This window comes from Wyeomyia smithii, chromosome 2 (assembly GCF_029784165.1).
Source record: "Wyeomyia smithii strain HCP4-BCI-WySm-NY-G18 chromosome 2, ASM2978416v1, whole genome shotgun sequence".
Lineage (NCBI taxonomy): Eukaryota > Metazoa > Arthropoda > Insecta > Diptera > Culicidae > Wyeomyia > Wyeomyia smithii.
The window spans coordinates 108,105,918-108,178,006 of record NC_073695.1 but is presented as its reverse complement, the minus strand read 5'-3'; the positions used below and the strand labels follow the sequence as shown (position 1 = coordinate 108,178,006).

Here is a 72,089-nt window from a genome sequence, read left to right as displayed (position 1 = left end):
CTAAACGGGGCCTGTATTATAACTTGGTAATCGCCAGTGGAGACTTGCAGCAGGATGACGAGAGAAATGCACCTGAAGAGAAAAAACCAAATTTGGTGAGATTAAAGAGCACATGTTCTAATGAAGACGACAACTCAGATGATGAAGCTGATGTTATCAAATCGGCAGAAGCGATTAAAGAAGATAATGAAAGCGCGTATCCGGTGTCCGTAATGCGACTACTGAAACTAAATGCTGCCGAATGGCCGTATATCCTATTTGGATGTGTTGCTGCAGTAGTTGTGGGAGCTTCATGTCCACTTTTTGCAGTTCTATTCGGAGAAATGTATGGAGTAAGTACATTCGATATATGTCTCATGTGAGATCTTAACACTTGTTATTTGTTCATAGATCTTATCGGTTGCCGATCCAGAGTATGTGAAAGCGGAAGGTAATTTTTATTCGATACTTTTCTTGGTGCTAGGTGTGACCACCGGAATTGGTACTTTCTTCCAAACTTTTCTGTTTAACATTGCTGGTGCACGTTTGACAACACGCCTCAGGCAAAAGTCTTTTAAGGCTATAATCAGTCAGGAAATGGCATGGTTTGATGAATCAAATAACGCCGTCGGGGCTCTTTGTGCGCGTCTTTCCGGTGACTGCTCTAGTGTTCAGGGTGCCACGGGAACCAGAGTTGGATCCCTTCTGCAGTCCGGTGCTGCGATTTGCATTGGTATAGGAATTTCTTTTTATTATTCTTGGAACTTAACACTGGTTTCGACAATTGCTATTTTGATATCTATTATTGCGATCATGCTAGAATCGCGTTTTGTAGAACCAAGCGCATTGAAGGAGAAGCAGCGTCTCGAAAGTGCCATAAAGCTAGCATCTGAAGCCATATCCAATATTCGTACGGTAGCCAGTTTATGTCAGGAGCCCTACATACTCGAACGGTATGATAAAGAAATCGCTAAAGTTGACATCGCTTGCAAGAAAAAAACGAGACTTCGTGGAACGGTTTTTGCCATCGGTCAGGTCATGCCTTTTCTATGTTACGGACTTTCACTATCGTACGGTGGAAAGTTGGTATCAGATGGAGACGTTTTATATAAAGATGTGATAAAGTAATGGTGACATGTTTTAACGGTAGTTGCATCATGTATTTAAATTTTGCGAATAATTTTAGAGTTTCTGAAGCTCTTATTTTTGCTGCGTGGATGTTGAGTCAAGCGTTAGCTTATGCGCCCAATGTTAGCTCGGCCATGCTCTCGGCTGGTCGTTTAATGAAGCTTCTGGATCGTATCCCGAACATATATATATCCTCGAGTTCCTCTCGTCCACTAAGTCAGGTAATCATTTCAAAACCCGATGTCTTAAAAAAATTCACTCTTTCATAATGTTAAAGAATCTCGAAGGAAACATTGAATACTCTAACGTTGAGTTCCGGTATCCTACAAGACCTACGGCTCCTATTCTACAAGGGCTCAGTATGCAGATAAAAAAAGGAACTACAATTGCCCTAGTCGGACCTTCCGGCTGTGGTAAATCAACCTGTATTCAAATGTTACTTCGTTATTATGATCCAGATAACGGCAAAGTGGTGAGTGTTCCAAAAAATTGTTTCTGTAGATTCATTCTCAAAAAATTATCACAATTCTATTCTTAGGATGTCGATGGAATCTCCACGATAGATTTTCAGTTAAGCCGCATTCGGGCTCAGTTGGGTCTCGTATCACAGGAACCAGTCTTGTTCGATCGAACCATAGCAGAAAACATTGCCTACGGCGACAACAGCCGTGATATCCCTATGTCGGAGATCATCAACGCCGCCAAAATGGCTAACATCCACGAGTTCATTGTGAATCTTCCGAAAGGCTACGAAACTAGTTTGGGCTCAAAGGGAGCCCAACTATCCGGTGGTCAGAAGCAGCGTGTCGCCATTGCGCGAGCGTTAATTCGTAACCCACGCGTTCTGTTGCTAGACGAGGCAACGTCGGCTCTGGATAATCAGAGTGAGAAAATCGTACAAAATGCACTTGATCAGGCACGTCAAGGACGAACCTGCATCATTATCGCTCATCGTTTGACAACGATTCAAAACGCAGATGTGATTTGTGTAATTCAGAATGGTGTTATCGTGGAAAGTGGAACTCACGAAGAGTTGATGCTGCTTAATAGAATTTACGCCAAGCTGTATACCAAGAATTAAAGTGCCAGTTGAACTAAATGGTGTTTTCCATATTGTTTTGTTTACTTGATGCAATCCGAAAACATAATGTACCATGAGAAATATTTGTTTCAGTACATTCCTAGTTTTCTTATATTAGAAACTGATTTAAAACGAATCTCAGTGTAAGTAGTGCATCAGGACTCATGATTTTTTTAGAAATGATAAAGAATTTTATGAGAGACTTTAGATTAAGGTGAACTAGAAATTTCATGTACTTTCTTCACTTTCACTTACCTTTATGGCAACGGATCTTTAACGACCACTGTCGAATCCAGAATACGTCTCCACATCACTCATTTTAGGACTAGTCTTACACAATCGTCCCTAACATTCGCCGGACGGGCGTCTTCCTACACGACTCACGTCCAACGAGTGTGGGGTCTACCACGGAGTGGCTGATCTCTGTCGGGCACTCTGCTGAATATTATCTTCTTCTATTATCTTCGCTGGTCGCTTCACCGACCTTCGTGCCACGTGGCCAGCCCACTGTAGCCTGCCGTATTTTATCATCTTATTGTTATCGTCATGTTGGTATGATTGGTACACTTTGTGGTTCATGCGCCTGCGCCTCACTCCATTTTCCAGTTTTCCTTTAAGTATTGAATGCAGGCGCCCTTCTGAACGCAAAACGTTGTGCGGGCATGCATGCTGCGGGATCTCTGCTCTTCCACTGCTCTGCGGTTGATACCGACAATCCGCAAAGCAATGAAGCGTATGAGACTGCGTATGATTTTTCTATTGTTGTTTAGTCAACTCTTCAGTATAGTAGTACAGGACAGATAAATATTAGCTATAACTAAATCAATTATTGCTTTCTTAAACCTAGCTCTATCTATATTAAAATATACTCGTGGCCAACTTTATTAAATATTCTGATGCTGTAATATAACGGAATATTCTGACCAGAGCCTGACAAAGTTATTTTCAATTGACAATTATCAAATTATAGTGACGCTTTGACCCGTCGCTTTCAATTGAAAAGCTTTTGTATCATTCTAAAGCTCTTCGTGAGTCACACAACAATTATTCGGAGATCTTGCTCTGATTTTGACAACTAAAGGACTAGAAAATGATACAAATGCGTTTCAATTGAAAAAGAAGATTATCACCATCACTTTCACATGACGATTCTCAATTGAAAATAACAATGAGCGCTAACGGAGATAGGGGGCTTCCATACAGTACTTCGGGAAAATATATGAAAGAGGGAGAAAAGAAAACCGTGACGATATGAAACGGAGGACACCAAAAACAGTTTCACAATCCGAAGTGGTTACGCAGCGCCAGTGATCAACAGCGAAAAAAAATCCAAAATATTGATCGGAACTTGCGTGACGTATTTATTGGATGCCATTGCCGTTTTCTCTGCGGCTCACGGTTTAGAAAACTATCGTCAAACGACGCGATGCGGTGCTAGTTTCAATTGAGACGCTGAAGGGAATGAAAGAGTCTCTCTCTCCATCACTCTATTTGTCATTCTCATTTGTCATTTGAAATAGTCATCAGTTTCATTTGAAACGATCCGATGAACAACAGACAGGAAAGAGACAAAGAAGTGATTCGATGACAGCAGCCGGACCATACGAGGTTCGATGGGTTCAAGTCCGAAGGAATGTCCGATTGCGTAGATGACGATGGGATACACGGAAATTGAATTGTTCAAGCAGATAACTGTAGTCTATTGTGTCAGTTAGGAGGTCGTAAACAAGCATTAACAAGCAATTGTATCAGCTGACACCGGCTCTCGTAAGAACGTAGGATGCTTTCGATTTTGTTAATGAGTCCTGTGTGGTATGGTGCCCACACTGGTGCAGCATACTCCAAGAGGTGTTTTTAAGGCGTAGATATCTTCAAGGTCAGAGGCGTTTCGTCTAAGAAAACCAAGTATGGCGTTTGCTTTGGATGTAATCGTGTTGATATGCTCGTTGAATCGAAACATGCCTTCGATTGAGACTCCCAGATCCTTTATATAGTCGCATTGCTTCAAATATGCTTCCATTAATTCTGTACGTAAAATGTTGTGGGTTGCGAAGCCGGCTGTATGTAATATTGTTGCATTTTTTATTACGTTTGATGTAGAAAACAATCAAAATTAGACATTTATTAAAAATTTATTTGGAAATTGTCAACAAATTTTGCCCAGTGTACAATCATCACCGTATAGATTCAGTCCGAACCCCACATATTACTTGAAAATAAACACACGCTAGGAATCATGTTGCTCACCGCATGTGCTCGACATCGACGGCGAGGGCAGCTTCCGCTCGTGTCGAAGAGGAGAAAAGAAATTCATCGTTGCGAGTACAGAGGTGACAAAACTGTTAAAATAATAGCGATCGGGTGATTTGCACGGCGGCAGAATTTCGGCAAGATACCTAAATAAATTCAGAGTGAGTTTTCGGTGGCAGCAGTCTGACGAAAAACAAGTCGGAAAGTCGGAATAGTCACGACAAGATCGGAAAACGGCAGCTAAATCCCACATGTGTCGAAATTTCTGAGAGAAGGCCAACTGGGACAGCACAAAAGAGACCATTCCCAAATGTTAGATCCGAGAGCAGATCAATCACATCCGTACCTCCGAAGTACCGATTCACCGTAAGTCAACGCAAAATTGATCTCCCAATCATGTGGATTAAACAACAATCTGAAACAGGCACGTGGGCTAGAAATTGGTGGACGAAATTATAAGTGTGCCGAAATTATAAAGGTCATAGTCATCGTGGTCCATCCGTCATTTGGATTCGTTGTGGCTTTTGTTTAGTGTTTGCGATAACAATTCCATTCATGGTAGTTTTGCTCTACCGTTACCTGGAAACTTGCAACATTGTTCGCATACCTGTTTTACTAGGCACCAATACAATAGGTTATCTATACATCACGCTGCAGGGCATCAAGGACAGAGACTGTTTCGTTTCGTTTGGAGTCGAAAAACCGTGATTCGATGGGTTTGCGGATCTTTTTTTTCCGTGTTGGGTATTTTCGTCACTGCGACCAATTTTTCGATATTTTGTGACATATTCCCCCTTTTTAATTTTGCTTAGTCAGGATAACGTATCACTATTAGAAGTGGTCGCTATAGTCTGGCCAATAGCATTAGTCCAGTCCGGTATTATACTTCGTATGAAGCGCACAACCGTACTGGGATTTGTTCTCCAGATTTCAGAGGGTTCCAGAAGACCTCTCTCGAAGAACTTATATCTTTTGATAAAAATTGCCGGACATCGGCAAAACAGATGTTCCGAGTCTTCTTTTTCCATGCCACATACTCGACATGTATCATCTTGAAGTTTTTTCATAACCTTCAAATGATAACGGCTCGGACAATGCCCTGTTATTAAACCAGTATACGTGCTTAGATCTTTTTTTGAAAGATCCAGTATTTTACGAGTCATAGAAACGTTCGGAGTGATGAAACGTTTCGACTGCCTACCGATGAAGATGTTTGTCCAGTTGGATTCCACTTTCAGAGTTTCCCATGCTTTTAGTTCCATTCTAAGGGAACAAGCGGATAGACCACAGAAGGGTTCTGGTCCTATGAACTGATGAGACGATCCAAGTCTTGCCAATTCATCGGCTCTTTCGTTCCCATCTATTCCACAGTGACCAGAAACCCAGTATAAGTCTACTTGATTATTACAACCCAGTGTTTGGAGTGATTGAACACACTCCCAAACTAGTTTTGATGTGCATGTCGCAGACTTCAAAGCCTTCAACGCTGCTTGACTGTCGGACATCATGTAAATGTTTGAGTGTCTGTATTTCCTGCGTAGGCATATTTCAGAACATTCTAGTATTGCTTGGACTTCAGTTTGGAAGACAGTTGGCCATTGGCCCATTGGAACTGACAGGTCTATTCCTGGGCCAGTTACTCCTGTTCCCACTCGATTGTTCAATTTTGAACCATCTGTATAGAAAATGATTGATCCTGGGCGGAGATCAGGACCACCGCGTTCCCAAACATCACGCTCAGGTTCAAACATTCGTAATCGTCTTTCAAAATTGTATCTTTTCTCCATCCGGTCTTCATTGTTGATTGCGGATCTTAGGTTCAAGGGTTTGCCGTCGGGCATTTGTTCGTTGTCACTAGTTCGACTGACGCTACAGTTGGTTTCCATAGAAAAATCTTGTTGTTGCTCGATTTATCTTTAAACTCTCGAACAGCAATGCCTACTGGCAATGTATTAAAGTTCAGAGAGGCTTTCTTCTTCAGGGCCATCGGTATTCCAAATTTGAAAGAAATAAAGTTGAGTGTCCACGGATCTTGATATTGATCTCCGTACTGCACCGCCCAGCTGGTCCTGAAGTACAATGCTGGCCTAACAAGCCAATCGTCGTAGGTTTGAGTCTCGGCTCGGGAGAGACCGTTAGTGTCAGTAGGATCGTAGCACCAGCCCGCAATTGTCCTGTACACTAAACAGTTGGCTGCGAAGTCTGTGTATAATAAACAGTAGGTCGAGCTTCGAATCGACATGTAGCATCAAGGCTTTGCTTTGCTTTATTGCACCGCCCAAGGCTATTTTAAACAACAGATCCGAGACCCCGTCAGCATCCTTCAGACCGTCTAACATCACGGACAGGTCCAAAATTACGCCCACTATCCTGACACATGATGGCAAACCGTCGTTTTGTTGAGAAACCGTGTTCAAGGATAATCTTCATAATGCGCTTGACTGCATCGTACACTGCCTTGAAACCTATAAACATATGATCTCCTACGAAGATTTCCTGCAACGGCCATTGTCTATGAAACAGATTGCGAGAGAGAATCTAGTAAGCAGAATTGAGAAGTGTTATACCTCGATAATAATTGCAATCGAGTCGGTGGCCCTAACTCCTAAGATGAGACGATGGATTGCACGCAATAGCTGCTTACTCCCGGCTTTAAAATTTTTCGGCTTCCGCTTGTCCATCATCCTCTAGTTCTATCTTGTTTCTGTCAGTGGCTCTATCCTCTTCGCCATTCGGCATACTGACTTACAGGCTGCGATACCTAGTCTCGCAACGGAGCTGACATAGAGAACAGACGCACAGACAAGAAAGAAGAACAGGTTCTCATTTATCAGCGTACCACGTGGAGGTCGGGATAGGAGCTGCTGAGACTGTATACCAATTTCGTGAAATGAAACCTAAAACCCCGTCGAGTAAATGGAGACCAGGTACCAAACCACAGTAGAAATGTCAGGGGCGGTGTACAACAACATCTGCTCTGGAGCGGGTGGTAGATCTATGTAACGGTATGCCTCATCAGACCTAAAATGACAGCCCAGTCACGATACTAATCTCCTCTGCCCTAGTAAAGCGACATGTTGAGCTTACAATAAACTTATAAGGCCAGAGATACTACTTGGAACTGCAGTCCGCTGAACATCTCAGTGTGTGTTGCGAAAGACGACATGCACTGCTAACACATAGCAAGACCCAACGGCCAAAAGCGTGTCTTCCACACGCAGCTGAAGGATGTCTACGATCGTTACCCGCGGCAAAACATCAAGGTTGTCATCGGATATGAGAACGCCCAGATTGAAAAGGAAGACATAGATAAACCGGTTATCGGACGAAACAGTCAGCGATCCAGCTTTTCAAAGCGTGGTGATACAAAGTACCATTTTTTTCGCACAGATGACTTAGGGGCCATCCACATACCACGTGGACAGCTTTGGGGGGGGGGAGGGTTTAATGTCCACGGCCCATACAATATTTTCCAAAATTTATATGGACAGTTGTCCACGGAGGGGGAGGGGGGGGGTTCAAAAACGTTAAAAATCTGTCCACGTGGTATGTGGATGGCCCCTTGGAGATTGCGGAGCTATGCGCTACTCCTCTCGAGGATGACTGCGATATACATAGACCTCATAATGAGAAACAACTGGACGAGCACGAAACGACATGACCACGATTCTGGAACAGTACAGGCATGGAGCATATCGTGACCATGGAGAGCTGAATGGGATGTTCCATGTTAACGATAAGTGAGAACTCTGTGTACAGGTGAATATATCTCGCAAATAGGGATACCATCCGTCCTGATTTTGAAGTTCTGTTTGGGCGTCCTGATTTATTTTTTATATTTTAGCATTTGTCCTGATTTTCTTAAGATATTTAATTTTGTTGTGTGGTAATGAGCAGAATTTTTGAAAATTGCTCAATAAGTGTTTTCGATTCCAGGTCGCAACGCTCACTGCGATCGAATTTTTCTCATTTGTTGAATCTCAGCAGAGTAATAAGAACGCGTTGACCGTTACCATTAAGCATCTGGCATTTGTTGAGTTAAGTTGAAATAGTTTACGTTTGTTGAATTTTTGAAATATCTACTAATGCGTAACAATTTAAAGTGGTTTGATGAAAGTGACTCGTCAGAGATTCACTCAGCTTTTTTACTATGTGTTTTTCTACACAGATTTCCGAATTATTTTTCCACACGGATTTTTCAATTGAAGGATTTTTTAACTACCGCGTCTTTCCATGAGGTACATATCAACGCGTAAAAAAAAAAATAAAAACCCAAAATAATCCACCTAGCGGTCAGACTCAGCCTTTCTCATTCAAACTTATTATTTGTAAAATAGGTTTACTTGAATGCTTAAATCCAATAAAGGTATATTTACTCTTTGGGTTCTAAAATATTGACGTTGTAATTGAAGTATAAAATATGAAATTTGACGTAATGTTAGTGCTTAAGAAATAGCGAAACAAAAGAAATGACTCTTAATTTCGAACAATTTCATCACGAGCGATACCGGGAACTTTCAAATAGTACGATACCACATTTAAATCATCTTGAGGCCATATATATTGATCAAAGCAGGTATAGTGTTGAATAGTCTTTGAATTTCTTTTCTTTCCAAAACTTTTGAACAGCATATCAAATTTTTATGAAGTTTGTTATTTGTAAGTTTGAGAAATGACTCGTTTGTATGACACAAGTTATGCTCAAATTAGCGTGTAATACTTGAGATAATAGACTTTCGTTGTTTTAACAATTTAATACATAACGGTTGCTTAAGTTTGATTACAATCAAATGAAAAGGGAACGTATAGGACAGCCAAACTTTGAAACCACGTGTCATAATTCATCAGTTAACCCTTAACTAGCCCGTCCATCTGATATCAATAATGTTCAAATCGGTTGTGTAGTTTCTAAGATAATGAAATAAACTTTAGTAGGGTGTTATGAGGCAACTCGACCTTTCATTTGACATTAATTTTGTGGAAATCGGTTCAACCATCTCTGAGGAAAGTGAGTGAGTCCAAGTAGTCTTCGGAATATGTTTCTTTTCATAGCTGGGTTTCACATTTTTAAACATAACAGGCAAAGTAATAGTCCGATTGCAAAAAAATCAATAGGGTCTTATGGGGCAATAAGACGTTCCATATGACACTGATTTTATGAAAATCGGTCCAGCCATCTCTGAGAAACATAAGTGAGATTAAATAGTCTACAGAACATGTTTCTTTCCATAACTTCTGAACCACCTGTTCAATCTTCATAAAATTCAAAAGTTAAGGGTTTTGTAGGTAGCCCGTTAATTTGAAACCAATTTTGTTAAAATCGGTTGTGTAGTTTCTGAGATATTGATGTTTCGTGATTTTTACATTTTGATACATAACCTCTAAACTAGAAATCAAATTACAATGAAATTCAATAGGGTCTTATAAGGCAACTAGTCTTTTCATTAATTTCATTGAAATCAGTTCAGCCATCTCTGAGAAAATCGAGTGAGATTGGGAGAGCGTTCACAAACACACACACACACACATATATATATATATATATATATATATATATATATATATATATACTACTAGAGATACTACTTGGAACTGCAGTCCGCTGAACATCTCAGTGTGTGTTGCGAAAGACGACATGCACTGCTAACACATAGCAAGACCCAACGGCCAAAAGCGTGTCTTCCACACGCAGCTGAAGGATGTCTACGATCGTTACCCGCGGCAAAACATCAAGGTTGTCATCGGATATGAGAACGCCCAGATTGAAAAGGAAGACATAGATAAACCGGTTATCGGACGAAACAGTCAGCGATCCAGCTTTTCAAAGCGTGGTGATACAAAGTACCATTTTTTTCGCACAGATGACTTAGGGGCCATCCACATACCACGTGGACAGCTTTGGGGGGGGGGAGGGTTTAATGTCCACGGCCCATACAATATTTTCCAAAATTTATATGGACAGTTGTCCACGGAGGGGGAGGGGGGGGGTTCAAAAACGTTAAAAATCTGTCCACGTGGTATGTGGATGGCCCCTTGGAGATTGCGGAGCTATGCGCTACTCCTCTCGAGGATGACTGCGATATACATAGACCTCATAATGAGAAACAACTGGACGAGCACGAAACGACATGACCACGATTCTGGAACAGTACAGGCATGGAGCATATCGTGACCATGGAGAGCTGAATGGGATGTTCCATGTTAACGATAAGTGAGAACTCTGTGTACAGGTGAATATATCTCGCAAATAGGGATACCATCCGTCCTGATTTTGAAGTTCTGTTTGGGCGTCCTGATTTATTTTTTATATTTTAGCATTTGTCCTGATTTTCTTAAGATATTTAATTTTGTTGTGTGGTAATGAGCAGAATTTTTGAAAATTGCTCAATAAGTGTTTTCGATTCCAGGTCGCAACGCTCACTGCGATCGAATTTTTCTCATTTGTTGAATCTCAGCAGAGTAATAAGAACGCGTTGACCGTTACCATTAAGCATCTGGCATTTGTTGAGTTAAGTTGAAATAGTTTACGTTTGTTGAATTTTTGAAATATCTACTAATGCGTAACAATTTAAAGTGGTTTGATGAAAGTGACTCGTCAGAGATTCACTCAGCTTTTTTACTATGTGTTTTTCTACACAGATTTCCGAATTATTTTTCCACACGGATTTTTCAATTGAAGGATTTTTTAACTACCGCGTCTTTCCATGAGGTACATATCAACGCGTAAAAAAAAAAATAAAAACCCAAAATAATCCACCTAGCGGTCAGACTCAGCCTTTCTCATTCAAACTTATTATTTGTAAAATAGGTTTACTTGAATGCTTAAATCCAATAAAGGTATATTTACTCTTTGGGTTCTAAAATATTGACGTTGTAATTGAAGTATAAAATATGAAATTTGACGTAATGTTAGTGCTTAAGAAATAGCGAAACAAAAGAAATGACTCTTAATTTCGAACAATTTCATCACGAGCGATACCGGGAACTTTCAAATAGTACGATACCACATTTAAATCATCTTGAGGCCATATATATTGATCAAAGCAGGTATAGTGTTGAATAGTCTTTGAATTTCTTTTCTTTCCAAAACTTTTGAACAGCATATCAAATTTTTATGAAGTTTGTTATTTGTAAGTTTGAGAAATGACTCGTTTGTATGACACAAGTTATGCTCAAATTAGCGTGTAATACTTGAGATAATAGACTTTCGTTGTTTTAACAATTTAATACATAACGGTTGCTTAAGTTTGATTACAATCAAATGAAAAGGGAACGTATAGGACAGCCAAACTTTGAAACCACGTGTCATAATTCATCAGTTAACCCTTAACTAGCCCGTCCATCTGATATCAATAATGTTCAAATCGGTTGTGTAGTTTCTAAGATAATGAAATAAACTTTAGTAGGGTGTTATGAGGCAACTCGACCTTTCATTTGACATTAATTTTGTGGAAATCGGTTCAACCATCTCTGAGGAAAGTGAGTGAGTCCAAGTAGTCTTCGGAATATGTTTCTTTTCATAGCTGGGTTTCACATTTTTAAACATAACAGGCAAAGTAATAGTCCGATTGCAAAAAAATCAATAGGGTCTTATGGGGCAATAAGACGTTCCATATGACACTGATTTTATGAAAATCGGTCCAGCCATCTCTGAGAAACATAAGTGAGATTAAATAGTCTACAGAACATGTTTCTTTCCATAACTTCTGAACCACCTGTTCAATCTTCATAAAATTCAAAAGTTAAGGGTTTTGTAGGTAGCCCGTTAATTTGAAACCAATTTTGTTAAAATCGGTTGTGTAGTTTCTGAGATATTGATGTTTCGTGATTTTTACATTTTGATACATAACCTCTAAACTAGAAATCAAATTACAATGAAATTCAATAGGGTCTTATAAGGCAACTAGTCTTTTCATTAATTTCATTGAAATCAGTTCAGCCATCTCTGAGAAAATCGAGTGAGATTGGGAGAGCGTTCACAAACACACACACACACATATATATATATATATATATATATATATATATATATATATATATATATATATATATATATATATATATATATATATATATATATATATATATATATATATATATATATATATATATATATGTATATATACATATATATATATATATATATATATATATATATATATATATATATATACATATATATATATATGTATATATATATATATATATATATATATATATATATATATATATATATATATATATATATATATATATATATATATATATATATATATATATATATATATCAGCTCGTCGAACTGAGTCGAGTGATATACGACATTCGGTCCTTTTGAGTACTTTTATACCTTTAGTTTTTGCAGTGATTGCTATACCTTTCTAGGAGAAAGACAATAGGGGAAAGGCAAAAGGTGAAATGATAGAAATGACATTTTATTTTAACTTCAATCCTGAGCAAGGCCGCAAACATTGAAATAGTACAATATCAAATTTAAATGATTTTTTTTCCTCATATATCATTTATTTGACACGGCACAAATACAATTTAATGTTTAACGGCGCCAATTATATCTGGTGACTTAAAAACTAAAAGCAAATTTTTTATCCTCGCTGCCGACTACGTGCTGAAATTCAGTCTAACTTAAAACTAGCATGAATTTTTCAATCAGTGTTTTGTTGTTGAATGGTCGTCTGATGCTCTTCGAATGGCCGATGTCATGAGCTGGGGCAGAGGTTTGTATTCTCGGGTCCTGGAGGTATTGTGCGGGGTCTAGTTTCTGGTTGTGGTTCGTTGTTGTTGTTCGCTAGTGTTCAAGTGGCCATTTGGTATGTGCCGCTGAGCCAAAATATCACTGAAGGCTTCGGGTTCTCAGGTCGTGGCGAATTCGAGTGGGGTGCAGTTGCTGATTCCAAAATCTGTGCTTAAGGTTCAAACGTGTTCTTGTCGTTTTGTTGGGTGTAGACAGAGGGGAACGGGACTAGACTGGGGCATGGATGGATTTTAGGAAAACGTATATAAGGGTCATGTAGGGTAGGTCACGGCTCGCCAAGACATCACGAACAGGTACAGCTGGCCGTCTACCTCCGGCCTCAAGGGAAGCTACTAATTTAGACCTGGCGTCACGGCGGACAGGGCATGACCAAACAACGTGCTCTATGTCGTGATAACCTTCACCACAGGCACAGATACCACTTTCCCCGAGCCCAATACGACGGAGATGCGCATCAAATCTATAGTGATTGGACATAAGCCGAGACATCACACAAATGAAATCTCGACCTACATCCAACCCCTTGAACCACGGATTCGTCGATACCTTGGGTATAATGGAATGTAACCACCTTCCCAGTTCCCCTCTGGTCCAAGAATTTTGCCAACTGATGATCGTATTCTGACGTACAAATGCAAAAAATTGATTAAAAGCAATTGGTCTTTCATAAATTTCACCGTTTGTTGCGCCCACCTTAGCCAAAGAGTCCGCTTTCTCATTGCCCGGTATCGAGCAGTGAGAAGGGACCCACACTAAGGTAATCTGAGAAGATTTTTCGGATAAAGCACTCAGATGTTCCCGTATTTTCCCCCCCAGGAAATACGGAGAGTGCTTAACATCTTTCATCGATCGGAGAGCCTCAATGGAACTGAGACTGTCCGTAAAGATGAAATAATGGTCCGTGGGCATTTTTTCGATAATCCCTAGGGTGTACTGAATTGCAGCTAATTCTGCGACGTAAACAGAAGCAGGATTATCGAGCTTATGGGAGACGGTTAAATTGTTATTGAAGATACCGAAGCCAGTGGACCCATCGATAAGTGATCCGTCAGTGTAGAACATATTGTCGCAGTTGATGTTTCGATATTTATTAGAAAAAATTTTGGGGATCTGCTGCACGCGTAAATGATCCGGGATTCCACGGGTTTCGTCTATCATGGATGTATCGAAAAACACAGTAGAATTAGAAGTATTCAATAAGTTGACACGATTTGGAATATTCGAAGAAGGATTGATATTTTGGGACATGTGATTGAAATACAATGTCATAAAACGGGTTTGAGAATTAAGTTCGATTAACCTTTCAAAAATTTTCAATCACAGGACGGTTCAAGACCTCACATTTGATAAGAATACGAGAAGACAGGCTCCAAAAGCGGGGTTTCAAAGGTAGTACTCCAGCTAAGATCTCCAAACTCATCGTATGGGTCGATTGCATGCAACCTAAGGCGATACGCAAACAACGATATTGTATTCGCTCCAGTTTGATTAAATGTGTGTTTGCTGCGGAGCGGAAGCAGAAACACTCGTACTCAATAACAGAAAATATCGTTGTTTGGTAAAGTCTTATAAGGTCTCCTGGATGGGCTCCCCACCATTGTCCGGTTATTGTACGAAGAAAATTCACTCTTTGTTGACATTTTTTCATCAGATACCTCACGTGGCAACCCCAGGTGCCTTTAGAGTCGAACCAGATACCAAGATATTTGTGTACCAAAACCTGAGAAATCGTTTTACCCATTAATTGTGTTTGAAACTGAGCAGGTTCATGCTTCCTAGAAAAAACTACTATCTCAGTCTTCTCCGGAGAGAATTTGATTCCTAGCTGTAAATCCCAAGCAGACAAATTGTCCAAGGTATCTTGCAATGGTCCTTGCAAATCGGCAGCTTTGGCTCCTGTAACAGAGATTACACTGTCGTCTGCAACTTGTCTTATCGTGCATGAATTTGCCAGACATTCGTCGATGTCATTTACATAAAAATTGTAAAGAAGGGGGCTTAAACATGAGCCCTGGGGAAGACCCATGTAGCTAATGCGAAAAGTTGCCAAATCGTCATGCGTAAAATGCATGTGCTTTTCGGACAACAAATTGTGCAAAAAATTGTTTAAAATTGGAGAAAATCCTTGTCGGTGAAGTTTACCCGAAAGAATGTCAATAGAAACGGAATCAAAAGCCCCCTTAATGTCCAAGAACGCAGACGCCATTTGTTCTTTGCGAGCATACGCCAACTGAATATCTGTTGAAAGCAACGCAAGACAATCATTCGTCCCTTTGGCACGGCGGAAGCCAAATTGAGTATCTGATAGTAGACCATTTGATTCGACCCAATGGTCTAAACGACGGAGTATCATTTTTTCCATCAACTTCCGGATACAGGATAGCATTGCAATCGGCCTATAAGAGTTGTGATCAGAAGCTGGTTTCCCTGGTTTTTGGATGGCGATCACCTTCACTTGTCTCCAATCCTGCGGTACAATGTTTTGCTCCAGGAACTTATTGAATAAGTTCAACAAGCGCCTCTTGGCATTGCCGGGTAGATTCTTCAACAAGTTGAATTTGATTCTATCTAACCCAGGCGCGTTGTTGTTACAGGACAGGAGGGCAACTGAAAATTCTGCCATCGTAAAAAGGTGATTCTATCGCGTCGTGGCCCGGAGACGCATCGCGAACAATGTTTCGCTCAGGAACAGAGTCCGGACATACTTTCCTGGCAAAATCAAATATCCACCGACTTGAAGACTCCTCGCTTTCGTTGACCGTTACGCGATTCCGCATTCTTCGGGCTGTGTTCCAAAGAGTGCTTATCGATGTCTCCCTCGACGTCTCGTTCACGAACCGACGCCAATATCCGCGTTTCTTTGCTTCAGCCAGGCTTGTAAGCTTGGTATTAAGCTCCGAATACCGTATATAGTCGTCGGGTATACCTCCCTTCTGGAAGGCCAAAAACGCGTCGGATCTTTGCGTGTAGACATCGGAGCACTCTTGGTCCCACCACGGAGTGGGAGGCCGTTCTTTGATCGTTACGCCGGGATATTTCTTCGTTTGGGCTTGCAACGCGGCGTCGAGAATCAAGCCCGCGAGAAGGTTGTATTCTTCAAGTGGTGGATGATGTTGAATCGACTCGACCGCTTTGGAAATCGTTTCCTCGTATAACTTCCAATCGACATTCCGTGTGAGGTCATACGGAATGTCAATTGGTCGCATGCGAGTTGACCCGTTAGTAATTGAAATAAGAATAGGCAAATGGTCGCTACCGTGAGGATCGAGGATTACCTTCCATGTGCAATCCAACCGTAGCGACGTCGAACATAAGGATAGATCCAAAGCGCTTGGGCGCGCTGGAGGTTTCGGGATACGTGTCATTTCACCGTTGTTCAAAATAGTCATGTCGAAGTCATCGCAAAGGTTATAGATTAAAGAGGAGCGGTTATCATTGTAAGGGGAACCCCAAGCCACACCATGAGAGTTGAAGTCTCCCAAAATCAAACGTGGCGAGGGAAGAAGTTCTATTAAATCAAAGAGCAGCCGTTGCCCAATCTGTGCTCTGGGAGGAATATATATTGAGGCAATACGAAGCTCTTTACCTTGTATTGTCATTTGACATGCGACAACTTCGATGCCTGGAATCGAGGGGAGGTTAATACGATAGAAAGAATAGCACTTTTCAATCCCTAAAAGTACTCCTCCATATGGGGTGTCTCGATCAAGGCGAATAATATTAAAATAATGGAAGTTGAGATCAATATTTGAAGTAAGCCAAGTTTCACAAAGGGAAAATGCATCGCATTTGTTTTTATTTATCAAAACTTTAAACGAATCAATTTTTGGTAAAATACTTCTACTATTCCACTGTAAGACAGAGATAGAATCCTTCAGATTAGCAGATGAATTAGGCATCGAAGGATACGATCGCTGCAAGGAGGGGCCATTGAGCAGTCAACTGCTTCAAAAATGATCTAACTGTTGGGAGGAATGCTGTAAGAAAAACTTTTATTGGGTCGGGTACATTGAAAGTTTCAAAAATCCAGTCCACAATGTCAGAAAATTTCACCAGTCCAGCATTTGATTTTTCAACTGGATGTGCAAAAGGAACGACTGGGGTTTTAGCTGTTCCAGGAAATGCTGGGAACTCCTTCTGGGACTTTAAATTTGCAAGCCCAGGAGGAGTTTGCTTCGGTTTTTCCGCTGCACTTTTAGGTTTGTTTGTACCATTCATTTCACTTTGGGAAATCTTTGGACCTTTTCGGGCAAGTTTAGGAGAGGAAATATTTTTCCTCTTTCTAGACTCCCCAGGATTGGCGTAAGATGTTCCCGCTGGTGAATCGTCAGAATCGGTTTCATCAGAGGACAACAGATCGAAGGGGTTCGAAGTAACGGGAGAAGTGGTAACGGTCTTCTTCAGCATGTCAGCGTAGGAACGCTTTGAATGCTCTTTGAGAGACCGTTTTATTTTATCCCTGCGCTGCATGTACACCGCACATGTCGAGAGCTCATGCAGATTTTCCCCGCAGTGAATACACTTTTCAGCGTTAACACTGCAAGAATCTTCCGCATGAGACTCCCCACACTTGCCACAACGTGCCTTATTGCAGCAGTAGGCGGCTGTATGGCCTAACTGCTTGCAATTCAAGCAGTTCATGACGCGGGGTACGTAGAGCCTCACAGGGAGACGAACCCGGTGGATCGAGATGTGGCTTGGTAGTGCAGACCCGGCGAACGCAACTCGAAACGAGTCTGACGGAGTGTAAACTTTTTTGTCACCGACGAGCGATACCGACCGCAATTGCTTGCAGTCGAGCACCTTCACATCGGGACATGTGCTGTTCTTGAAGCACCCTTTAGCACTTTTCAATACACACTCCACGGAAAGACTCGAATCGGTCACGACACCGTCGATCTCCACATCTCTAGCGGGTACATAGACACGGTATTCCCGTGTAAAGAGCTCGGAGCAAGCTATATCGTTGGCCTCTTTAAGGTCATTGACCACGACACGGAGCTTGTTCGGCCTGATTTTAGAAATTTCAGTCACAGCTTTATAGTATGACGTCAGGTCTTTCGAAATCTGTAATATGCTCAATGATTTCGATTTCGGCCCTGCTTTAGGCCTGAGGTAAACTGCCACTGGAAGCGTCGATCCGTCTGGATACAACCTGACACGTGAGGGAGCTGAAGAATTAACAGTAGAAGGAGGGGCAGGAGGGACAGGGTCGGGGGGATTCGAGGATGGAGGTGCGGGAGGTGGGGGATCTACATCCATCGCGCTAATACTAGCGCGCCGATGGGACAGACAAGAGGCACGTACCTTCCTTTCCTTTTCTCCTTCGTGTTGGATAAACGTCCACAGGAGTACACTGCACTCACCACCAAATCGTTCGACAGCAGGCAGCTACAAAGCGACAAAGTTACAAAAAGGCACTTGACCTTGAATGCGAAGCAGCAATCTAAACAAAAGACACCGGGCCCGGTCAAAGAATGCCAGCACTTGTGCACACGTTTTGAATTTTATCGGAGCGAATTCGAAACACAACCGATGCTGATGCGTGTTCGGCACAGAATGAAAAAAAATCAAATGATGTTGAGGCCACATATTTTGATCGTAGCTATAGTTTTAAACAGTCTGCGGGTAACATTACTTTATATAACTTTCAAACCACATGTTTAAACATCATGAAATTCATTATTCAAGGGTTTTATAGCCCATTAATTTGAATTCAACTATGTTCATAGCTTCTGAGATAAAATAGCGATTTTCACATTCTGACGCAGCGCCAAAACTAAAAGTTCGATTACAATCAAATTCAATAGCAACCTAAGCGGCAAATAGACCCTTTATTTGACACCAAGATAGAAAGAATCGGTCAGACCATCTCTGAGAACAGTGAGTGCGAAAAAAAAGGTGCACATACACACGTACACACCCACACACAAACATATACACCTATACATGCATACATGCAGAAAATGCTCGATTCGCCGAACTGAGTCGAGTAGTATATGACATTCAGCCATTTGGATCACTTTTCTACCTTTTTATTAGCCAGTGATCGTTAGGAGAAAGTCAATATGTTTACTTTCATTATGTGATTTCACATTTTTATGAACAACGGACAAAGTCACAATCCGATTGCAATGAAATTCAATAGCGATCCATGGGGCAACTAGACCTTTCATTTGACACCAATTTTGTGAAAATCGGTTCAGCCATCTCTGAGAAAAATGAGTGAGTTTAAACAACCTCAGGATAACTTTTCTTTACATAACTTTTGAACTATATGTTCAATCATAACGAAATTTGAAAGTTAAGGGTTCTGGAGACAGCCCGATCATTTGAAACCAGTTTTATTAAATTCGGTTGTGTAGTTTCTGAGATATTGATGTTTCGTGATTTTTACATTTTGATACATAACCTCTAAACTAAAAATCCGATTACAATGAAATTCAATAGCAACCTATTGCGCAACTAAACCTTTCATTTGCAATTAATTTTATGAAAATGGGTCCAGCCATCTCTGAGAAAAGTGAATGAGAAAAAAAAGTTGCACATACACACACACACACACATACACACATACATACATACATACAGAAAATGCTCAGTTCGTCGAAAGGGGTCGAGTGGTATATGACATTCGGCCATTGGGACCACTTTTATACTTTTGGTTTTTCCAGTGATTGCTATACCTTTCTAGGAGAAAGGCAAAACTGATTTACTCAATGTACAGTAAATAAAAGAGTTTTATATTGTATGTTAAAAGGTAAATCACATATTCCGTGTTATATTAGTCAAAGTTGTGCCGAGAAAAGGTGTCCTGATTTCTAATTTCGACCAGATGGTATCCCTACTCGCAAAGGCTATGTCCTGGTAGCCGATACATACAGGGAAGGGGAAGGTGACTTGATCACGAGTGAAAGCGGTGCGATGAGCACCTAAATGGATTTGCTACAAACAGTGGTGGACTAGGAGTTGATCTTGGCATATTCAAGCACTCCAGTTTTTCGCCGCGTGCCGACAGCTCGCTCCACAACTACAATTTAGGGAAACAATGTATGACAAACTTGTATTGTGCATTTAAATAAAACTTATCAAAACGTCGCTGATAAACTGGCAGTCAGGCACACTTCCGACGCTTATTTTTGTTGTTCTCGCAACACTGCAACCATCTCAGCCGCCACTGCGCTGTCAGTCCGACTTACAAAAACAAATACATTGAAATCATTCCCGCAGTTCATGTTGTGTGAACACGCAGTTGCTCTATGTGTTTGTAAAGTCGGAAGAAAGTTCGGAAGTCGGAAGTCCGACTTCCGAACTTTAATTTAGTGCTGGCGCCACAATAGCCCCTAGGTAGTACTAGAAGTTTGTCATATAGGGCAATGCTCTAACCACAGCCTAACAGACGTAACACTTAAACCAAGCTCCATCGCCACAAATAACAGTCGTCGCGCGACAATGCCGTCTGAGGTGCTGTGATGCTATCTCATACATTTTTCGTAGTTCCCATTTTGGCACTTGCACCTACGCTAGCACTGTTGTTGGAATACAGGACGCAGCGCGAACACGACAGCAGGTGGTGCTAGTGTTCTTACGAAAACAACTGTTATCATCCGAACGATGGATTGATTGATATTTGTTCATAGTGTTATGCAGAGCCGGATTTACGATTGTGGGGGCCCGGGGCCCAGTTTACAGTGGGGGCCCCAGAATAAAACAAACCCGTTTTTTATCGTACGAGTTAAAAACATTTATTTGTTATTGAAAAGTTACCAAAAATTTGCTAGAATTTTTTCTTACGAGTTTTTTTTTGCAGAGAATTTATTGATTGAATAATCAACATTCAGCTCCTTCAGAATATTGTACTCTCAACCTAACAATGCTAAGTTTGACAGCCTTTCACTCTTCATAGTCGTACGCAACCTATTTTCAATCAGTTTCATCTTCGATAAAGACCTTTCTCCAGTTGCGTTCGAGATCATTAGGCTCAAATAAATAAATGTATGCAACTTCTTGAAATCCGGAATTTTTTTCTTGATATCTGAAAAATTAAAACCTACCGCAATTTGAAAAAAATGCGATCCGCAAGCAAAAATTTGCACACAATTTGAGAAAGACTGCGCAAACATAAGGCTACGCTGGCAATAATCTACAGAAACTAGAAAAAACTACACACTTCTGCAGGTCAATAAAATCTGCACACGGACCCTGAAAATCTGCATTTTGCAACGCAAATCTAGTATCCCTGATTCGGACAGGTAAACTTATTTTCGGCATCAACAGCAATGCATTAAAGAAACTTGTGGAATATTTTCTTTCCTGCTTGATCTCCCATGCGCGCTGGTTCGATTCAAATGGTGTGTTAATGTGTGTCATTCCAAGAGAATCGAAGGTTAACACTTATGGATGTAGTTGTGATATTGGCGCTCGCGAAAAAATAACACTGAAGGAAAGTTTCAGATTGAAATGGTCTGTTCGAATTTTCTTACTGTAAATTGAAATTTTGATTGAATCTCGTTTTTGATAGAGAAAAGAACTTTTTCTCGTTTTGTGGGGGCCCCAAAAATGTGGGGGCCCGGGGCCCGGGCCCCCTGGGCCCCCCCTTAAATCCGGCTCTGGTGTTATGTCTGTTAGTCTGTCCTCTAACTCGTATGCCTGAAGCGTGAGAACCCATATTCAGTCAATATTTGCGGTGAATATTATGATATTCACCACAAATATTGGCTAAATATCCCACTGAATATGGGCTTTCACACTTAAGGCATAAGAGTTAGAGCATTACTTTCTTCGACAAACTTGTAGCATTACTTAAGGACTGCAAGTTTTGTCGTACATAATCAAAATTGTACTTATAGAGCAAGCAATCGGCACGCGGCTAAATTGAATATGCAACCTTGCCTGACTATTATGAAGTAAAACGAAAAATCGATTAACTGAAGTGTTATGAGAGTTCGAAAACTGAAGCCGCTGGAAGAGACGCTTTGACGGCTTAGCTCTACAAATATGAAGTCGTGTACCTTATCTACAAAAAACCTAAATTAATCCACCTAGCGGTCAGACTCAGCCTTTCTCATTCAATTTTTTATTTGTAAAAATAGATTTACATGAACGCTTCAAACCAATAAATGTATATTCACTCTTTAGGTTCTAAAATATTGATGTTGTAATCTTTACATATAAAAATGCAGTCAAGTCTGTCTGTCTGTCTGATCCATATAGGCCCGAAAACTACCGAACCGATCGACGTAAAAATTTGTATATAGGGGTTCTTGGTGCCGATAAAGGTTCCTATGATAGTTTGAGACCCCTCCCTCTTCTGGAAGGGAGGGGTCCCATACAAATCAAACATAAATTTCTGCACAACTCAAAAACAAACCAAGCAAATGAAACCGAATTTGGCATGTGGATGTTTTAAGGGGTAACTAATATGTCCATAATAGTTAGATGAAACACAAATTTGTGCACATCTCGAGAGCTAATCAACCAAATGGAACAAAATTTGACAGGTAAATGTAAATGTTTTTGTTACCAACAAATATGTACATAATGGTTTGAAACCCGACTCCCTCTTCTATAATGGAGGGATCCCATGAAAATGAAACACAAATTTCGCACAGTTCAAGAACCAATCAAGGAAAATACAACCAAATTTGGTATGTGAATGTTTTTAGAGGTAACAAATATGTCAATAATGGTTTGACGCCCCTCCCTCTTCTGGAAGTACATGTTTCTTCACAAATTTCTGCACATCTCGATAACTAATCAACTAAATGGAACCATATTGGCAGGTGAATGTTTTTAGTGATAACAAATATGTTCCATAATCGACCTCAGACAACATTTTGGATTGTATGATGGCAACAGCCGAAAACGGCCGGTTTCCACGCAATATAATAATATCGAGATCTAGAATAATACACAGGAGCTAAAATCGACCACAGATAGCATTTTAAATTTTAAGGTGGCGACTTCCGGTTTCTGAAAACAGCAGAAAATGACCGAATACCACCCTATATGAGTTTTTCTTTAACCAGTACGCCGTTCAAATCCAGAAATTGTCTCCAAATGCCATTATGAAATCCAAAATGGCGACTTCCGGTGTCGGAAAAACAGCGGCAAATGACCAAATACCACCCAATATGGGTATTTTCGGAACCGTAATGATGCACTGGAGCCACAAATCGACTTCAGACAACATTTTGAATTGTAAGATGGCAACTTCCGGTTTCTGGAAAACAACCTGAAATGGACGATTCACATTAAATATATACATATTAACAAATTTGTTCTATAATCGACCTCAGGCAACATTTTGGACGATTCCCATTAAATGTAAGTATCTCCGGAACCAGAAAGATGGACAGAAGCTAAAAATTGATCACAGACACAATCTTGAATTTTAAGATGGTGACTTCCGGTGTCTGGCAAACAGCCGGAAAAGACCATATACCATTCAATATGAATGTTTTCGGAACCAGAATTACGCCCAGATGACAGAAATTGATTACACAGGCAATTTTAAAGTCCAAAATGACGACTTTCGGCTTCTGAAAAACAGTCCAAAGTGACCAAATTTCACCCAATATGAGTTTTCCTTTAACCAGTATCCTAAATACCATTTTGAAATCCAAGATGGCGACTACCGGTTTGTGAAAAACAGCCTAAAATAAACAAATACTATCCAATATGAGTATCTCTGGAACCAGAATGATGCAAGGAGCTAACAATTGACCTCAGGCACCATTTTGAATTACTAAATGGCAACTTATAGGGTAACGGGGGTATTTTGGCCAGCTTTGGAAAGCGTTCGCACAGTTCATCAAAAACAAACACAATTTTTCAACAAAAATACCGACTATATTATACCATTGTTAAAAGCTAAGTGTCTATTTGAATATACACCGTTCAACAATGCAATATATTGAAAAATATCCTAGAAATATCAAAATTTCTACGAAGTACTAAAAACATATTTCGGCCCACCAAATTTTTACTTTGGCCCACCTTTATATCTAGTGGGTTTGAGGAGAACATCCTTCTGCTGTGAATTTTTGTAAATTTTAGGCATTTAAAAATGAAATGATTTGGCTGATTGCGGTTTGACAGGCATTCTCATCCAATTTCATATCGTTAAATGTGATAAATTAAGAAGTAATTACCTGTAAATTGTCACAAGCTGCTTCTTTGTTCAAGTGCAACGGCCGAACGGTAAACAAAGAGATGTCAAAACTTGGCTTGGCCAAAATATGTTCGCTTCAGAATGAGGGAAAACATATTTCGGCCATGCGTTTAACCACTTTTTCAACTTTTTCAAATATGTTAGAGTATACAAACTGTTTCTAAGACATTTTATTGATGTTACTACAACAACGAAATGTTTTAAAAACATACATATTTGTTACAATAGCTTCCGGACGTTGACTTGTATATTACCACTTCTTCTTGACTTTGGGTTGACTCAGCTATGACTTTGAAAATGTATGAACAAATTCCAAAATAACACTACCTAGAGTCAGTTTTTCGCCGAAAATTATAGTGTAGTATGATTCTTAGGTGTGTTATTCAATGTTGCATGAATAGTTTTCTAATATTCATTGAAATTATCAGATAAAATGCGTAAAATGTTACCGGGTGGGCCAAAATATGCATGTGGGCCAAAATACCCCCGTTACCCTAGGCAACAGTCGGAAATGACCGAGAAATATTCAATATGGATATTTCCGTAAACGTGATGATGCATAGCAACCAAACATTGACCCTGGACACTATTTTGAATTTGAAGACGACCACTTTTAGTTTCTGGAAAACAACCAAAAATACCTCCCAATATTAAGGCGATGTACAGAAGCCAAAAGACGAGGATGTTGTCATTTCGATAAAACCAATCATTTCAAACGATTTGTTATTTGACTTTGATCATATCCTATGGCCGATTCGTCGTGCATTTGCAGACTTCAAACAAACCGCAAGGATTTAATGAACTTGGAACGTTTAAATAGTACGATACAACATTTAAATTATGTTGAGGCCACATATATCAAAGCAGGTATAGTTTTAAATAGTTTTTGAATTTCTCTTCTTTCCATAACTTTTGAGCCACATATCAAATTGTTATGAAGTTTGTTATTTGTAAGTTTGAGAGATGACTCGTTCGTATGACACTAGTTATGTTCAAATAAGTCATGTAATCTTAGGTTCAGTCTTGGGTCCAGTCCTGTACAACATATTCACTTCAGATCTTCCTGATTTGCCTCCAGGATGCACAAAGTCATTGTTCTGCGATGACACAAGCATTTCCGTGAAAGGAAAAAGTCTTCGTGTCATATGCAGTCGATTGCAGAAAAGTTTAGATATTTTTTCTTCCTACTTGCAAAAGTGGAAAATCTCTCCCAATGCTTCTAAAACTCAAATGATAATTTTTCCGCATAAGCCTAGGGCTTCTTTCCTCAAGCCAAACAATAATCACGTTGTCAAGATGAATGGGGTTATTTTAAGTTGGTCCGACAAGGTTAAGTACTTGGGACTAATTTATGATAAAAAACTTATTTTCAAAGAGCACATTGAGAGTATACAAGCCAAGTGCATCAAATATACGAGATGTTTATATCCTCTCATTAACAGGAATTCTAAACTTTGTTTAAAGAACAAACTTTTGATTTACAAACAAATTTTTAGACCAGCAATGCTTTATGCTGTACCGATCTGGTCAAGTTGCTGTTCAACAAGGAAGAAAACGCTCCAAAGGATTCAGAATAAAATTCTGAAAATGATTTTGAAGCGCCCTCCTTGGTTTGGTACACTCGAATTACATAGACTTACTGGTGTTGAACCATTAGAAGCTATGTCAAATAAAATTATTAACAATTTTCGACAAAAATCGTTGCAATCCTCAATTGCTACGATAAGCTCTCGTTATAGCCAATAAGTTAGAAATTAAGTTAGTTGTAAGTTTACTTCCCCTTTTCTGACAAGTAGGTTTAAATCCCTACGAATAATAAGTCCTAATTGCGAAAGCAAACAAATCCTAACAATTAAAATTACAAATTTCTAACAGTGTTGAGAAGTCACCATTTGTGATTGGACACACATACTCATTATTTACTAATATTTATCATAAATACTTAAGCTACTAACAAATCCCCCCTTTATTAAAAAAAAATTATTAAGTCATGTAATCTTTGAGATAATAGACTTTCGTTGTTTTATTAACAATTTAATACATAACGGTTGCTTAAGTTCGATTATAATCAAATGAAATGGGAACGTGTAGGGCTGCCAAAATTTGAAACCACGTGTTCAATCATAATGCATCAGTTAACCCTTAACTAGCCCGCTCATCTGATAATGATTATCAAATCGGTTGTGTAGTTTCTGAGATAATGAAGTTTCGTGATTTTCACAAGTCGGCACGTTACAAATGAAGTTACAGTTCGATTACAGTAAAATTCAATAGGGTCTTCTGAGGCAGCTAGATCATTCATTTGACACTAATTTTGTGGAAATCGGGTCAGCCATCTCTGAGAAAAGTGAGTGAGTCCAAGTAGTCTTCAGAATATGTTCCTTTGCATAGCTGGATTTCACATTTTTAAACATAACAGGCAAAGTAATAGTCCGATTGCAAAACAAATTAATAGGGTCTTATGGGGCAACAAAACCTTCCATTTGACACTGATTTTATGAAAATCGGTCCAGCCATCTCTGAGAAACATGAGTGAGATTAAACAGTCTTCAGAACACGTTTCTCTTCATAACTTTTGAACCACAAGTTCAATCTTTATGAAATTCAAAACTCAAGGGTTTTCTAGGTAGCCCGTTCTTTTGAGACCAATTTTGTTCAAATCGGTAGTGTAGTTTCTGGGATATTGATGTTTCATGATTTTCATATTTTTAAACATAACTTCTAAACTAAAAATCCGATTACAATAAAATTTAATTGGGTCTTATGGGGCAACAAGACCTTTCATTTGCAATTAATTTCATGAAAATCGGTCCAGCCATCTCTGAGAAAAGTGAGTGAGAATGAAAGTCTGCACATACACACACACATACACACACACACATACACACACACATACAGAAAATGCTCAGCTCGTCGAGCTGAGTCGAGTGATATATGCCATTCGGCCCTTTGGAGCACTTTTATACTTTCGGTTTTGCAAGTGATTGCTATACCTTTCTAGGAGAAAGGCGAAAAACTTGCCACGCTTAAACTTCAATAATCATTTCAGCAATGTATTATATCATTCTGTTAGACGGTAAGCAAAGCAAAGTCTTGGTGCTACATTCCGTATAGGGACTGGACCTTCTGTTTTATTATACACAGACTTCGCAGCTAACTGTCAAGTATGCAGGACAATTGCGAGGCTAGCGCTACGGTCCTACTGACAATAAAAGTCTCTCCCGAACCGAAATTTGAACATACGAAGATTGGCTTTACCTCGAGAACATCTGGAAGAGTATCTGTTTGCCGGTACTATACTGAATTTCTAGCATTCAGCATCTAGCAGATGTGGGTGTCGCATATCTTGACAAAACTTTACTGATGCTTAATATTTGTGTAGTTTGAATTCTAGCTGTGTGTATCACAACACGTTTCAAGAAGGTTTGTTAATTTGATACATTATAGCTTTTCCTGTGAATTTTGGTGTCGCTAGATAGCAACATTTTTTCTGTGAGTTCTCTCGCAAACATACCGTTGAAGTGACAAGCCCGGCGAGCAATTACTATACGACGCTTTGAAGTAAGTTGACGCAAAGTTTACAGGAAGGAATCAAAAGCTTTACCTACCTATTTTTTTCGAGCAACTATTTTTAACTTTGGGGTAGCATTTTTTTTGCTTTTGTCGACCAGTGTTATCAATAAATTTCTTACCGATTCCTGAACACCACAAATTCGCACTCGCACTGAACGTTTTGACAACAAAGAACTTTTGACGTAGAACTACGTTTTCCTTTAGCCTACCACATAAGGATGTAAATAGGAAAACTATTAACGAAAAGGGGACGTCCCTTTTCTTTTCTTTTATTTTTGCAGCAATTGTTTGGAAATTATACACGCATCCACCCAAATGTAGAAAATTGTTGATTGATTATGCAAACTATTGTACTATTAAAAATTGTCAAGCCTTGTTTAAACGAAGATTACGTCCTCTGATTGGTCACTCACTGCCTTTCCCTAAACAGGTCGACAGAATAGTATAACTAGTTAGCTGCAGTAGCGGGTTGCGCCAGTACACAAATCACAGTCCACAGCAGCAGCGAGGTAGAACCAAACGTCTCGATTTGCCAGTTAAGGGCTTCGGCCTTCTGCCCGCAATAAAGTTTTGCTTTATCTTGGCAACAGCACATTCTGTGCTGAATCCAAGAAAACACAATCTGTCGTGGCCGTCTTATTTTCTGAATGCGGAAACAGCTTTTACAGAGTTTGAACAGCGCCTTTCTCAAGGCGAATAATTAAGTTATTGAAGGTTAATAATTTTTGGCAATAACACAATCATGCTGTGCTGGATTCTAGCAATCAAATTCTGTCGCGGTAAAAAAAAAAATACTTAATTCATTCACCTAATCCTCCCCACTGTTGGGGCAGCACAGAAGCTGCGATCAGCATAACCGATTTTAAGCAACAAACTGCACTGTTTGAACGCATTTTCAAAGGCAGTTAATTCGACTATGTAGCACTGATATGAAGTCGATTCTATCAATCAGCATGGAGAGAATTTCGTCGTCTCCCAGCTGCTTAGTTGCAACATGATGCAACACGCAACAGCGAGCAAACGAAATCGCTTGATGTTACAAACCGCAACACGATACGGGTTAAAATCGTTATGTGTGTGAGAGCACCATCGGTGTTTATTCGCTGGAAACAAATATCGAATGCGAATTGTGGAATAATTCGTCTAAAGAATATTAGAGAATTAGACAACTGAAGGCGTGGCCTATTTCTGAGCACCCTTCGGTTATAAAAGAGTGTTTCTGGTGAAACTAGCTACATTTTTGAGGCGGAAGGCGAACCGGATGGACAGTCTACACAACATTGACTTATAGTAGCGGCAGCAGTAGCAGCTGCAGTGGGTTGCGCTAGTAGCTGGGTTTCCGAATTTGCATTCGGATTGAACATACTACTTGAACGGTTGGTCACATGTCTCTGTAGCAGTTCGTTACTTCTCAACGTGTGTGGTCAGAGTGCCGTTATTCCCCCATCAGCATATCCGATTTGGAAAAACAAAATGCCATTTTCAAGGCAAGTAAACAAGTAATTGAAGGGTAATATTTTTATAAAACACAAGCCAGCATTCTGTGCTGGATCTAAACAATCAAATTTTGTCGCAACCTTATATTTACCTGAATGTGAAAACAGCTTTCAAAGTGCGTGTTGTCAGAGTGCCTTATTCCCCACTATCAGAACAGCACAAAGGCTGCGATCAGCAATCGATTTGGAACAGCAAATGCCTTTTTCAAGGCAAATAAACAAGTAATTGAAGGTTAATAATTTTCTGACATCAACACAAGCAGACATTCTGTGCGGGATCCTAGCAATCGAATTCTTTTGTAGTTGTCTAATTTTTACTCTATTTAGTTAGTTTGCCAATTTTGAACAACAAACTGCCCTGATCTGTTTAAACGCCTTAACAAAGGTGAATAATTCGACTTTACAGGAATAAATTGAAGTCGATTCAATCAATCAGCATGAACAGAATTTCGTCGTCTCCCAGCTGCTGTACAAAAATCAATAAAACTAAACAGAAAGGCGTGGCGTATTTCGTAGCAACCTTCGGTTATAAAAGAGTGTTTCTAGTAAAATCAGCTACTACATTCATTAGCCGGAAGGTGAGTTGGCTAGTTGTCAGCAGTAGCAGCACTGCCGTGAGATGACAAAGTGACGTAAGTGCCACTTTCTCGAATATGAGTTTTTCATGCCAATTGGTTCATTATTGGAAGACCTATCTTTTGGTATCTTCCTTTTCGTTGTTACTTATTCGTACGTTGCATAAAATCATAAAAAACAAAGTGACGTTAGCACACATTTTCATACAAAAGTGACGAAGAATTCTTTGGGCCGTTCTGAAAAACTGATCACTTGGATCTACGTCACAATGTCATCTCACGGCAGAGCAGATATCAGCACTCAGTAACAGCGGATTGCAGTTGATAGCAGCGGGTTGCGTCTGTGGCTGCCTTTAAATCAAACAAATCACTTGCCCGGTGGTTGGTCACCATATCTCAGGAGCAGCGCGGTTCTTCTCGCTTCTCAGTGTGTGTCATCAGACTGCCGTTATTGCTGCACTACTGAGGCAGCATAAAGGTTGCCATTATCAAATCCAATTTTGAGCAGCAAAATGCCTTTCTCAAGGCAAATAAACAAATATACGAAGGTTAATAATTTTTTGACAACTCAAGCGAGCAATCTGTGTGGATAGTAGCAATTTAAATCTGTAGCAGCCGTCTAATTTACAGAATGTGAAACAGCTTTTACAGCTCGTGTTTTCAGTGTCGTTATTCCCCCACAGTTGAGGCAGCACAAAGCAAGCATTAGTAGACTTTATGACTCATTAATTTAACACCTACAACAATGCATTTGTTAATAGTGTGCGTAGTTCTACGTCAGTTATGCGGTCGTGTCTTGGATACAACCTCCTACTTTTTTTTGCTATTTTGATTATTGTGGTTGGCAACGTTGTGGTTTGAAAAAAATTTGGTTGCGGTTTATTTGAAAATCTAGCGAACTGCCGATTACCGTCTAGTTAATAGTGCCTACTAAAGTGGTCCCCGTGGTTCTGTGGTTAGCGATGTCGGTCGGCTAGCTCTCCCACACGGTTGTGATATCGGGTTCGATTCCCGATCGAGTCGAGGATCTTTTCGAGCTGGAAATTTTCTCGACTCAGCACTGGGACACGGTGTATCGTTGTACTTATCCTACAACATGCTAAATGTGCCGAAAACAATATCGATAACAAATTCTCTCAACTAATAATCTAGTTGATCGAGACCGCTTTTAGCCCCAAGGCTAAGCGTGCGATATTGTTTTTAATAGTGCCTACCTGTGTGGATTACTTTATTTGTGTATTACCGAAAATAAACTGCTATCAAAAATAATATCTATAGTTAATACGGTGGGTCAGGTCGAAATTTAAAAAAAAATTGAGATGATGAAAAGATATAAAAATAAAAAAGGAACCTGTTTGAGTTGTACAGAACTTTTCTTTGTGCACATTTCCATCAGATTCTAACCTTGAAAATTTTTAGGTCGTCACGGGAACGTGCGAATACGTTAAATTCCGGCTTCGCAGCGAAGAAAAACGTAAAATTTGGTTGCATATTTAAGATTATGATAATCCTTTTAGAACATAAACCACATTGCGAAGTGAAGGGACAATTTGTCGGATTATGTATTACTGGTTAACCAAGTTCGAACACGTGCACGTTTCCAGTTGGATAGTAAAATCAATAAACCTACCGAAGACAAATTTGCGGCTTTCCGATCACATAGTGATAACCAGTTAATGTGTGGTTTTACTTTATAATAAACAGTGATTTTTTTCCTCCACTAATTTGAACAGGCAACACCTGAATGACTTTGCCATTAATTTGTGGTTTTCCACGCGATATTAGCGTTGTCGGTGGGCAAAAGCTATACTATATAGTCTAACTAACTAAATGAGCATCAGTGATTTAACACCTCTATGTGAAGAAAACTCATTTTTTATTGCTAGCAGATATGCATGTACGAGTTTCAAGTGCATACCTATTAATGGGTGGATATTGAAAAGGAAAACTAACTTGAATAGGGGAAAGAGGTGTGAAATGTTGAACCATTTGTTCAGTTTATTTTTTGAAAAGAAAATCTTACATTCAAGAAAGTTCTTAGAACGTATTCGAAAACGTTCAACTCGATGAATCCACAATAAATGATAATTTGTTTTGGGCTCAGCTAAATACTCTAGAATTGGAAACTGATCGGCCAATCTTCTTTAAACTTGCAGTCGACAGAGCGGAAAACTTGCCTGCAGCCGTTTAGTTTGTAGCTGCACTTGATCTACATTTAACAAAAAAAAAACGTCTGAGTTTTCGATGATTTTCATAGCATAACATCGTCTGTTCTGAACGGTATGGTCAGTATTGAAACAACGCTTCAAAGTAGCAGATATTTGCAGAAGCCTGGAGCATAATATGTTATATGGTAGTGCACAACATGGATATCGAGTTCAGTATAAATGAGAAAATTTATAGAAGTGAGTATTGTACAGTTGTTTGAACATTTCAATAGTGAGTATGTTTTTGTTTTGTTGTGTGTTCTGTGTAATATTCAAATTAATTTGAAAAAACATAATCTGTAAATCATTTAAGTAAATATGCTGGCGGTAAAGTGTGTGTGAAGGTCTTTCTGCCGTGAACTAGACAAAGAAAATGAGAGAAAGTGCTTGAAACTTGAAATAACACAGTACCTACTATACATTAATGAAACCAAACCTCCTAGTTGGTCTCGAGGTACGATGCTAGCCTAACAAGCCAGTCGTCTTATGTTCAAATCCTGGCTCGAGAGAGACTGTAGTAGGATCGTGACGCAATTTTCCTATACACTGAAAGTTGTCTGCGAAGCCTGTGGATAATAAACAGAAGAACAGGTTTCGATACCGGAATGCAGCACCAAGGCTTTTTTACTTCTTCATTTATACATCATTTAAAAAAAAATTCATCAAAAGAGTGGATCAAAATACCTAAAAATTATCAGCTAACTTGTAAAATAAATATAAAATAAAGTTAGAGTATAAATATGTTTTTTTTAGTTAAAGTTTAAATATATTTTGCTATAGATATGAAAAATAATCTGTATATAATAGAATTAAAGCGAGCGGGGGCCTAGTGTGGTTGGTAACGTCTCCGCCAACCACGCTCGACGCCTGGGTTCGAATCCCACCGCCGACATAGGTGTCGATGGTTGTGAGGTGGCGTGGTCTGGTCTAGATTCAACCCTAGCCGACACCGGAAGATTTTCTGAGGCGAAAAATCTCTGGGATCACGTCTTCCATCGCATGAGGAAGTAAAGCCGTTGGCGCCGGTCCGTTGATAAACGGGTCGTGAGTTAGGATCCTGGGTGTGGAGTCGCCTCCCTGGGCGTCGGTGATTGGTCACAATAGCGGCGGAACTAGACCGACGGAAAATAAGCGAGGATAAAAAATAATAGAACTAAAGTAGCATTTTTTGCAACCAAATTCGAGAGCGCAGTTCACCTTTTCGTAACTTTGTTGAACAAAATTGATGAACTTAAGGAAGAGTTTTGCTTTTTTCGGATGGCATCGTCTCACGGTTTTTATATAACTAACTTGCTCATTTACTAATCAAATTCAAACAGTTAACCCGCAAAACGTTCCGGTCGACACGTCACTGAACACCTTCATCCGTGACTACACCCAGTTGAAGGGAACTAAATTCATGTGCCGTGAAGGAGGTTGCGGGACATGCGTTGTTAGTGCTAGTGAGGCGCATCCGATCACCGGTGATATTACCATAAAATCCGTAAAGTCGGTAGGTCCAAACATGAACTAGGACAACTCTCATTCCATAATTCGCTTACATTGGGTTTCGACAGTGCCTTTTGCCGGTATATTCCTGCCATGGGCGTGATATCGTTACAGTTGAAGGAATCGGAAGTAAAACCGATGGATACCATCCGATACAACGCCGGCTAGCTGCTTTTCATGGTTCACAGTGCGGTTACTGCTCGACAGGTATGGTGATGAGTATGTACAGCCTGTTGGAGGCCAACCAGGACTCGGTAACCATGCAAGAAGTAGAGGAATCGTTGGATGGAAACATTTGCCGATGCACAGGTTACCGGCCTATTCTTGATGCATTCAAATCGTTTGCAACGGACGCTAGTAGCAGTATTGTTACATTATGTCGCGATATTGAAGAACTAGCAGTGGGGAAAGATTGTTCGAAGAAGGCATGTAGAGAAGTTTGTACAAAATTTCGTAACTCGAACAAACACGAAACAATTCATATGGTTGATGAAGCTGGAAAGGAATGGTATAAAGTTTTCAGTGTTGATAGTATTCAGGAAATCTTCAAAACGATAAATGATAAACATTATATGCTTGTTGGCGGTAACACAGCACACGGAGTTTATCGCCGAAGTAATGATTTAAAAGTTTTCATTGACGTAAGTTCGGTGAAAAAATTACACGAACGATCAATTGGATTAGATCTCACTATTGGGGCAAATGTGTCTCTCAGTGAATTTATTGAAATTATGGATGAAGCTATCCGGGGAAACTTAAGATTCCAGTATATGAAGAAAATGATAGAACATGTAAGATTGGTTGCGAACCATGCTATACGGAACTTCGGAACCATAGCAGGAAATCTTATGATAAAACATCAACATCCGGAATTCCCTTCAGACATATTCCTTTTACTGGAGACAGTTGGAGCAACAATGTTAATTGGTGAGTTGACTTAGTCCGTTTTAGTTACTCTCTTTGAACTAGGCTGATCATATTTTTCCAGAAACGGATGCCTTACCGATTACCGTAAGCCCAATAGAATTTCTTTCAGTTGATATGAATAAGAAAATTATTGTTAGCATAACAGTTCCTTCTTTAGACCCCACCAAATGTGTGTTCCGATCATTCAAAATAATGCCAGTGGCCAAAAACTCTCGTGCGTACGTGAACGCAGGATTTTTGGTGAAATTTTGCAGAACAGGCAAGGTACCCGAACAAGTGACTATTGTGTTTGGTGGTATTAATCCTTCATTCGTTCATGCTACGCAAACCGAAAACTTCTTACTTGGAAGACCGCTGTTGAATAATGAAACTTTACAACAAGCTTCAGAGATATTGAGCACCGAACTGGAACCTGACTGGGTGCTCCCAGACGCATCTCCAGCTTATAGAAAACAACTAGCGATTTCCTTGCTCTATAAGTGTGTATTGAGCATTGCTTCCGAAAATTCCATTGATTCAGAAGCAAAATTCAAAAGTGGAGGTTCAACGCTACAGCGCCCATTATCATCCGGGAAACAAAGCTACGACACATACCCTAAAAAGTGGCCTTTAACTCAAAACATCACGAAACTAGAGGGACTAGCACAAACATCTGGAGAAGCCGAGTACATCAACGACATGCCGAGAGTATGGAATGAATTGCATGGCGCTTTCGTGATGGCAACTGCAGTTCACGTTCGCATAATAAAGATTGATGCAACAAAAGCGCTGGTAAGAATCACTTTCATCTGATTATGTCTCCCTGCTAATCGTATTTATTTAAGGCGCTTGAAGGCGTGGTTGCATTTTACTCGGCAAAAAATATACCAGGCATCAACAATTTTATGCCACTGGAGCTAGGAAATCCTGATGTGGAAGAAGTTTTCTGCAGCGGTGAAGTCAAATATCACAGTCAACCGATCGGTTTGATTGTTGCCGAATCATTCGAACTGGCCAATCGTGCTACTGAATTGGTAGAAGTGTTTTATGAGCGAATCCGTAAGTATTGAACACACATACCTACATTATTGAACAATAAATTCGGACACAATTTCAAAATTCTTTATTTGAAATTGTGTTTCTTTTAGCGGTTATTCTTCAAAGAACTTCTTATTCGAATATTAATAGCGGTCACATCGGATATTCTCTAAGAGTATAAAATTCACTATTATTTTTTGAAAAATTGAAAGAAAGTTGAATATTTTGTTGACATCACGAAAGCTAAGTCTAAAATCATATTGCGCATTTTACTTCTTAATCGACTCACAGTAAAATAATTTTGTCACACAAAAACATGCTCGCACTGTTCTTTTTATTGGTATTGCAGAAGCAGCAGTTGTGGCAGAAAAGTCACCATGAAAGTGATACACTTTATCTATGCCATAAAATTAAAACAGATGAATATGTCTTCACAGTTTTTATATTATCACTAGCAGACCCGGTAAACTTCGTCCCGCCCATTTTTATATTTAATTTAATAATTTTAAACATGTCAAATTCGTTGATTCCTTGCGGTTTGTTCATAGTCTGCAAATGCACGACGAATCGGCCATAGGATATGATCAAAGTCAAAAGACAAATCGTTTGAAATGATTGGTTTTATCGGAATGACTACATCCTTGACTTTTAGCTTTTGTACATCACCTCTATTCTGAAAATATCCATATTGGGTGGTATTCGGTCATATTTAGCTGTTTTAGTATTCAGTTATTTTCGTTGTTTTTCAGAAACTGTAAGTGGTCATCTTTGTATTCAAAAAAGTGTCTAAGGTCAGTGCTTGGCTTCTATGCATCATTTTGATTACGGAAATCCATATGCAGTAGTATTCGGTTATTTTCGGCTGTTTCCCAGAAGTTGCCATCTTACAATTCAAAATGTTGTCTGAGGTAAATTTTTAGCTTTTTTTAGGTTTATGGGAGATCTCCATCCCCTTCCAGAGAACGGAGGAGTGTCAAACCACCATAGAAATTTGTATTTGATTTGTATAAGAGCCCTCTCATCCAGCAGTGAGAGGAGTGTCGAACCACCATGAAAAAAATTTTTGCTTCCAGAAACCTCCACATGTCAAATTTGGCTCCATTTACTTGATTAGTTTTTAGGTTGTGAAGAAATTTGAGTTTCATTTGTATGAGGCCTCTCCCCCAGAAGAGGAAGTGGTGCCGAACCACCATGAAAGTTTTGCTAGCTCTTAAAAACCTCAACATATCAAATTTGGTTCCATTTACTTGATTATTACTCGAGATGTGCAGAAGTTTGTGTTTCATTTGTGTGGAACATTTCGTTACTGCCCAAGGAAGTAAATGGCCTAATGACGTATTGTAGATAATACTTTTTATTTATTTTCATACCTCTTTCAATAAAAAGCAATGGCAACTTTCTTCTGTTGCAAATTGCTCCCTAAACCATTACAGCTGAAGCATTCTGAAAACGTTCCACTCCTCTTTTATTGACTGAATTACCACGAAGTCATGCCCCATCAAAGACATGCCTCCAACGTAAAGATCCGTGATAATCCGTGAATCTTTTGTTTCTTTTTTGTTTATAGAAGCTCCGTATCCAATGTCATTTTTGATTATTTAATGTATAGTTTCATGACTCTGGTTATCGCCGGATACGGATTTTAACCGCTGCAGTTCGCATACTCCTTTTTTCACCAGTTTTTTGCTTGGGGACAACGTTGCTAAGGACTGTTCATTTTATCAAACGGACACTTTGTTTTGGTGATATCTTTATTATTTTTCAAGCAATTTCCAGACGGTTTTTTGCAAAATGAAGGTTTATTTTTCAACAAAAAGTACAAAATGTAAAACCTAACTCAGTTCATCTAACTATAAAACTGGTGAACTTTCCCTCGAACTCCACTCATAAGCCTCTTTACAGTTTCTGGCTTAACTTTTCGGCTTGCAGATGACCACATTTTCTTGAACTCATCAATTGACTGTGCTTCTCTACCATCCTTTCGAAGATACCGCTTGATAATTACCCAATAGCGTTCAACCGGACGTAGCTCTGGACAATTTGGTGGATTATTCGCCTCTTCGACTAATTTAATCGTATATTTCTTCAGCATTTCAAGAGTGGCAGCAGCGTAGTGGGCGGATGCAAGGTCTGGCCAGAACATTGGTGGGGTCTTGTGTTGACGATACACAGCAACAAGACGTTTTTGAATGCACTCCTTCCGGTAATTCTCAGCGCTTATGGTTCCTATTGTGAAATATGGCAAACTTTTTTTTCCACAAGAACAAAAAGCTTGCCATACAAGCACTTTCTTACCAAACTTGTCCATTCTAATCGATCGTTTTACATCTGGTACTTCCCTACCTACAATAGAATTGAAAAATTGTGGCCCCGGAAGTGTTGTTGCGTCCAGTTTTCAGTAAGTCTCGTCATCCATTAAAATGCAACAGTTTCATTGCTTTTTCAGTATCCTATCAAACCTCTGACATCGTTCCTTTGCCCGTTCATGCTGTTCCTCGGTCCGTTTCGGTGTCTTCTGTTTTTTGTAGGTTCTGATATTATTCCTTCGTTTGATATTTTGAACCGTTCCTATACTAACTCTGAGTTTTTAAGCAATTTTTCGCACAGAGTCACATTCATTGGACAGTAAAAGCTTCACACACTTCTGCTCGATTTGTGGAATAGCCGCACCTTTTCTGGTTTTGGATCTTGGCAAATCTTCAAGAGAATCGTGTTCTCCAAACTTTCTGATGATCTGGTACACAGTAGACTTAGACCTTTTCACAAGTTTTGCAATATTTCTACAGGATAGTCCCTCGGAACAGTACTTTTGAACAATCAAAAAACGAGTATCTTGATCGATTCGTGCCATTTTCCGAAACTTAACCGTTCCGACACCAAAACCAAAACACCGGCACAATATCAACAAACTCAACTACACGATAAAGGAAGATTCATCAAATTTGGAGTTAATGTTTAGTTTTTATCGTCTATTCAAAATGTCCGTTTTATAAAATGAACATTCCTTAGTTTCCTCGAAACTTTTGATGGTGACAGCTTCCTTCAGGTCTGTGTATTGCTTATTTCAGCAATATACAAATCTTGATTTATTTTCTGCTTGATACCATTGTAATTTTCCTCTAAAAAGGGAAACGCTACCTTAATCACTTTACAAGTGAACTATTAACATGTGTTGCGATCGAAAGAAACATTAGAGGCACTCAAATATGTGTATCACTTTCACGGTGACACCATGTAGTAAATAGTCGTGACGATTTATTTTTCTGCATTTAGCCTGTCCATAAGCGACAGTAAAGGTCAGTCCACATTGATTTGTTTTTTTTTTTTTTTGTCGGCTCAAAGTGACTGCAGTGGTGTTACAATTTTGGGTGAGTGAATTTTTGTTTTGGAATATTTTAGGAACGCAGTCTTGAGTAAAAGTAGAACTAACGCATGCTAGTGTGTGTATCGGCGATGCGAATGCAAACCGAACGCACAGGAATAAGGCAGATAAAAACTGACTTGTTTTTACCGTTTTCCGATTTCTTACTGACATTACACAGCATCGCACATGCACTCAATGTCTTCGTAGCGATGTAATCACCACCGTTTTCATAACATGCTTCCACTTTTAAATGATAGATGGAGTGCGCTATTTTAATTGATGCTTTCCATTCATATGTGGTGGATCCATAGTTCCCAGTATTTTTGATATGATATTTTTGGTAACGACACGCTCAAAAAACAGAGTTGGTCAAAAAACACGGGTTGTTTTTGCAGTGTGAGATCGCACCTGATTCTCCTCGTCTACATTTACCTCACTGGAAGAAATCCACCACTGACAGTTTCTGAAATGGTGAAGATTTTAAAGGAAAATTGATAAAACGCATTAAGTTTGTGTTCGACGCGATAGTGTAAATCAGGCGTGGGGAAAACAACACACCACGCAGGGCCATTCATATTACCCTCCGTCGCTAGCTGAAGACAAAATACTGGAGAGCTATTCGTGAACACGCGAGCCGAGGGTTTTTAACTTCGGCACATGAGGCAACCGAGGGCTCGAAGTTTCGGGGAACACACAAGCATTGGTTGCCACGACGAGATCGACAATGGTATAATATTGAAAAGCTTGCCGGTAGTCATCGCATACAACCACCTGCAATATTTTTTTCATATGTACTTTTGTAAACATGATGCGTTTGAGAAAACACGTGTTAGCAAACGGGCTTCCGAGGGCTCACGAATTCGGGAGCACTCCGGGAACATTTGTCTGGTAAGGATGGGAAATATCGACTGGAATGGCTATCAATAGTTATCGATGATTTCCTACTACTATCGATAACTATCGATAGGTTTTTCATCCCTATATAAGAGCCTGTTCCAGTCGAAGCCGCTCATAATAGTTCTAGACAGCGACAACATCAGTCCTCCTTTAGCAGCAGCAGTAGCAGTGCGATAGCGGATAGCGGCCACAACTTTGGCATAGCAATGGATAGCGCACTAGTTGCAGCGGATCTCAGCATCGATAGCAGCTGGGCCAGCTGATCAACTCAGGGGATGAGCGGATACCAATGGCAGCGTATAGCGGTTACAACTGTGGCATGGCTACGAATAGCGTAGCAGTTGCAGCGGGTATCAGCATCGATAGCAGCTGGGCCAGCTTATGCAGTGAAGCACTTTAGTGAAATGCAGTTTCTGTGCGATAGCGGGCACTAGTAAATGTATTCAATGAAAAGATGACTCATTTCGACAACACATGAGCCGTCTAGTTTTGAAAAATGACTGACACGAAAGCAGCCGGGTTATCTTCTTTATGAAAGTATTCGTCTTCAACCTTGCGGTCGTGGCTTTGCACACAACCCTCCTGTGATTTTTTCAATTAGTTACAAGTCCATTCAGAATGATTGATCAGTTTAAATAAATAATGAATCCTCGTTTGGTAGAATAAACATTCAGGTATTGCGGATTCAAGTTATGACCATTATTGCGCTTCTTTGTTATGAGGTTTTTCGCGGGGATTTCATTCTGATTTTTATTTCGATGGGTGAGTTCACAATCTGGAAGGAGCGTCAAACTTAACTTCGACACTCACAAGTTCCCATCTTACACTTCCACGATTCATAGACTGCCAGCTAAAACATGGATACAACTGGTTTACGTTTCCTTGGCAATTTTGTCATCTGAAATTAGCTAAGTAAGGAGGTGCGACGGGATCATAGGTTCATAAATCATACTTCGGCGGTAAGCATAGTGCTATGTCAACCCGAGCGTCTATTCACCAATATAGCGGCAGATAAACGTCCTGGTATCAGTGTGGGTCTCAAAACAAAGCTGACATGATGGTCTCCCATCCAGACAGGGGTTGGGAAAGGTCTAGCGACCCACCCCGGAAAACAATATGTTACAAGCAACCTAAGAGATAATACGAATCGGAGCAATCGGCATGGACTTAGGGCTACGATTGGAAACAATGAGCTGCATCTACGCTACTTCGAAGTCGTAGCACGACAGGAACATTGTTGGATAGGACAGAAGGTATGAAAAAGCGAACACCGAACGGCTACTTTCTACCAAAGTTGCGACACCTCCAGCGAAGCAAGCGTCTTCAAAATACTGGACATACTGGATATACTAATACTGGGTGGCAGACGATCAACGCGAGGACTACAGTATCATTGACGTGTACTTCCCACATTAGGGGAGACCCGACGACAAGAAGGAAGAGTTTTACGCGTAGCTGAAGCAGGCCATTAGGAACATGAATGCTCGGGTAGAACGAGAGGTAATGTACAAACCTTGCCTTCCGTGGTATGGTAGCCCGAAGTACCTTCTTCCTTTGCAAAGATATCTACAAAACCACCTGTAGATCACCCAACCCACAGACAGAGAATCAAATCGACCACGTTTTAATCAACGGTAGGTTGTTCAACGACGTCATTACCATTCACACGTACCGCAGTTTGATTATAGATTTGGACCACTACCTAATAGCTGTATACATGCGTTCAAAACTCTCAATGGTGTATAATAGCCGCCGAAGTCAAACGCAACGACAAAATATTGAGCAACTGCGGGACGCCGAGGTTGCACAGGAATACGTGCAGCAGCTGGAGGCAACACTATACACGGAAGAGCAAATAACTGGAGGAACACTCGATTCGCCATAGGTAGCACTACTGTAGCGCTGCTAGATACATGGGCTCCGAATCATAGAAACGATTGACGAATGACGAATGCAAACAATTAGTTGAGCAGACAAACGCAGCACGAGCGATAGTGCTGAAACACTGAATAAGAGCGAACGTGGAACGGTACCGACGGGCATGGAACAGCCAAACTTCAGTTCTTCGAATCAAGAAGAGCCAACAAGAGAACTGAGATCGATTTGCGATGGGAAAGCTGTATGTACCAAGCAAACGACACTCGGAAGTTCTACGAGAAGCTGAACAGCTCAAGCAATGACGCTTGGACGGCAATGTCCTCACGGGTACTGGAGGTGGAAGAGAGCATTGCCGAACTGAAAAACAATAAAGCTGCTGCAGTGGACCAACTTCCCAGTGAGCCACTAAAATACGGCGGAGAAACACTTGTGTGTTAGAGCCGTGTACTGGATCATTGTTAAGATTCCGGAGGAGGAACGAGTACCGGTGAAGTGGGTGGATGATATTGTTTGTCCCATCTTGCCATATACCAATGCACCGGGTACCTCCAGAAGCGTCTGTTGCCCTTCCTGCGGTCCAACGGAGGCGAGACATTATTTTGGCCGGGCCTGGCATCATGTCATTACGAGCGATCGACGTTGGATTGGTACAGAGACAATACCGTTGTTTTTGTACCAACAACCGCCAGAATCAACCAAATTCACCACAAATTCGTCCAAAGTTCGAAAATCGTCCAAGATGGTGGAGAAAGAACGGATGAAAGTGACCAAAAAGGTCGACTCCACCATTGCACAAAATGTGATGAGGGTCTAGAGGGAAAGGTACTGACTTTCAGCGATGGAAAGGAAATTGAATAAAGTAATTATGCCGAAACATAATCCATCTTTTACAGGTCATTCCCTTCAAAGTAAAAAAAAAACTGGCTTCAAATTATTTTTTGACGAACACTTTTGTCTAATGCGTTTTTTTTTTCGAGTACAGACCTTATCATCATTTGCGAAGCAGTTCGTAAAGCACTACCAGGGGGTTTCGAGGGTGCCTTCGCCACCATGGATCTTCGCGGTTCGGTAGGTTATGCAGAAATGCCGCGAATACAACGTGCCCATTTATCATCTTTCCATCGATTTCAAATCGGCATACGACAAAATCGATCTAGACTAACTATAGCAGATTAGAGTCCCTTCAAAACGTGAAGAGGTTTAAAGCAAGGTGATGATCTCTTGTGCCTACTGTTTATATTACTCTGAAAGGGGTGATTTATTTAGTTATTTCGTCCATTATTAATTAGAAGAGCGGAGATTAGCAGGAGCGGTACAATATTCCAAAAGTCATTTTAACTGTTTTCTATCAAGTTGACCATCTACAGGACACTACCGGTAGTCATCTACGGCCATGAGACATGGATTACACGGGTCAACACAGCTGTACGTCAAAAGTTTAAGCCGGAAAAAATGAAAGATTATAGCTATTTAACCATTCCTGTGAATTTTGGTGTCCTATCAGCTGCTATAATCTTTCATTTTTTTCCGGATTGAGCTTCTGGAATGCACTATTATCATCGGATTCCAGAATTTACGCGTTTTTTTCTACGCGGATTCCGGAATTTACGTGGTTTCTTTTTAAGCGGCACGTATTCCCGCGTAAAAAGTGACTTTAGTGTACTGAATTACAGGGTGACAAAAAAGTCCGGTCACACAGGAAAATCTCAATATTTCAAAGAATAAGAAGAAAATCTGAATCTGGCTTTCATAGCTTTATACAGCAACTCATAAAGATACTTCACAGACGATATCTCGGAATTACACCACATTTCTCTGATCGAACCAGCTCCAGACGTCTCGGAAAGTCGTCGCAAGCGGCGCGCACGTTCTCCATCGGCATCTCGTCCCAGATTTTCGTGATAACTCGCTTGAATTGCTTTCATTCAGCTTCGACATCATGTATCCCCACACGGAATAATCCAGTGGATTCAGATCCGGAGACGACGGAGGCCATTCATTATTCGAAATGAAATCGGTCAAGTTTTCCTTACACCACGCCTGAACAACCTTTGCGGTGTGGGATGGGGCGCCATCTTGCTAGAAGCAGTTGTAATCGTCTTCAAACAATAGTTCAGCTTTAGGCAGAACATTTTTATTCAAAACCGTGTCCAGGTAGTACGCTGCGTTGATTTTGACCCCTTTATCGAAAAAAATAAAAGGCACTTTACCTCTCTTGCAAATGGCTCCCCCAACCATCACTGACGTCTTATTTTGGAACCGGGAAACGTTCAGCTTGTCCGCTTGCTGGAGGCTCACACTCCAAACTCGATTATTTTGGCAATTGGCTGTTTGCTCCAAAACGAACAGATTCTCGTCCGAAAAAATTATCTCGTCATCTGCGCGCCAACCGAGCAACTCCCGCGACCGTTGGTACCTCTTGTCCTTTGTAGCTTTGGTAACCCCATGAACCACCTGTTTTTTGGCGGATTGATTCTCGGTTCATTTTAAGGTTCCTGGCCAGCTTCCGTGCAGATTGGGCGGGATTCCGGCGAATCCGGGCTCGTATAATCTTTTTCAGCCTTGGAGTTCTCACAGACCTTGGTCGTCCAGATCGTGCCTTGTCCTCGGTGCCTCCAGTCTCTAGGTACCGATTTATGGTCCGGTACACGAATTTCCGGTTGATTCCGAGCGGTTTTAGGTGTTTGAATATGTGTCCGGGATTGTACCCTTTCACATATTCAGCGATCACAGCTGCTCTTAACTCTGCCATGGCTCACCACTCAATGTAAACAAGCTGCACAGAAACGAAACTCTGCCACTTTGGGCAGCAAAGTTAACCCTTTCATTTGACATATAGATGGCACCATAGAGATGCAACGTGTAGGCTACAGGCGACCCCAAAAAAGTGTGACCGGACTTTTTTGTAACCGTGTAGGGCCAAGTATTGCGACTATCAAACTCAACCTCATCAATAGGTATAAGCAATTCGTGATCTCTGTATAGCAATCACCTGATTTTTTTTTCTTCATCACCTGATATAACGCAGTCTTATTACACCAGACATGTTCATCAATACCCGACATCTACTTGTACTTCGCATTTCAAAAACATCTATAGATCAAAGATTCTGTTGACCTCCCAGTTGATTTCGAAATCTTTCGTTCACATGGAGGCAATTCTAAGTTTTGTAGAGCTGACTTTGACTATTTTCTCAACATTTCTAATATTCTTAACTATCTTTCCTCAGCCGATAAGCCGCTTTACGTCACTGTTGAGCAAGTATTGGACCACCAGGCCTATGACCGTATACAAAACCAAGGCTATGACCGTCACGGATCGCAGTATAAAAAAGCCTCCGCACAGGGGCCCATAAAAATCCAAGGTCAGCTCAGTTTGGGCGGTCAGTATCATTACACGATGGAAACTCAAGTCTGCTTCTGCCTTCCGAAGGAAGACGGTATGGACATTTATTCAGCGACACAATATACTACGTCAGCGCTAGCGGCAGTTTCTCAAGTTTTGAAAGTTCATCAAAGTCAATTGAATATTAGCGTTCGGCGGCTGGGCGGTGCTTATGGTGCAAAGATTACACGTGCATCCCAAATCGCTTGTGCTTGTGCTGTGGCTGCACATTTGACTCAGCGTCCCGTACGGATAATATTGCCCATGGAAACAAACATGTCCGCCATCGGGAAACGTACGGGAATAATATGTGACTATGAAGTAGACGTAGAACGTGACGGGAAAATCAATCGATTAACTAACACTTTTACTCACGACGGTGGGTTTGCATTAAACGCACAGCTAGCGTTTATGACTGGTGACGTATTCAAACACTGTTACCGAAACGATCGTTGGAACGTAATAGGAAACATTGCTCGAACGGATGTGCCTGGAAATACCTGGTGTCGTGCCCCTGGTACTTCGGATGGGATCGCTATGATAGAAAACATTATGGAACACATTGCTCACGTTACTGGTAAAGACCCATTGGCGGTTCGTACGGTGAATCTGGTAAGAGGAAATAAAATGGCCGAATTGATGCCAAAGTTTCGAAAGGATGTCAATTTTGACGAACGCCGGAAAGATATCAATATGTTCAACCTACGAAACCGCTGGCGCAAGCGTGGCATTGCGATAATACCTGTGGAATATCCACTGGAGTATTCTGGCACTATGAACGCTTTAGTTTCAGTTTACAATATCGATGGATCTGTTGCGGTGACACATGGAGCCATCGAGATGGGTCAAGGTGTCAATACGAAAGTCGCCCAAGTGGTAGCACACATTCTTGGAGTTCCTTTGGCGAAGATCGCAGTGAAACCAAGTACAACGTTAACGTCGGCCAATTGTGGCGCATCGGTGAGCAGTAGAGCGACTGAAACAGCTGCTTTTGTAAGTATCTTCTTTTCTACTTTTTTAGTTATCATGAAATCCTACTGTACATCTTCAAACTTTTACAGGCTGTCCAAAAATGCTGTTATATATTATTGGACCGTTTGAGGCCTCTCCAGCAGGCGAATCCTCAAGCACCATGGGAGCAAATCGTAGCGCAGGCGTTCACAGGTAACATTGACCTTACGGCTATCTACCGCCAAAAGCCGACAGATCTGGAAGCATATACTGTATGGGGTTTGACCTGTGCTGAAGTCGAAGTGGACATCTTAACTGGCAACGTACAAGTAACTCGCGTTGAAATACTGGAAGATGTTGGACAGAGTATGAGTCCTGGAATTGATATCGGACAGGTGGAAGGATCGTTCATCATGGGGCTTGGGTATTATCTTACGGAAGTGTTAGTGTACGATTTCTCGAGTGGCGCGCTAGTGAATAACCGCTCATGGAATTACAAAGTTCCCGGCGTGAAAGACATTCCCATTGACTTTCGGGTGCAGTTTTTGAGGAACAGCTCCAATCCCCACGGTGTGTTGCGGTCGAAGACAGTGGGGGAGCCAGCGTTTTGTATGACTCCAGTGCTGACGTATGCGTTACGATATGCTCTACGGTCAGCGAGAAAAGACGCTGGGTTGCCTGACGATTGGATTCCAATGGGTGCGTTATAATTACTTTGTTTTATATCGTTCTTGGAATTGATATTCATGTTTTCTAATTTCAGGAACTGGAATTACACCTGAGAAAATATTTTTGATGGCTGGAAACTCAATTGAGCAATATAAATTGAACAAGTTTGCCTATTAAAAAAATTGTTAAAATTTACCCCGAATGTCGAGAAGTACTAATCAGGAGAATCATATTTCTATTAATAGTTGTATCAATTGAAAAAGGGGTTTAGTATAATAAACTAAAACAATTGATGATTAAATTATCAATAATTTATTGCAGTATTTACATCAACCGTGCATCCATTACATTATTACCGGAGGAGTACTGTTTAAAATGCAATCCGGAAACAGCACAGAGCTCTACTCACAGTCGGCTATCTAGTATTGTTCCGGGGTTAGCCAGAGCTTCTCTTCGTTCCTGGATTGCATTGCATAATTTCCGGTGGGGGCCGATGGGAAGGTCTAGTGATTTTATGTCTCCCTCGGTAAGAAGCATCAATGTTTCCATGTCGATTTCGTTTTTCTGAAAACTATGAAAGTACCGTTAGGGACATGAAGTAAGGGTTTATATTGGAAAGCTTACACTGGGTAGTAGTCATCAAGTTTGAACGCTATTAAAAAGCGTAACATTGCCAATGACTCACTTTCCTCGTTATCGGAGCTCTCATGGTCACTCTCTGAGTCGGAAATGACTAACTGTGAACGAGGTTTGATTGGGCCAAGTTTAGTTTTAACTTTTGCAGATCCATCGGATTCGTTGTTTGATGGTTCATTTCCCAGATTTGCTAGCACTGTTGAAACTGATCGACTAAAATGGTAACAAAATTCTGTAGAATAGTAATCGAAGCATCAATAACTGTTACAAACACTTACGTCATTGCCAAATTTCCCGATGGTCTGTTGAAAATACTGGGTCTACACTGTAGCAGAACGTCGTTGGTAAGATCGTCGTTCAGGTTCGCTAGGAAATCGGGTTGGCTAACTGATCGGGAGATGGTGTTAAATTTGTGTGCATTCGAACCACCACTTTCACTGTCCTCGTCGTCCACTTCCTCATACCCGTTAGAGTCCACATCGAACACGTCTTTCAGCTTACCGCGTTTACCGCTGTCTTCAGCAGAACCATACGTGCCTACATACAAGATCTCTGAGTCCCTCTGTAGGCCCTGTATTGATCGTATACTGCGTTTGCCTGTCGGTTCCGTTTCTCCTATTTTGAAACCTGATCATAATTGTTTATTATTAGTGTTGTTTTGGAAGAGCTAAAACGTTGACTTTATTAATTTACATACATAACAAGAAATATATAAATCGATAACCCACTCATTTCGCTAATAATACAAACAGTTAAATAGAGGAGTATGGGAAATCCCCAAAATTAAAATCACAGAGAACAGACGTTCACCTTATTTTCAAAGGATGTGTAAAAACTTGCAGCCATCATTTAGTCGTGAGTGGTAATGCCCCCGCTATGGTGCGCTCGTGTTACTAGCAAACCAAGCACTGATATCGATAAAATATCGATATGCCAACATTTATACAGTGCAACTAGAGCACCACAAGACAGATGTCGTTAATGTTCTAACGTATTTTGATTGCAATATGTCTGTTCTCTATGCTAAGACCTTTCACAGAGTTCTAATGTTTTTATATTCCCAAAAGAGCGTAATCTTACAATAATCAATGAAAAATTTGTGAACAGTTTAGGACCAGCAAGATATCATAAAGACTGCCAATAACACCACAGTACATACCTCCATTTTCAATTTGCTGCTTAAGTTTAGTAGCCTCTGCTCGCTTTTTTACTGCTCCTCGAGCTCCACTGACAGTTCCGCCCACCAGAGCGCTAAACTTTGTCCCGTTCTGATGGTTGGCATTTTCTTTGTGGGAGTTTTTCAGATTTCCTTGACTCCCGGACCAAAGTTTATGCTTCAACATCTGAAGCATATTAGATGGTCGGTGCGGTCGAATTCGAGTGTCATCGTGTTGGCCCTGGTTGAGTTTCTGCTGTCTGCTGGCAAACTCTCGCGCTCGTTTTTCTGACTTTTTCCTTGCTTTTTCTTTAAAGTCTCGCGCTTTTTTTCTGCAATGCCCCACAGTGTTATAGTAGTTTTAATTGATACCATATCTTTCGACTTACTTATCTACAGCTTCTAAATTGGCCGCCGCGGCATCAAGGTAGCGAAGAATATTGTCCCGATTATTGATGGCCGCTAAGTCCTTCGCGCTATGCTTATCGATATCTAAAGCGTACAGATTGGCACCGAACTGCACCAGGAAATCCACACACTGCATATGACCTTTGGCTGCAGCGAGATGCAATGCGGTGTTGCCAAATTGATCAGATTTGTCCGGATCCCCACTACGAAATTTGAAATCAAATCATATTACTTCATCCAAAAGGCTTCACAATGGGCATGAAATGACTCACCCTCTTCCGACTAGTAGTTTGAGCGCTTCCAATCGACCCTCGAAAGCTGCCCATAGTACCGGGGTCATGCCATCTACATCTTTGGAGTTCGCTTCCGATCTAGTGGCCTCCTTGAGCACATCAAGAAGACCATCCTTGGCCGCTCTGCAAAAAAAAAAATTTAATTTTTAATAAGTTATTATTTGGAGATCTATTTATTCTGTACTGAAATCTCAACTAACTAACTAACAATCTGTGGTAAAATTTTGTGAACAGAAACCGTTCTACATCTACTGTACAGCAGTAGAGGTAGTAAGACTTGAAATAAACTATTTCAAAATGAAGCATTTTACAGAAAAGGTAAAATCGCCGTGGCAGAGAAAAAATACGACGTCATACATTTCTGTCCGGTACTTCAGAGTCACATCTTATCTCATGCAGTAAATACGTATTCCACGATGTCGGAAATTTAATAGAAAAAAAACAATCGACGGGATCGCTATCAATTTTAAAAACGAAAACAATGACTTTAACGCCTCGTAATCTAACCCTTAAATGAATTACGGGAACTAGACAAATGAAAGATACAAATCAACACTAACGGTCATGTTTCTAGATGAGAAGTTGAATGAGAGTCGAACATTTGCACCTTATAATGCAACACCAAAAAGTCATTAGGGAACATACTTAAATGACGTATCATTTTTTTCATGATTTTCAAGCCCTCCCTCCCCCCTCGTTGCATTTGGTCACAAAACCTAAACCCCCCCTGAAAAAAAAACGTAGCATTCGAATAACCCCCCCCCTCCTCTCCGCTTCTGAAAAAACGTACAGAAATACGTGCAGTCAGGTTTTTTACGCGGTTTTTTATACGCGGAATTTTTACAAGGTTTTTTTACGCGGATTTTTAATTAACGCGGTTTTTTACGCGGATTTTTGAATTTACGCGGTTTTTTAACGCGATACCGCGCTAATTCAAAAACTTTTTCGCGAATTTTTGAATTGACGTGGGTTTGGACCCAGAAACGTTTAAGTGTTTATCTAGTAGGAGACTTAGTCCAAAAAATACCCACCGCCCTCCGAAAGATCCGGAATGACCGTCAAAGAGGACAATTTTAAATACTGGTTCTAGAGCGTCTCGGGTTTTTTCTAAGCCATTCTTGCTGGTTCACTTTACGCGGATTTTTGAATAACGCGTTTTTTTACGCAGATTTTTGAATTAGCGCGTTTTTTTTTTGGATTTTCGAAGTAACGCGGTTTCTTCACGAGGTACGTAATAAAAACCTGACTGTAGTAACATAGGTACAAAAAATACTTGAAAAAACCGTGTCTAATTCAATTTATTTACAACTTATAGACTCGTGACTGCATCATTTGCTTCGAAGGGGTTGTGTTTTGGTACAAGGAGTAAAGGTGTTTGAACAACTTAGTATGATCCATGTCTGCAGAAAACACAGAAACTATTCCGGAAATGAAAGGAGTATCTTGTAATTTTCACTATTAAAAGCCACAAAAAAGCAACAATTTTTATATTCAAAACAGATTGTGTGTTTGGATATCCAAGTGATTGTTCATAGAGCAGAGCTTTTAGAAGATTTCAGAATGCCACAGATAAAAACATTTCGACAGATCTCGCTGCAATACTTTGTGCAATGTTTTAATGTATTTTTAGAATACATTTTTCCTGCAAAAAAATCAGTCTTTTAAAAAAATGCTACGTCGATTTTACTACAACCCCCCCTCCCCCCTTGTCACAGCTTGTCACAAAATGATGATATCCCCTCCCCCCATAAATGCTACGTCATTTAAGTATGGTCCCTTAGTGTTCATCGAAGGTCAGACAGAAAGGCAAGTTATCGTGACAGTAGATAAGAACAATAGCAATCATGAATTGATTATCTATAAGCTGAAATTCGTTATCGATGTTCTTGCGAAGAGCAGGGCTACCACTGTACCCATATATGACATGATTGAGTGATAACGTCATTATTGTTTGGTTTAAAAGCTAAATCTGAAAAAATGATCAATTCAGATCAAGATATTGCAAAATATATTGGACTCCCTCAGATAACAAGCCAGTCGTGGTAGGTTCGAGTCTCGGTCTGGGAGAGACTGTTAGTGTCAGTAGGAGTAGCGTTAGCCCCGCAATTGTCCTGTACACTAAACAGTCGGCTGCGAAGTCTGTGAATAAAAAACAGAAGTTCAAATTCCGAATCGGAATGTAGCACACCCCCAAGGCTTTGCTTTGCTTTATTGTTGGACTCTGGTAGGCAACATACAGAATTCCATCAGTTTTTTTTTGATTATGATTACAAAAATTGGAAAATTGTCAGTTGTCACTTTCGCAACCAAGTCTTTATGCTGTCGTATGTTTATAGAGAGGGGCTCCGTAGCCGCTAGGTTACAGAGTCCGCTTTGGTGAGCGGGTGGTCGTGGGTTCGAATCTTAGTAGAATCAGGCCATTTGGTTGTCAAAGGACTTTAAGCATGGGTTTATTCTCAGGCTCCCCACCACGTACCCTTCCTTCAATCTGGATTCTAAAGTACCCCTGTTGACTCTCCTTCTAACAAAAATAAGTCCCTATTATAATAAAACTGGTGTGAGTAACATATGAAAGTTCTCTCCAGGGAATTTGTAACTAGGCGATATTGTTAGGAGGGACAGAGGCTCGGTATAGTAGAGCAGTAAGCTTGAAACGGAAAGGTAATTGCACACAAGCACTGATATGAATGACAAGCGTATACACTCAAAAGTGTTACTGCTAATAATATGAAGTGCGGAGTACAGAAAATACCTGGGCAATATCACAATAGATCTAAGCTCTAGTCGCAGTGACGAGTCCACACAGAGAAAAAAAAACTTATAGATTCTGGTCCGGCCCTAAAATGAGAGTAATAATTGCATTTTCCATAATTTGGAAACATATGCAATTCTGAAACAATTATCGGAATTATTCATCAAAAGTTTATGTGTTCAGTAATTTTTCTGAGTGAGTTCATTACAACTTATGGGGCGACCCTACTCTGGAAGAACGAAAAATAAATAATTTTCGTAATTTTTTTCGGATGTTTAGAGTTAAGTGATGTGTATTTTTGGGTATTTTGGTTATTGATTATGGTATATTTAAAGAAATATTTTGCATTTCTTGAATACAAAATAGTGAATATTACGCTGTTGGCAGCGTTTCTTTCAAAACCATGCTTTTCAACTGGTGGTACGTTATCCTCAGCATCTATCGAACCGATTTTGCTGATTTTTTGCTAGTAAAAATGGATTATCTAACTTGTTACATATCCGTTTCCGAAAATTTCAAAAATTGACAAAATGGCGCCCAATTTAGAAAAACAATATTTTTTTCATGAAAAATCACTACTTAAAAATTCATAAAACATTGTAAAATTCAGATGTCGAAAAACAGCTAACAAGTTAGATGATATAATTTTACATGCTAAAATAAAATTTCAACCGAATCGATTCAGCAGATGCTGAGAAAAACGTACCTCCTGTTGAAAAACATGGTTTCGTAAAAAACGCTGTCAACAGCGTAATATTTACTTAAATATAGTCCACGACATGCAAAATACATCGTCAAATATACCTTAATCAATAGCCAATATACTCGAACACTTCATCTTTCGCTAAACATCCGAAAAAAATATCTCGAAAATTCATAATTTTTCAACTTCACAGTAGGGTCCCTCCTTAACCCACAAAGTTGAAAATAGAGCTTTATGTTCATTGATTGCAAGATGATTATAATCATTATCAAATCAAATCCTAAAGCTATACAAGTTTTTATACATCATTTGAAAAAGCTGCGTTTTTTGAGAAAAATGTGATTTTTTAAAATGTTTATCGTTATTTCATTGAGCAGACAGTATGTGAAGTAGAGAGAACGAAAAATAAGCGAACTGGAAATATGATACAGATTTGGAAAAATATACCGCATCCCGACGGGACTTGAACCCGCAATCTCCCTGTCTCCGGCATGGTGTTTTGACCAATTAAACTACGGGGGATGGTGGTAATGTTCCACAATCTATATCGGATCACATTCTGCTGCCGACTTATTCTATTGCTCATACCTTTAGCCGTAAGGAGCACCTTCCGTAGTTGTGTCGCACTTGCAAGCACGACGCAGACTGACTTTGGTCTCGATCACACAGGTCTATAGGAGTTATCAGCATTAGCTGACTCTTCTGTGTGTGATGAGACATTTACTTCAGTCTATAAATAACGCTTGCACAGCAGTGTGTGTAGTTAGGTATGAGCAATAAAATAAGTCGGCTGATACGCTATAGATTGTGGAACAGTACCACCGTCCCCCGTAGTTTAATTGGTCAAAACACCATGCCGGAGACAGGGAGATTGCGGGTTCAAGTCCTGTCGGGATGCGGTAAATTTTTCCAAATCTGTATCATATTTCCAGTTCGCTTATTTATCGTTGTCCTTCGATTTTCAAATGAAGAATAAAAAACTGCTCGAAATCTTTTAAATGACATTTCGCCCATGTACGGTATATGGGAGAACTGTCATGTAAGGCATTTGGAGCAGTTTTTTATTCTTCATTTGAAAATTTGAAGGACAACGATAAACATTGTGTGCCTTTTTGTGAGAAGTATATCAACAAATTAATCATTTTGGATCCATGAGACTAAATTTTGTTGTGGTTTGTGGTCCACTCTAGGGTCGAACGACTTAAAGATGTCCAACTTTTTTCCTGTCTAAGGCAGCGTTTTTCTAGTCACCTCGTACACCAGCAGATCGTGCATCTTCTTCCATCGAGTGCGAGGCCTACCACGAAGTTGACGGCCTCTTCCTGGTTCTCTGCTGAGACAGTTTTGGCGGCTATCTCGTCAGGCATTCTGGCTACATATCTAGGTCATATCGAGGCCTGTCCGTTTTATCACCTTCACTATTATATCAGCATATTTTATACTTTCTACAACTACAACTTTATTTAGCGTCTATGTCCATAAAGAGCCACTGAGAGGATCAGCGTCCTATACAGCGCTAGTTTTGTGCGAGTTTGCAAACTACGGGACCTTAGTTAGTTACGTAATCCGTAAAAGGCCAAACGTACCAAGATAAACGAATAAATCAAGCATTTCAAATCATTCCCCATCAATCTCCACTTCAGCACAAACACCACCGGAACTTTCATGCTCTCTGTCAACTACCATATACCTTGTTTTGGCAGCGTTAATGATAAGTCCCAACCTCGCCATTGCTTTCCTAGAAGATCTGCAGGCCTTCTACACGGCCCTACAGTGGATACGGATGTTTTCAATATCGTCCGCAAACCAAAAAGCATTTAAGATTTCGTGATGTACCTTCAGGAGCGATGTTGAACAGTAAGCTGGAGAGCGCATCCCCCTGCTTCAGTCGTATGATTTCAATCCCTCCAGCGTCATATGACTCAGCTTAATTAGTTTCGCCGGGAACCGTGTTCATGCATAATCTGCCACAGCTCGTTTCTTATTACTAAGTCGTATACCGCCTTAACACAAACAGATGGTGAGTCTGCAAGTGACACTCCCGGAACTTATCGAGTATCTGTCGCAAGGTGAAATTTTGATCCGTCGATCGCGATAGTTGCAACAATCCAGTCGATTGCTTCTCTTGTATGTTGAGCTTAAGAGGCCTGCCAGTCAGTCGTTCGGCATTTGGTTATCCATTCAGATCCTCAGATCCTCTGTTGGATCGCATCTTATTTTGTTTCGACGCGTAGCCGCAGTGACCATGCGGCTCCTGACACGGTTTATCTCATTCGTCGCTCTCTTTCACTCGGCATCAAATCAGCCGTCTTCCATGCGTCTCCTACCACCTCTGCCGCAGTCGTTACTTTGGAACCGTAAGTACTTCTCCACAGCCCATTATCACGCCATCAGCTTGCAACAGCTGTATTTTAAAACACACCGTCCTCTCTGTGGAGAGCTTCAGCACGTTCGACAACCGTACGCGGATCTTACAAACGACGAGATAATGGTCAGAGTTAATGTTTGGACCCCGATAAATCCAAACATCAGTAACATCCAAAATGTGCCGAGAGTCAATCAATACGTGATCAATGATGATGATTGATGATGATGATGATGATGATGATGATGGTCCCACCTCATACCCCTACATCGGTTTGAGCTGGTCGATTTATCTAAGTAAGATATTATATAGAGTCATACAATGTAACCAGTTGACAAACAAATAACGGACTGGTTATTAATACAGACATAGTAACCCTTCAAAATAATACCAATAATTTGAAAATACATAAAAAAAACGATTCTTCAATAACATTGATCCAAGGCTCACCTAGAACGAATCTGGGAGCAAGCTTCTTTTTTTGAGTGCCTCCAGGTGTTTCCGAACGTTCATACGTGAAAAATAGGAGATACATACGGCCATTCCTCTGGCCGCGGTAAACTTTATCAGCCTCCGTTTTTATTGGTTGACGATTGGAGGCTATGCCTTCCAATGATCGGGTGGAAGAATTGCTCCCTCCCAACCAGTGCGTTTTCATCAATGATGACGGCGTTTTTTGGGCACTCGTCGTAGGTTTTTTTAAGCTTTTCATAGAACTCATCTTTGACGTCGTCGAATTTGTTGTTCGTCGGTGCGTAGGTTTTAATCAAACTATAGTTAAAGAGCTTACGCATCTACGGCCATCTACGGGTGACTTTTGTTTTCTGATTTTTCAGCACTACCAACCTGACACTTTCAGCTGCTTTTCCACTGTAGTAGATAAGGTAAGTACTTGGTAGAAGTCAATAAGGTCTACCCCGCATAATCAATAACCATAAATGGATGATAATCCGTATGGTTTAACGATACTCCTTGTAGTAGGGACTATATCGAACTAGTTGTCAAGCACTTTTCACGGTTATTGATTATGCGGGACTGCACCCATGACCATATCTGTAGCAAAAACGGCATAATTTGATATACTCTTCACTATCTTCAGCCATTGTTCTACATAACTTAAATTGCTAACATCATTACGGTTAAAATGTATTCAATAATTCACTATTAAAATTCCAATCTGCTGAATCGCTTTGTGATATTTGTTTTAAAGGAATCACTTGGGTAAGGACTATGTTTGTTTTAATGTAAATTTTAATTTCATCAACGATTTGATCATTAGTGAGACTTTTCAAAAACACCTGTCGCACCCTGAAAAAATGCGAGAATGTTCAAATACTAAAATTGACTTAATTTGTGTAACTAATGACTCGTTTCTGCTGACAGGGTATTTGGTTATGTTTGCCTTCAAGTGCTGCACCAAAACGTCAGAATTATTCAATTGAAAATTTAAAAAAATGAACGCTAAAGAAGGTATTGCGAGTTTGCTGCTCGTCCAGGAAAAAATGACCACGTGATCTTTTTTCCTGACTTATAACTTATTGTTGCCACCAAGTCATGAATAAAGCTTTTGCATTTTAGTAATATTGAAGGTCTGCGAGTTTAATAATAAAAATTTAAGTTAATTTTTGGCACTTGCCAAATGAAAAGACCACGTGGTTAAAGTCGCAAGGGGGGGGGGGGTTGCCAAAAGACCCCGTAAGACCACGAGGGAGGGGGGGGTATAAAAAGTGGTCAAATCATGACCACGTGGTTTAGGAACGGCCCCTAACGACGCATTTCATTTCATGATAGTTGGTTTTAAGGTGTCGCCTAAATCGAAAAACCCGTTGCATTTTTCGATTTCGGTGTATGTTGAAGTACAAGCCTGCAAAACATCTTATCCTAGGTTAGACTTTGAGTCTGTCATATTGCGTACGTCGATACGGAGCACTACGTTTAAAAGTCATGCTCTACTTCTTGCGATGTCATGACAATGTCATTGATGAAAATGGAAAATAAAGGGGAAAAACGCTGAAGAAAACCACCTAGTTGACCAGTTCTTTTGAAATTTTCAGACAATAAAATATAACCCATTAGTAAGCTTCCAGCATATTTATTTCATTCAGAGGCAATGTCAATACCGAACGCTCGCAATTCACGCTTAACTCCACTTACCTATTAGGTTTTGTACATCATTTGGCTGCAGCTTTTTCTGTACGGAAACCCACTTTTTCTTCATGTTCTTTTTAGATTTGACCTCTTTGGGATGCTTACGTAGTGCCTGCTTCTTACTAACCCAGTATTTTTCGATAGGCCTTAGTACCGGGGCCGTGAAGATTGGGGGGGGGGGTTTATTTTCCCTAAGGTGCGAAAATGACCCCGTTGGTTTTGTACCACTCCAGGACATAATTTGAATAGCGGCACGAAGCTAGATACGGCCAGAAGACCGTGGGTCCTTCTTGTTGCTTCAACAGAAAAAGCAGACCCTTTTACAGACATTCCTTGAGGTAAATCTTCCCGTTTACAGTCCTGGTAGTCACGAACGGCGCACTCCTTTTGCAACATGATCAGATTGATTGCCAAATCAGGCATTTCTTGGCAAACTTTTAAAGTTTCTGCTTCTTTACTTCCTCCTGATCACCAATGGAAAATTCATTATGACCGCATTTCTTTGTCCGTCCGAGTAGTTACGTTCAATCACATGACTCACCGTTGACTGCACGATTCCGAGTTGTTTTTCGATGTTTTTCTATGTTCCGATAAGAGCGGTGACGATTTCCCAGGTGCTTGCGCAAAATCAATTCACGACGTTGCATTAAGGGTAACGGCATTTTTTCCAAATTTCGAAAAACTGACAGCGTTTAAAATGAAATGTATACAATACACTACTTATACACAAATTGTCAACACAAATTGCCCAATGGATGATTTTCTACAGCATTTTTCCCGTGATGCAATTTGACACGTAAACTCATTTGAAAGAACCTAATAATAATAACTGAACTCAACAATTTTGGTTTTGTTAGTTAAGGTAGTTAAAAACGGAGCTTGAAGAAACACCATTAATTTTTACATACTTTTAATTACAAAGTTTAACGTCAGTTACGCTAAATTTTATAAATAATTTCAATATCTCCGGCTTCTTGTACTTCTTGGCTGATAGAAAGTATAAATTCTATTGTATAACAACACAATTTAAATCTATTTAAATTTACACAGTTTGTAGTATACTACTCAAAATCATTTTTCTCTTACCTGTGTATTCTATCCGATGACATCACTTGTGTTATCTGTCAGGTTGTTCTTTCCGTTGTCATTGACAAACGCCGATTAATTTACCCGATGTGACACTAGCAGTTCATTCCGCACCCGTGAACCGTGGCCAGCCGCGCTTCACTTATTCAGCTTTATCGCCTACACAGGATCTTTAGCATGGAAAGTAAAAACAGTTGTTAAGCGTTGAGTAGGTACTGTAGTAACAAGTAACATAATTTGCGTGGTTAGTGATGCTTCGTTCCTCTTATTATATCACTTTCTATCTTCACACAGTCGCATACCGTTGAGCATGAAAAGTGGTAGAGTGAACTCCACTGAATAGGGAATATTTCAATCCAACATGCAAATGGAACAATCTATAACAGCAACGACGAGATTCGCTCGGGTACATGCACTCTTGATGATGGTTCTTTACTCGTGGATTGAATAATGAATGGGCGAATGAAAGATTTACTCTCGATGATAGACGAACGCGCGAAAGCATTTGTGCTCGTGAGAAAAAAAAACTGGGATGTAACTGAGGGTGAACGGAAAACCAATAAAAGATTCAATTTCGTTTTGCAAAAGGTGATGCAACGAAATGTAACGTAAGGTGTATAGCAAGAATATGAGAAAACAAAAAAAGTTTATTGGAGGGAATTGTTGCTAATACGTGGGAATAATAGCCAACTTATCGTTTGCACTAAGAAAGCGGATCGCTGGAGCAACTACAACGTGCTGCTACTTGCTGGGGCGGTTTAACCGACATCCCGTTCATTGCACTTATCACTGCATTAAAAAATCGAATAGGTCAGAATTGTTTGGCTCGTGAAAAATAAATCATTGATAGAATAATCAAGACACAAATTAATCAATCAATAAAAACCCCAAAAAGCTATCTGTAATCGTATTAGTCGGTAATTGTTGTAGCTAGGTAAATACTTTTACATACAAAGCTGGAGATTCGTTGATTTAATGCCGACTCATTCTTAAAATGAGACCGTTTAGTTGTGAATTCGATACAAGTCAGATAAGAAATGGCAACCTCCGCTTTATCAGGATAAAACATGGGTTCTATCTTATATCCTCATCTGTGGGTCGCTTAAAAAGTAAACACAAAAAAAACAAGGTATAAGATTCAAACCACATTAAACTATTGAGTTTGATTTGTTACTCCCAAAAGATCATGTATCAAAGATTTATTTGCAATGCACATGCTCGCATCATGATAGTTACCTTATTCGGTCAAAATGATGCTCGTACAGAGCGTTAAAGGAAACACCGAAGCAAGAATAATTACGCGCGCGAAAGAGGCAACCATAACAAAACCGGAAACAGCTAACCGTTTTCGCTCGTAATTAATAGCCGTCGGAAATTATCCAAATTGAAACCTCTCTCAATCCACCTAACCGTCTTTAGCTCTTGGATGTTGAAATTTGAAGTAACATTATCTGATTAAAAAGTGTCTTATTCAGCTTTTAAATAGTTGTGGTTTTTCGAAGTTTAATTTACTTGATTATGTATTGAGATTTTTTTTAAAAGAGATACGTTTTGAGTATCATTTCAATCGTTGCAGCTTGTAGTAAAGCGTTAACACAAACAATTGTATCAGTTCGGTTTCTATTAGGCGGCCAGTAAAAGAGAATATGGAAAACGATTCGAAAATTTTTAGTACACACAAAAAGATGGGGATTTTTTTAACATGTTTTCATAGGGTATCCTGTTTACTTGTCGAATGTAATCGCTTCGTTAAGTTTATAAGTCTGTGTTTAAAATATCGCAGTTGAAGCTAAAAATTACCGTGTGCCGAAAGGGAAGTAAAATCCAGCCAAATCACCCAAGAACACTTCCAAGATCTCAATTATAACTGTTGCGATGGAAAAATTCACTTAAAATGTGCTGGTCTGGCAAGTCATTAGTATATGTGGTTTGCGATCTCCTTTTTTCAATATGAAAAAGACAATTATTCGAACGACTGCTTGAAGGTGATGTAGCTTCCACTGTGAAGAAAGCATAAAGTTCTTTCTCTATTTTGGCCAGATTTGGAGTCGATTCATTATACGCCATCTAGTCTGCAATGGCTTTGTGGTAATAATGTCATGTTCATCGAAAAACTCATCCACTCGCCAAACTGTACCTAAAGAGCATCCTCAAGAGGGGAGTTACATGGACCGAAAGCACATGGCAGAGTTCAAAGAGAATTAGTCGGTTGCGTTCGGAGGACCACTGTGCAGAATCGGGTAAAAGGCCTCATAACTTAGGTACGTGCTTTCAACAGAACTCAACAATCAGCTTGATTTTTTACTTTCATTTCGTATTTGAAAGGTTATAACTCCTTTTCGATACATTCCTTAATATTAAAACTTTATTATGCAAAGCGACACAGACGGTTATGTAAAAAAGCAAAGCCTTGGCGCTACATTCCGATTTCAATCTTCAGATCACTCACATTCTTATTAGCTCTGATATTTAAACTAATAAAGTTGATTTTCGAAACTCCATTAATTAGGTTTACCTATTTCATCATGGAAACGAAGAAGACATCATTCATGTTACAAGGTCCACGAAAACTAATATAAACCTTTCACTGTAAGAGAAGATTGACGGTGATGAAATCACGGCAGCAGTGGTTGAGTTTAAACTATGGCTCGGGCTTACTTTGCACTTCATTAGAAACTCAGTTCGAAAAGCATCTGCTGCATCACGGAGTTGACCACCTGCAAACTTTGATGTGATTACTGTCCACGGGAACAGTGCATGCAGTTGCTGTCCATGTGCTCTACCATTTGCTGATAGAACCACTGTTTGAAACGTCAAAGTTGACCGGCTATAGCGGACTGGGCTTGTGACAAGAATGCCAATCTACTTATTCTCGTTGCAAATATTAATCAGAAGTAAATTACCTAAAGGACAGTGTTACGTTCCATATGTCTGTTTGTAACACTCCGATCAAATCAAGCAGCTAATGGAGCCTACGCATTTGAATTTTGTTACAAAAATTGGTGCATTGCATTTCCTTAAGACGCTATCGCATAAAACCTTAATCTGCTCTCACTGTACATTGTAGGTTGTAACAACTCTAAGAAGAACATTTGCACGTATCATGTTGGCGGTAATTGATGTCGGCATCCGTGGAATTCCGGACTACTTCGTGATTAGGGCGAAACTAGATAGGAAAACAAGCAAGGATTCGCCCTTATCACGAAGTAGTCCGGAATTTAATGTCGATGACTACAGTTGTGTTATGAGTGTAATTTATTTCGCGCATTAACACAACCATAAATGATTTTCAAGCGTCAGTGCGAATATTCCTCTTGTACGTAGTGATGTCCGATTTTTTCAACTAATCGATTAGTTGTTAATCGATTATTTTGCTCGCTCCCGCTAATCGGACTCGATTAGCTGACACGAGATATTCGATTAATCGAGATAATCAATTATTTGATTGCGTGAGCCCTACGTTCAAAAATAAAATGTTAGTGCTGACCAACAGTCAGTTACCAATAAACTTGATCTCTAGCTTTTACTGACAAATCTGGCAGCTCTAGAAATATTCCGTGGCCTACCTCTTGATTTCGATGTACGAAGTTGGTTCATCGAACAAGCCTATGATCGAATCTCTACTGCAAATTCTGTGTTAAATAGTGTATCACCTAAACTTTGCTTTTTTGCAGCAAAAAATATTGTACAATTTTAAAACATATTAAAACTTTCTTCAAGACACTTTTTGGCTATTCGGTTTGAAATCACATTATTTAATATATTTATTAATTCAATTAGCCTAATTCTTTATGAATCTTCGAGAAAGTATTTTCCCGATTCATTTAATTCTTCAGTTTTGCAATTGTGCATTCGTTTGCAAGTGATTTTGCTGTACGAAAAACTTTACACTAGATTTAAGTGATCGAATCCTATTTCCTAAACACTAGGCAAACCAATCAATAAATAGGAACCACCATATAAATTTTCTTGTTAACGTTTGAAAAGCGAGAAAAGAAACATTTATTTCAAAAATGCTAAACTTTCGAATGACAATGAATGTCCCTAGACACCCTGTGACGTGAGTAGGTGCCGTCAGTAGAACCATGCATCCTCTCCTATCGACTGTTAGATTAGGAACATTTCTAGTTGGGGTCTTGGGAGCCGATTTAGCAGCTTTGTAATCGTTTGACCGGCTCTGCTGAATAGACTTCTGAAGGCACGGATGTTCCTAGAACTGGCATTTCATCGGTATTTTATAAAGCGTTGGAATCTGTCCTTGAATTCGGTTCCATACAATAATTGGGTCAGAATTTCTTGGTGCCAAATCGCCATGCAAATACTGCCGTAACTCCCCGGGTAATCCAACCATATGATTTGTTTTTTTTTTGTATCTTGATGTTTCTCTAGCAAGAGTACCGTGGGCAGCCCACAGGTCATTACTTGGTTCGATGTTGACTGGTTCAGGTTGCTCCTCTCTACACTACAGACGGTGTTATGAACAGATACGCAAAGAGTGAGGTCGAAAACTCCAAGTGAACCGTCAAATCGAGGCTCCAAGTGTGCAAAGTAAACAAACTCATGCGTGTTACTTTTCGTACAGAGTGTGTGTTGCGATCAGTTCAAATTCTGTGAATCACGAGCAATTATGGTTTCAACGAAAAATGTGTTCGTCATGCTCATGTTATGAGTGATGCATTGGAAATTATTATAATTGTATGAACAAGCACTGAAACTCAGTAATATATCCTTACAAAGTTTCGAAATTTCATTACACTTTCTAGTGCGTATGCGAAAATAAATGTGGTTGCCAGAATTGTTTAAAATAAAATATTAGCAAAGGGTTGCCATATTTACTGCTTTTCTCTTTGCGTATCTCTTTAAAACACAGTCTTTACTCTACACTGCCTAGTAATTTTTTGCATCATATTAACTAAAATTATATTAAATGTGACATATGTTCATACAAAGAAAAGCAGCATTTTTCGTCTTACTCACCAATTCAAGAAATCGTTTTAGATGTGTTCAGTGTTCAGCTCTCAAAATCTGCCAGAGGTAATTGGCATACTTTGTTAGCCTGACCTGCTTCCTGTTGTACATCTGCGTGATGAAAAAAGCAAAAATATTTTATTTCTTCATTTTCGCATGCAAAAACAAACAAAATATCAGCAACACCGTCAACGCGAATTCGTTCGGTTCTTGCATTCGAAAAAGAGGGAAGGAAATATTTTAGCTCTGGCACTCACACATATTTTAACAATGGCTTATGTGAGTTCGCGTAAGTGCGAATAGCCCTTAAAATCTTTTTTAACTTCGTAGTCGTGACGCCAAGAGTTTTGTTTGTGAACACGCAAAATAGGAAGTTTAGTTTTCGTTCGTGCGCGCATTTTTATAATTTTAAATGAAATATTAACGTCGCAGCACTAAATCGAAATCGCGACTTTAAATATCCTTACGTGGGAAGTAATGCGCTGTATAGCACATCAGATGCGCTATACAGCGCACTATTAGCGACGTAAGGTATAATGTGCGGCATGCGAGTAAATTCAATTGTCGCCAGTCGACAACTACAATTTTCAACTAAATGGATAATATAAAATAAGTGAGAACAGAGGTTTCGAAATCTCTTGTGTTTTCTTCACCGCTGGCATCACCAATTTCCCCATTTTTGGACAAAGTTGAACTATCATCGAACAATAATCGGGGTCAACTATTCGATTATTCAATAATCGAAAAGTCGGTTAATCGATTATAAATTAATCGGATATTTTCGCACATAATCGATTAACTCGATTAATCGAGAAGTAATCGGACATCACTACTTGTACGAATTATTCATCAAAATACGTTTCGACGCTTGTATACAAATCAGTTAGGGAGGACATAAAATAAACTAAAATCTCTTACTTCTGGAAGGCATGGATTTTACCTAAATTAATCTTCTATTACTGGTACAAAGCTTAGTTGTTCTTTTTTTTCATAAATAGATGCTCAAACGATTTGTTGTTACATGTTTTAACGAACGTGTTTTAAACAGACAAATGAAGGATTAAACACTAAACGATTTGAAACATTAAATGATGAATAAAAACCTATGAAAAAAAGAAGCTGCTATAATGATATTGATATGAAGAATTCGTATTTTACTAAAAAAGAGTAAATCTCGTTTGATCGACAAGTGACGCAACGATTTTACGCTCAAGGCACAGGAAAAAGGTTTTTGGTTACTCCACAGGAATCCACGAGCTCAATCTCAGCGGTATGCAACTTTCCAAAACAACATCACCGTTAATAACTGCTACACAGTCCGATCTCCGATCGCATGTGCAAGCGAAGCACCGCCACCACCTGATTATAACAATCTCGCAGAAACAGATGCTAAATTGGCTGCTCGGCGCAATCAATGCTCTGTTACGTTTGCTCATAGTTTTACACTCCTCAAGTTATTCTTCTCACACAGAACACTCTTCAATCCATCATTGTTACGTCCACTGCGATGCCACAAGTCATGTTTCGCGTCACTGAAACAACACCCGCAGTATTGAATCTAAAAAATTTGCCGAAAACGAATACTTCAATTAAACTAGCTGAACGACTTTTCGATAGTCTCTATCACCCATAGCACTTACAATCAGCCGGTTCGGTAGAAGTTAAATGATTTATTCCATATATTGCTTCCTTATCAGGTCATTTCTCACCGATAAGATACGATGACAGAGCAATCGATAAATGTTCGAAGGTATCTACCCACTAAGGTCCTGTTGTATGAATTCTATGATAAATGGCAAATATTGGTCACTGTTCAGTGGACAAAGACAAACACTAAAGATTATTTTGACATTGCTTGAGCTCTTCTAAAGCACTTCACTCTGTTGTTAGTAAGTGAATGCATACACTGAAAAATGTTTGCACAATCCACTGAGTCACCAAACCCATCGATCACCAAATTACGAGTCCATTGAATCGAGTTTGCAGTTTCTGTAACTCACTATGAAGATCATTCTCACGAGCTAACTTCTATGTTATGCACTCGAAGGTCGAAATTGGCTTAGCATTGATACCACAGACACACCTTTGGATTAAAATGACGACCAGTGCGACCGCGACCGGAAGGTAAATTATGTTTGAAGTACTCACAAACGACGAACGGTTTAATCCACCGCCACAACCGCAACCCAGAAGGTAGCAAAACAGAAGGTCGTGAGCAGCTGCTGCTAGCACCGCGTCTAAATTCCACGCATCCCGAACTACGACTACTGCGCTATGATGCAGTGTGGCGCACGGGGAACAACGAATGGGCGCTGTGTATTGTTCAGTTGTACTACAGATGTTCACTCAGGTGTTATAGCAATACCAATACACAAAAGCGATCGCTAACTGATGGCGGTGCACAAGAACCGGGTTGTTGAATAGCGAAGCGAAAGAATCGGCCAACGTTGGCTACTTGCGTGAAGCGGGCTATTGCACAAATACACAAAAAACGCACGCGGTTAAGCTTTTTATTGCCGACTCGATTTAACATTAGGTATCACGATAAAATCGATATAAAGCGCACATCAAAGTGGAGCTTTGATAGCTTAAGTAGAGCTTACAGAAACAGGAATAAAGTATGTATGAAGAATATTCAATTCGGTTCCGATTCAATTCGGTTGATTGTTCAAGGTAACAGTTAGCTCTGGATTTAGTTATTTTTTTTTGTAATTTTCTGGTAAATCACCAGTGTTACAATACATTATTGATATGATACAATGATCTCTGAGTAATATATTTTTTTTTAGTTTTTACCAAACTTTACTCAATTTTCCAAATTTGAAGTTATACGGTTTAAATGCAGTTAGCTTAAAAAAAATTAATATTTTTTTAGAATTCTGAACCTTGCTCCATCATTTGATGTGTTTCGACAAAGTTAAAAAAAACTTCACGAAAATATATAATATTATCCTGGGCATTTAATGGTTAACTTTAACAGATACGTGAATCTCGTAAGAGTCGTACCTGAGAATTCGTAAACATTTTCTTCAAAAATATACCTACAATTTCGAAAATTCAGTGGAGGGCACCATACCGCTAATTCGCTAATCGCTAATTTGTGACGCTAATTTTTAGTAAGCAATTTAGCGATTCCGCTAATTTTTGAGCTGGTTAGCGAATTGGTCCTCGAAACGCTAATTCGCTAATATTGTAGCGAAGCGACAAAAAAAACTATTTACAAAAACTGTTAGTTCGTACTGTGCGTACATAAATTGCTTCGAATTAGGAACATACTGTAGGTACTACGAAAGTTACTTTTGAAATGCATTTTTCAGTTTTTACCCTAGAATGGGGCTCCAGTTATCGAAAAAGCCATTCTTAAGAACAAGCTCAAAAAAATAAAGAAGAAGGCATTCTTAAGAACAAGCTCAAAGTGAGCTGGATTAAATTTTTGGTACACCAAAAACTTCTGTAATTTGCAATGCGCTTGAAACTGATACGGTTCTACTTTTTCGATACTAATAATAATTGAGTTTTTATAGAAACATTCCTAAATGTATTTATTTTACATACGAGCCATTATTTAGTAATGCTATTAAACAAGAGGTTTCAGATCTCACACTATGTAGCGCCTCGATTACGGAGGAAATTGAAAACTGGCATGTCTCTGATAAATCCAGTTTATCAGACCATTGACACATCAGATTTGACGTCGAGATTACCCCTCTGAAGAGAGAACCCTTCAGGAATCCCAAGAAAACTAACTGGAACTTTTTTAAGGAACATTTGGTCAACTCTAGAACCTAAAAATATTTGAAATCCAGCTGAGCTGGACATCGCAGTAAGTGACCTTACAGTACATGATCTCGGAAGCTTTTACATCAAACGTTAATTCGTTAATCGTTAATTAAACGGGCAGTCTGTGGTGATGTGCCCTGGTCAAACGAAACTCTCAGCATCCTTCGTCAGGAAGCTAGACGCTTGTTCAACACGGATAAAATTCAGTCCAACAAAGCTTCGTAAAAACTGTACTGGGGTTTGAGCCGGGTGTAGTGACGAAACTCCAATATAGCCGTACTCTCGGCTGTGCTTTCGTCTGATGCCGTATCGGACGAGGCCATCACGGACTACCTAACCGCATACGGTGACGTTATTTCTGTTCGTGAGCAGATGTGCGGCGCCGACTTGCAGTTCGAATTTCCAAGAATCTCGACTGGGGTACGCAAAAATGGTAGTGAAACACAATATTGAGTCGTGGGTTTTTGTGGATGGGGAGTGGACTTATCTGTCCTACTTTGGCCACCGTCAAACATGCCGTCACTGCATGGAGTTCGTCCATATCGGCGCGTCCTGCGTTCAAAATAGAAAACTATTGGTGCAGATATCGTATGGTGATGCGACGATGCAGCCAACAGCCAAACCAGCACCAAGGCTGCAAGGTACAAAACCAGTGCTGTCGAGTTCAACTTCGTTGCATTCGAGTCGCTCTACAGCGAATTGCAGCAACAACAACACTCAGCACTTACGCTCGACACGCAATCGCAAAACAAAATTTCCCTCGCTTCCTGCCCCAATAATCCCCATGTCAGGATCGATGCAACAACCGAATAGCAGGTCGTTGCGCTCTACCATTTGTCAACAATCTTCCGCTAGCTGCGAAATATACAGCAGCCAGGCTGGCGCCAAATCAGCAACTCGAACAAAACTAAATGATCGCTGGGGGGCGTTATGTTACGTTTTTCGTATTGTTTTAGACTCTGCGGGTTAGATGAGCCGCAGGACTAATGACAATGACAACTACTTTTAAGCTTAAAGCATAACTAGTAGTATGTGACATACTCGAAAATAGCGAAAATCGTTCGAATCGAGCTGCGCAATGCCACCCCAGATTGTACCGAGACAGATGCCTCAACAGCATCGGCAAACAGCAAGACAGGGAGAAAACGTAAAAACTTAAAGCGACGGGACGATATCGGCAAAAACGGCAGCGACAACGGCGGTGACGAAGAGTAGGAGCTGAGCTTATAAAAATGGATCAGTTTACTAGCTATAACGTTACCACCATCAACATAAACGAAATCTCCAGCGACACAAAACTTAACGCGCTCCGCACGTTTTGCAGGACGATGGAGCTAGACATAGTCTTTCTTCAAGAAGTGGAATCAGAGCAACTCCTCATCCCTGGGTACAACGTCATCGCAAACGTTGACCAGTCAAGGAGAGGGACAGTAATAGCTTTGAAAGAGTATATCCGTTTTTCCCATGCCGAAAAAAGCCTAGATGGCCGAATAATCGCTCTTCGGATTGGTAACACAACGTTGGCCAACGTCTACGCACCATCGGCCTCAGCAATGCCCACCGAACGCGAACGTTTTTCTCAACGATAGGATTGCCCACTATCTTCGTCACAATACCGACCACGTACTTCTCGCTGGCAATATTAATTGCGTTGTGCGGTCGCGCGACTCATCGAGCCACAACAATAGCCCTGTCCTGCACTTTACTTTACAGCAGCTACGTTCAAACGATGTTTTGGGTGAAGCTGTACCCCAACACAATCGCTCCTACATACATCACACAAAACTCCGCCTCTAGACTCGACCGCATCTACGTAAGTGAAGGGCTCTGCGCGCAGTTATGAAACCCAGCCACGCATGTCTGCTCATTCACGAACCACAAAGCTTTAACCAGTCGAATGTGCCTCCCTCGATCGTGAGCCTGGTCGCGGCTACTGGTCACTGCGTCCCCATCTCCTAACGGCAGACAATGTCGCGGAATTCGAAATCTCGTGGCAGTACGTAACCCGACAGAGGAGAAGGTTTCCCAATTGGCTCACCTGGTGGATGTCATGTGCAAAGCCAAAAATCGTATCCTTTTTTCGAGGTAAATTTCGTGAGGCGTACAGTATCTACTATTCTGAATACCAACGCCTATACACGCTGCTACAGCATGCATACGATGGATATTTTCAAAATCCAGCGATGCTTGCAACAATAAACCGAATAAAGGCACAGATGCTAGCCCATCAGCGCAATTTCTCTCAACATTTTATGCGCATTAAAGACACCTATATTGCAGAGGAAAATATCAGCATGTTCCAGCTGGGCGAAAGACGACGTAAAAAAAACCACCATCACCGAGTTGCTTGGCGAAGACAACGAATCTTTAACCATCTCCGCAGCCATCGGAACCCACCTGATTGGGTATTTCAGGCAACTAAACGAATGAAACGTGCATGGCAGAAGTAACAACAGCTGAGATACGGCAGCTGTACGCACATCGGCGAAAAGAACAGCAGCGGGAAGCGACGGGCTACCCGTTGAATTCTACCAACGAACATTTGATGTCATCCATCGAGAGCTGAACCGCGTTTTGAACGAGGCCCTAACTTCGGAAATACCAGCCGATTTTGCCAACGGGGTTATCGTGCTAGTCCGAAAGAGAGGAACGGCGAACACTGCACGAAAACATCTTCCCATTAGTCTCCTGAACGTGGACTTTAAAATTCTCTGGAGAATATTGAAAGCACGTCTCGACGCACAGAAGTGTGCAAACGACGGGCACTCAATCTTCGAAGCCACTCTTTCTCTGAAAGACCGCATTTCAGAGCTAAAAGCGACGAAGCGAAAAGAGAAGCTGATAAGCTATGATCTCGATCATGCCTTTGATCGGGTGTCTCATCCTTTCCTTTACGAAACCATGCTGCGGCTGGGAATAAACCTAGCCTTCATGGCCTGCTAGAACGTGTTGCCGAACAATCTTTCTCTCGGCTGCTAGTGAACGGGCATCTTTCGCAACGACCCGATGTCCATGTTACTATTCGTCATTTACCTACACTCTTTCCCCAAACAGCTGGAGCAACAGGTCGGCCCCGTTCTCGTGGTGGCATATGCAGACGATATATCTGTGGAAGTCACCAGCATGTAAGCGATTGAAGCCATCAATGAACTCATCGACCGTTTCGAGCGAGCAGCCGGAGCAAAACTCAACAGACAAAAAACTGTCGCAATAGACGTCGTGCTGGTTGATGGAAATCCACTGAATGCTCCATGGGTACAAACCGCTGCAACGATTAAGTGCTGTTCCCATTGCTCCGGACCGGGGTCGGGCCGGGTCCAGGCCGTATCCGTGTTCTCTCCAAGATTTTTCATGCATTCACACTGTTCCGTGTTTGAACCGTGCCTGTGCCGTGCTCTGGCTGAGATATGTTGATGTGTGTATGTGAAAGAACGTCTTCGACTTTTTTTCATACCGCAGCGCACTCTGCGCGAAATATGTCACTACAACATACATGCATCTACCCGAGTGCCTTCCGTGTACTGTCCGGGCAACACAAAATATCATCGGCAACGATATTTTTTTTCTCGCACGGCGGCAACTTCGTAAGAACGCATCAAACAAGCACGGACGACACACGGCACGGACACGGCCCGGACCCGGCCCGGTCCCGGCACGGAAGCGGTGGGAATAGTGCTTCAAAACACTCGGCGTATTTTTAACCAATTCGATTCGGGCAATGGTTAAAATAAATTGGGATGTGCTCGTGTTAAAATATGCCCAGGCTGCTGTCGCTGAGGAGCTTAAATCTTCAGCAGAAAGTAATACTGCTGAATACTTTTGCCACGTCCAAGTTTTTTTTTTTTTTTAAAGGTGGCGGGGAAATCTGCAAACAGACACCTGAGAAGAGAACTCAGGGTGTGGGGATGAGACTAGGGGAGAGATGCTGGGGTAGTTGCACTCGCCCAGACACCTACTGATCCCTGTCCCGACCCACTAAAACCCCTCCAGTCTCCAGCCCTGGTCTTCCCGGAACGACGGTTAAGTATTACGTCGGGGAGTGGCTTTTGTGCGTGATGCACCCTCTTTACTCTTATAACCTCCTAGCTAACTACCTGGAGACTGGTAATTAGCTACCACTGGCGTGTTGGTGGTTGACCCGCCACACACGTTGCAGCTCTAGAACAATCTGAGAGGCGGCCGCACAGACCGCGTTCCAGATGTCCGGGTCGTCGCACATCCTCCGGACTAGATTGTCCGGAGTAGTGCCAGGCCCGCTCACAGCCATCATGTTGCTCCTCGCTCATGCGAAACGGGGGCATACGAAGAAGACATGCTCAGCAGTCTCCTCCTCCTCCACGCACTCGGGACACATGGGGGACACCGCGTGTCCGAACCTGTGCAGATATTGCCTGAAACAGGATTTGTGTCAGGTGAAAGTTCACTTCACCATGTCGTCTCCCGACCCAGCCGGATATCTCCGGTATGAGTCGGTGCGTCCATCTGCCCTTTGTGGAGTTGGACCATTCCCGCTGCCAGCGGAGCATCGAGAATGACCTTCTGGTACCTCGTATGCCCCTTGTGTCACGTTGGTCGAAACACTCTCTGTCCTCCTTGATGGCGATGCTGATAGGCATCATGCCGGACAAGACACAGATTGCATCGTATGACACCGTACGATACGCACTCGCAACTCTCAGGCACATGAGCCTGTAGGTACTTTCCAGTTTACCACGGTAACTGTTAGTACCTAGCGCTCTGGACCACACTGGCCCACCATACCTAAGTATGGACGAAGCCACGCTGGCAAGAAGTCTTCGCTTGCTGCCATAAACCGCTGAGCTATTGGACATCATACGAGATAGTGCTGCAATAGCCGATGAGGCCCTCTTACAGGCATAGTCGACGTGACTCCCGAACGTGAGCTTGTCGTCCACCATAACCCCCAAGAGCTTCAGGGATCGCTTCGAGGTGATGGTGCAGTCTCCGACTCTGACCACCGCCTGT

General features: G+C 40.5%; 3 protein-coding genes across 22 annotated transcripts in view; 2 read left to right on the top strand and 1 right to left on the bottom strand.

Annotated features, from left to right (window-relative positions):
- Positions 1–2,215, top strand: part of LOC129725513 (multidrug resistance protein homolog 49-like) — a 22,488-nt gene extending 20,273 nt beyond the window's left edge. For all 15 annotated transcript variants that reach the window (XM_055681454.1, XM_055681456.1, XM_055681465.1 and 12 more), the window contains exons 7-11: positions 1–332; positions 391–1,103; positions 1,166–1,328; positions 1,385–1,579; positions 1,646–2,215. The exon at positions 1–332 is cut by the window's left edge and continues 505 nt beyond it. In XM_055681454.1, the coding sequence (XP_055537429.1) occupies positions 1–332; positions 391–1,103; positions 1,166–1,328; positions 1,385–1,579; positions 1,646–2,188 (1,946 nt within the window). In that variant the 3' untranslated portion in view covers positions 2,189–2,215. The remainder of the gene's footprint in view (positions 333–390; positions 1,104–1,165; positions 1,329–1,384; positions 1,580–1,645) is intronic.
- Positions 2,216–32,305: 30,090 nt separating this feature from the next.
- Positions 32,306–47,089, top strand: LOC129725515 (uncharacterized). Of its 2 annotated transcripts, none has more exons than XM_055681470.1 (8): positions 32,306–32,431; positions 33,553–33,725; positions 33,790–34,648; positions 34,710–35,419; positions 35,473–35,686; positions 45,034–46,181; positions 46,250–46,838; positions 46,903–47,089. In XM_055681470.1, exons 1-8 carry the CDS (start codon positions 32,377–32,379, stop codon positions 46,983–46,985), a joined length of 3,831 nt encoding a protein of 1,276 aa, XP_055537445.1. In that variant the 5' UTR covers positions 32,306–32,376; the 3' UTR covers positions 46,986–47,089. The 2 variants fall into 2 exon arrangements, with proteins under 2 accessions (XP_055537445.1, XP_055537446.1); XM_055681471.1 differs by having other exon boundaries at positions 32,341–32,465.
- A 15-nt stretch (positions 47,090–47,104) lies between these two features.
- On the bottom strand, positions 47,105–65,681 carry LOC129725510 (pre-mRNA splicing regulator USH1G). Of its 5 annotated transcripts, none has more exons than XM_055681447.1 (8): positions 65,407–65,681; positions 58,356–58,525; positions 49,281–49,424; positions 48,990–49,211; positions 48,604–48,932; positions 47,723–48,071; positions 47,433–47,657; positions 47,105–47,379 (listed from the first exon to the last, which is right to left on the bottom strand). In XM_055681447.1, exons 2-8 carry the CDS (start codon positions 58,376–58,378, stop codon positions 47,214–47,216), a joined length of 1,458 nt encoding a protein of 485 aa, XP_055537422.1. In that variant the 5' UTR covers positions 58,379–58,525; positions 65,407–65,681; the 3' UTR covers positions 47,105–47,213. The 5 variants fall into 5 exon arrangements, with proteins under 5 accessions (XP_055537422.1, XP_055537423.1, XP_055537425.1 ...); XM_055681448.1 differs by having other exon boundaries at positions 65,472–65,681; XM_055681450.1 differs by lacking the exon at positions 65,407–65,681 and adding an exon at positions 64,791–64,939.
- Positions 65,682–72,089: the final 6,408 nt, after the last annotated feature.

Bases quoted from the DNA above. Each gene is read 5' to 3' on its own strand.
- LOC129725515 (XM_055681470.1), top strand. From the start codon at position 32,377: ATGGTAGTGCACAACATGGATATCGAGTTCAGTATAAATGAGAAAATT. The intron at 32,432-33,552 runs GTGAGTATTGTA...AAATTCAAACAG, and splicing joins AAATGAGAAAATTTATAGAA to TTAACCCGCAAAACGTTCCG. The intron at 46,182-46,249 runs GTAAGTATCTTC...AAACTTTTACAG, and splicing joins CGACTGAAACAGCTGCTTTT to GCTGTCCAAAAATGCTGTTA.
- LOC129725510 (XM_055681447.1), bottom strand. From the start codon at position 58,378: ATGTCATCGGATAGAATACACAG. The intron at 49,425-58,355 runs GTAAGAGAAAAA...TTTTTTTTGCAG, and splicing joins TCATCGGATAGAATACACAG to AGCGGCCAAGGATGGTCTTC. The intron at 49,212-49,280 runs GTGAGTCATTTC...CAAATTTCGTAG, and splicing joins AAACTACTAGTCGGAAGAGG to TGGGGATCCGGACAAATCTG.